General features: G+C 39.2%; 1 protein-coding gene across 1 annotated transcript; it reads right to left on the bottom strand.

Annotated features, from left to right (window-relative positions):
- Window positions 1–28,970: 28,970 nt before the first annotated feature.
- LOC132155961 (synaptotagmin-9-like) lies at window positions 28,971–59,240 on the bottom strand. Its single transcript, XM_059564753.1, has 7 exons — window positions 58,791–59,240; window positions 53,182–53,644; window positions 51,921–52,473; window positions 41,600–41,720; window positions 36,910–37,081; window positions 33,999–34,128; window positions 28,971–29,645 (listed from the first exon to the last, which is right to left on the bottom strand). Exons 1-7 carry the CDS (start codon window positions 58,936–58,938, stop codon window positions 29,577–29,579), a joined length of 1,656 nt encoding a protein of 551 aa, XP_059420736.1. The 5' UTR covers window positions 58,939–59,240; the 3' UTR covers window positions 28,971–29,576.
- Window positions 59,241–72,089: the final 12,849 nt, after the last annotated feature.

The following is a 72,089-nucleotide window of genomic DNA, read 5'->3' as shown; positions in this document are numbered from 1 at the left end:
TTAATATGGGAGCAGATATCCTGTTGAGGCAGGGGCCGAGGCCCGGGGCATGGCAGCTTCACACCGAGGTGATGAAGCAGAATTGGAGATGTTGGCCAGACTCACAGACATGGCCCAGGCTTCATCTGTAAATTTTTCCCCCGATTGCTCTGCTCCCAGGAGTTCTGGAGAGAGTGTGCCGGGACAGAGTAACCCCTGTTAGTAACCCCATTCTGGCCGGACCGGGTATAGTTCCTGGGCCTGATTTCTCTTTTTGATGGCACTCCATGGGAGGTTCCCGTCAGCAGAGATCTCCTTTCGCAGGCGAAGGGTGCGCCCCCCGCATGGAGCTTAGAAGGTGTGGTCTCTGAGGAGGCACAACTCTTAGCTTCCAGTCTCTCAACCGAGGTTGTTGAGACCATTCTCGAATCCAAAGCTCCCTCAGTGAGGAAACTGTATGCCTTGAAGTGGAAGCTTTTCACTTCTTGGTGCGGAGACCACCAGCTCGACCCAGTTAACTGCCCGGTTGGTACAGTGCTGGAGTTCCTGCAGGCTCTCCACAGGGTTGACCCACTCCACCCTGAAGGTCTACATGGTGGCCATGGTGGCCTACCGCACCCCTCTCGGTGGCCAGTCAGTGGGCAGAAACCCTCTGGTTACATGTTTCCTCCATGGTGCGCTGAGGCTGATGGCTCCAGCCAGAAGAAGCTTATGCTAAGCAGTGATCAGGATGCTATCCTAAGCCTCGAGTCCTCTGATCTCCCCTCTCCTGGGGGTCAAGACTCACTCCTTCTGAAGTTTGGCCATTGGACGGATTGTCCCCGATTACATTCAGGCTCCTGTCTCCTTCTCTTGCTTTAGCTGTGCTCTTCCACAATAGGCAGAGATTTGAAAGTCTGACGGCGTGGGCATTCTCGTTCCCCAAAGCGTCAGTCGACGCAGCTCGAGTTCCTGAAGAGGAACGTCTAAGGTTATGTATGTAACCCTGGTTCCTCGAAGGAACAAGACTCTGCGTCGCAGTGCCACACTTCCGGCATCTCTGGCTGGCGCTTGCTTCATCCTTTAAGGCTGACTGCCGACTTCGCTGCTCTTGCTTTTATGCTTCCTGGTCTCTGACGTCACCCGTCTGTGACGTCTCGCCCATCCATTGGACTAAATACACACGTTATTCATAGACCTCAATCTGGAGGCATTCCCCAAAGCGTCAGTCGACGCAGTGTCTTTTTCCTTCAAGGAACCAGGGTTACATACGTAACCTTAGACGTTTGTTAGTATCGCTGCCATGATCGACATGCAGCTAACGTTACTAAGCTCGCACTCAAGCGAACCCCAGCAAGAACAACAGCCGCAGTGGTTCTCCAAAGTTATTTTGCAGCCCTGGTCATTAACATACACTACCATTCAAAAGTTTGGGGACAGTAAGATTTTTAATGTTTTTAAAAGAAGTATCTTCTGCTCACCAAGGCTGCATTTATTTGATAAAAAACTGTAATATTGTGAAATATTATTCCAATTTAAAACAGCTGTTTTCTATTTTAATATATTTTAAACTGTAATTTATTCCTGTGATCAAAGCTGAATTTTCAGCATCATTACTCCAGTCTTCAGTGTCACATGACCCTTCAGAAATCATTTTAATGATGATTTGATGCTCAAGAAACATTCATTATTATTAGCAATGTTGAAAACAGTTGTGTACAATTTTTTCTCAAAATTCTTTGATGAATAGAAAGTTCAATAGAGCAGCATTTATTTAAAACATAATATTTTCTAACATTATAAAAGTCTTTACTGTAACTTTTGATCAGTTTAACTCGATGAATAAAAGTATTGATTTATTTTATTTCCCCTCAAAATAAAATAAAAGATTCTTATTGACCCAAATCTTTTAAACAGTAGTGTTTAATGAGACAAAAGCTTTCGATTTCAGATAAATGCTGTTCTTTTGAACGTTCTATTCATCAAACACACAACTGTTTTAAACATTGATAAATCATAAATGATTTCTGAAGGGTCATGTGACATGGAAGACTGGATTAATGATGCTGAAAATTCAGCTTAGATCACAGGAATAAATGACAGTTTAACATATATTAAAATAGAAAATGGCTGTTTTAAATTGGAATAATATTTCACAATATTACTGTTTTTGTTTGTATTTTTAATCAACTAAATGCAGGCTTGGTGAGCAGGAGATAACGTTATTACTTCTTTTAAAAACATAAAAAAATCTGACTGATCCCTAACTTTTTAACGTGTATTTGGCCTTGACATATGGTCTATCAGAAATGGTGTTTTGTACAATGAAAACTGGTATTGTCTCAGATAAAGCTTTATCAACCGTCTCTGACTGAAATAAAAGACTGAACTGCTAGCAAACATGTTCTAGCTAACGTTAACAGTGGCATCAACACACTTTCTTAAAATCTACAAAACACAAACACTTACCAATAGCGAACTTGTTCACACCAACCCGACTTGTCTTGTCTGACGGAAAAATTAGGCACCCGGCCGACTGAAGTTTGATTACTTGCTGGTAAACTTGTTCGTCTTGAGGCCTGGCCTCGTCGGTAGTTCCCCACATATGTGCAAAGAGCTGTCCTCCACTCAATCTGCAACACGCCAAAGACTTGGACCCCACTTAATTTAAAATGGCAAGTTCATTCAAGCACCTGGAATTTGTGTTCACTGAAGTAACTTATGAACCTAAATTGGAAGATTGAAAACTGAAATTTCAAAATGTCTGATTTAATGACATATATAAGTTATCATACCTTTTTGATCAGATCATTTTTTTTACAGTGCAGGTCTTCAGTCACTTTGCCGTGTGCTTTGCAAGGACAAAAAACTCGCCTTCATCTTCTCCTGGTATCGTGTCCCAAGGGGTTCAAGTTGAGACTTGGTCAGCCTCTCAGGACAAACTAGACATAACCTTCTCCTTCCCCTGAGGTGAGGAGCGGTCAGAGTCCATCTACAGTTAGTGACGATGACACAGGTGAAACTTATTTAGTTACTGGATTGAAGACTCACAAGTGAAATTAAAAATACTGTTCTGTGTGTAGGCGTGGCTTTCTGCCATGATCCAGTCCTAAAGAAAGCCGTGAAGAAGTACAGGGTGAGACAGAAACATAAACACTTAACTTTTGTAATTCAGATCCACAGTAAATAAATCAGTTGTGTTCACACACACACCTCCTTGAATCATTATACTTAATTTATCTCCCTATTTAGGTCCCTAACTCACATTTTTTTTTTAATTGTCATGATTTGGGTACACTTGCATTTGATTTGTATTGAACACCTGATCTATTTTTTCCATGAATCAGGACAAAACAGTTGAAAGGCGGAGAGAAATTCCCATCCGCTGCCTCATAGTCTATCTTGGTGAGGAGGACCTTTTCAAACAGTACCGCGTAAGTAATTGAGTTTACTTTTAATTTTTTACTTTTGTTTGAACTGCACGTCTCTGTAGCCTTCCCATGTGGAGATATGGCCGTTTCAATCCCATGCACCAGCCTCCTTTGGGTTAGGCTTTGAAGTACATGGTCACCCTTCATTCCCTTATGCACGTCACCCTGAAGAGCTTGAGCCATGTATTGTATACATCCTAACATCTTTTAATCTATTCTGCAAGGATGTGGAGGAGCTCGACGCAGACTTCGCGATACAAGTGATGAAGATTGCCATCATTGAGGCTTTCTTTTGGTGGATATGTTTCCTGGAGTTAGTCAGGAGTATGAGCAGTCTGATATTGATGAGAGAAGAGATAATGATGTAAGTACTGCCAAAGTTTATTGAAAGAAGCTTTGCTCATTTGATGTTGAAATTAGTGCCTGGAATGTACTGCCAGATATAATTTTTTTATCATTTTCATGTGTACAAATCAAAGGATGGTGATTCATGCATTGGGTTTTACTTAATTTTATAACACTGTTCCTCCTCATAAAGCTCTGGATACGTTTGTGTCTTAGGAGAATGTAGCCTACAAATTATGCTGTTTGCACTTTTAAGGATTTAGTGTTAAATAAATAAATCTAAAATAAATCTATCAACCTTTCAGAATATGTTTGTCATCTTCTTGCGACTTTCCCTCAGGCACCCTCAAACAACAAACAAACACACACACACACACACACACACACACACACACACACACACCATCCTTATCTTCCCCAGATATTTAAAAAATTGCCTCCTGGAAAACACAGGAAAATGTCTTTATTAAAGGACAGGGATCAACTTAATTATTAGGTTCCTGTTACTTAGAAATGTGTTTTATTGTGGCCAAAAAACTTCTTCACCTTACTTAAAACATTATGTTGGATCAACTTAATTGTATTCATGTTGAAAATTATTAAGTTCATGTTACTTAGAAATGCATTTTACTGTGGCCTAAAAACTTCTTCACCTTACTTAAAACATTATGTTGGATCAACTTAATTACTCGCATTCATGTTGAAAATTATTCATGTTACTTAGAAATGCTTTTTATTGTGGCCTAAAAGGTAATTCACCATTCTCAAAAAATCGCTTTGAATTAATGTTATTCTGCCAGTAGTCTTAAAATAAAAATTCTAGTGGAAAACGTTAACAATTTTTTTGTTGTTGACCTAATGTTTTATTTTTTTAGAGTGATAGCGGCCTATTCTCCCGTTAGGCTAAAGTGGCGTTGTCCTTTGTGGCTATTTTTTCATTGATATTGTCGCGGGGGAGCGGTTAGTGTTAGCTGCGAAAGCAGTTATCTCGGGAGCACGTCCGTAGGATATTGGGTGGTCGTCTATTTGGCCTCACAAACCTACTGGTTTTCAGTTTATAAGAACCCGCCGCAGAACCTGCGTGAAGAGTTTTAGTGAGACAGGTGAGGTTTTGTAAGGCAGGTACATGTAGAGGGGTGCATTGGTTTGCTTCGTGTTTATGCTGTGCACTATTTTGAATCACCTCACTTAACAGTGCATTTCCCAAATAAAAGTTCATTTTTTGCGTATTTTGGCTTCTGTGGTTATTTTGCATTTTGCTGTTGGCTGGATGAGGCTTGATGCAGTCTTTTGTACTTAAGTGTTTTCTTTTTAATTTTGACTGCATGTTTTTTTGGTCTCGCTATGGAGTTTAGTCTAGAGGACTTTGAGGCTCACCCAAATTTAGAAGAATTTGAACAATGCACTGAAAATAAAATGATCTCCATTGCTGCTCATTTTAAAGTGCCTATTTCAAAACAAGATAAAAACAAGATATTAAGTATCAATTGCACACTGCCTCAGCTGAAAGAAAGTTTCTCCCTCCTATCAGCGCTGTCCCTTCACATGCTGTTACGCATCCCGATCCTGAGCTGAATAAACTGGTGTTATAGGTGGAAAAAGAGCTCCAGCATGAGTTTGAGCTGCTCAAATTTGAAATGGAGGAGACAGGAAGATGTGAATCAGTCCGCGTTAGAGCTAGACAGTTGAGCAGGGATTCTGCTATGGACATAAATTTTGATGTTAATAAATGCATTCGTTTAATCCCACCTTTTTCTGACAGAGATGTTGACAAATATTTTGTGCTGTTTATGCGAGTAGCAACAACCTTAAAGTGGCCTACGGTGGTTTGGCATCTCCTTCTGCAGTGCATTTATGGGTAAAGGACAGGAAGCATATGCTTCTCTTTTGCCTGAGGCAAGTTTAGATTATGACCAGGTGAAGTTTGCAGTTCTAAGGTCTTATGAGTTGGTTCCTGAGGCTTATAGGCAGAAGTTTCGACATTATAAGACAGCCGAGGGCCAAAGTTATGCTGAATTTGGTCGTTTGAAAATTATATTGTTTGATCGTTGGTGTTCTGCACAAAAGGTGCAAAGAAGCAGCGTTGTGATTTAATTATCATGGAGGAATTAAAAAATTGTCTACCAGACTAAACTGCAACATACTTAAATGAACAAAAAGTCACTAATGTGTCTGCTGCTGCTATATTAGCTGCTGAATATGTTCTGATACACAAATTGAGCTTTTCCTTTGTTGCAGCGTGGTCCTTTTACACACCCTAACTTTAGTGAGCATGTCATTCCTAAAGACAGTACAACTAAGGTGAGGCCTGTGTGCGCTTACTGTAAAAAGCGTGGCCATCTAATAATCATCTTTCTGTTGAATAAAAAGAAACCTAAGGCAGTTGTGTTAGTCAAAACATCAACATTACCGCAGGCCCCTCAATCTGAACATATGGACTTGGACATTTATTCTCCTTTTATTATGATGGGTGAAGTCTCATTGCCTGACAGCTGCATAAAGGTCCCAGTAACAATTTTGTGTGATACTGCTGCTTCTAGATCTATTATTCTTAAAAGTGTGTTGCCTCTTTCAGATAAAACCTCCTTAAGCTGCGGTGAGCTGGTGCAGGGTTTGGGAATGAAGTTTGTTAATTTGCCCATGCACTCTATTCGGCTCGAGTCGGAACTGGTGTCTGGTCCAGTTGCAGTAGCTGCATGCTACATGTTTTTCTTATTAAAGGAGTGGATTTTCTTTTGGGAAATGATTTGGCTGGGGGTAAAATTCTAGTAAATCCTGAAGTTACTACTGTGCCCTTTGTCTCTGAAGGCACTGATGAATTGCAGATGAACTATCCCACAGTGTTTCCTGTATGTGCTGTCACGCGTTCTATGGCTAAAGCTAATGTTTTAGAGCATGGTAGTTTAGAGGGTAGCTTTATGATAGATCCTGAAATGGAGTCCCAGTTATCATCCGAGATTAGCCCCATCACGTGTCTTCCTCCTACAACCTCTGATACCATGGTGTCATGTGAAATACTGTGCAAGAGCCAAAGGAGCAATTGGATAGCTTTGGTGGCGCGCAGATGTCTCGGAAACTTTTGATTTAGAGCAGAAGCGTGATCCGTCTCTCTCCTCTTTATTTGAATGAGTTGTTTCTGAGGATGAGCTTGGAAATATGGCTTCTGGCTATTTTCTTAAAAATGATGTCCTGCTGCGTAAGTGGACACCATCTTATGCTTCCACACAGGACAACTGGTGTGTTGTCACATAGGTTGTTGTTTCAAACCATTTTCGAAAACGAAATACTCAGTCTGGCACAATCTTTTATATGGACATCTAGGTGTTACCTAAACCTACAGTCGTATCTTGCGGAAATTTTTACTTGTCAAATCTTTGGAAAGTCGAAGCCACCCATACCACCATACCCTTTAAACCCTATTTCAGCTGTTGATTTACCATTTGATCATGTTATTGTTGATTGTGTGGGTCCGTTGCCCCGTACTAAATCTGTTAACCAGTTCTTATTGACCATTATGTGTGCTTCAACATGCTTTCCTGAAGCTATACCTATGCGAAAAATCACTGCACCTGCAGTTGTAAAGGCACTCGTTAAGTTTTTCTCATTGTTTGGACTCTCTAAGGTTATTCAAACAGACCAGGGGACAGGTGGTCGATCAGCTGAACATCACCCATTGTTTTTCAAGCACTTCCCACCCGGAAAGTCCGGGTACACTTGAAAGGTTTCATCAAACTCTTAAATCTATGCTTCGTGCCTATTGCCTTGAAAATGAAAAATAATGGGATGATGGTCTACATCTTCTGCTATTTGTGGCTCGGGAAGCTGTGCAGTAATTTACTGGTTTTAGTCCAGCAGATTTAGTGTTTGCTCATAATGTACATGATCCTTTAAGACTGCTTCGGGGGAATTGGTTGAATGAGTCTCAACTGAAAAATCAGCTTGATTATGTTAGCTCATTTTGCTAAAAGTTACACCGTGCTTGTGAATTGGCTACACAACACTTGTCTGCTGCTTAGTCTAAGATGAAAGGCTGGTTTGATTAAAAGGGAATGGTCAGACAGTTTAAGCCTGGGGATAAAGTTTATTTACCCACTACTGGGTCCAGCTTTCAGGCATGTTAGAGTGGCCCTTATGTCATAGAAAAGAGAGTCAGTGATAGGGATTATATTGTAGCTACTCCTGACCGTGCTCGTCGTAGCAGACTTTGTCATATTAATATGATTAAACCTTATTATGATCGTGAGCAATTGAACAAGCCCAGTTTTGGTGATGTTAACATAGTGAAAGGCTTGTTTGATAAAAAGGCAGTGGTCAGACAGTTTAAGCCTGGGGATAAAGTTTTGGTGTTTTTACCCATTATTGGGTCCAGCCTTCAGGCACGTTAGAGTGGCCCTTATGTCATAGAAAAGAGAGTCAGTGATAGGGATTATATTGTAGCTACTCCTGACCGTGCTCATCGTAGCAGACTTTTTCATATTAATGTGATTAAACCTTATTATGATCATGAGCAATTGAACAAGCCCAGTTTTGGTGATGTTAACACACTCCTGGCCTTGTACAATGCTGAATGTTCTCCAACTGTCTTTTTGCCTCTGTCCAGTGCTTTGCAGGTAAATTATCCTTCGGTGTCGTCATTCAGTGCTGAAACTGTTCTTGAGGCCTGTGAGTCGCTAGATGTTTCTGATATTGATTGTGAAATGGAGAGCCCTTCTGTTGCTACAGTTCAAGGTCGTTTAAAGAATTCTGAGATGCTTGCTAACCTTGATTCTTGTTTTTTGCATTTCCCTTGTTCACAGCGTACAGACATATTAAGATCAATCAATGGTCATGTTTCATTGTTTTCAGATGTGCCATCCCAAACACATGTATTGCAGCATGATATTGATGTTGGTGACAACATGTCAATTAAACAGCATCCGTATCGTGTCAGCCCTAAAAAACGTCAATGCCTCTGAAACCAAGTTAACTATATGTTGTCACATGGCATTGTGGAACCTAGTATTAGCTCATGGAGTTCGCCCTGTCTTCTTGCTATCATGTCTGATGTGTCTGACTGTTTTTGCACAGACTTTAGGAAGTTTAACAATGTCACTGAGCCTGACTGCCATCCTCTTCCTCATATGGAGAATTGTGTCGACCGTGTAGGGTCAGCAGCTTTTGTGACAAAGTTAGACCTCCTTAAAGGCTATTGGCAAGTGCCTTTAACTCAGCGTGCTAGAGAAACTAGTGTATTTGTTACCCCTGATGCATTTTTACAGTATACTGTAATGCCTTTTGGGGTACGCAATGTGCCTGCTAATTTTCAGCGGTTAGTTAACCACGTTTTGCGGGGGGTGCCATGGTGTGTGGCGTATTTGGACAACATAGTTCGAACTCTGCAACATGGGATGAGCACATCAATCATATAAAACAGGTTTTCTAGAGGCTGGTTGAGGCAAATTTAACTGTTAATTTGGCTAAATGTGATTTTGCTAAAGCGACCGTAGTTTTTTGGGGGGTAAAATTGTTGGTAAATGTGGCATGGTGAAGCCGGTAAAAGCAAAAATTGAGGCTATCACGTCATTCCCAGTTCCTTCCACTCATCTTGAATTACAGCGGTTCTTGGGAATGGCAGAGTATTACCGAAGTTGTTGTAAAAACTTTTCTTCAGTGGCTGTCCCACTCCCTGTTGAGTCCGAAAACTACATTTAAGTGGTCACCAGAATGCCAGCATGCTTTTGAGTCCTCAATTAAATAGTAGTGCTCATTATTTTTTTTTTATTTTTTTTTTTTGTCTTCTTTAGTTTCTGATTGGTTGAGCTGGGGAAACAAAGCTATAAAGTAGAAGGAGGCGGACCCTTTCATTCTCTCTCTGCCAGCCACAGTCTTCTCCAATGCCACATCGCTTCCTGCTCTTATTTTCTAATGTTATTTTGGAGTGGGGAGCCACAGCCTATTTCTGTTAGTTCAGTTATTTTCTTTATTGTGTTGGTGGGCACCCCATTTCATACTTTTGGTTACTTTTGTAAGTATTTTGGAATACTCCAGCTGTGTCCATCTATTATGTTATGCCTTTAAACTTCCCTTTAAACTCTAGAACTTTTTTAGGGAATGTAACAGTATGTATGAGTAACCACTCATTGAATTTTACAGATATTGAGCATCGCGTTAGTTCAGTCAGGCGACGTTAGTCACGCTTGCATCAGCTGACAGTCAGCCATTCCTGATGTGTACCAATCCAGTCTTGACACCTATCACCTGCAGTCTATTTAAATTCCCATTCTTCAGTGTCTCTTCCATCGCATCGCTGCTTGCAATTAACTGATCGCATCACTTCTTGCAAATCAAACTGTTTCAGTGTGTTTCAGAACATCTGAAATCCGCATCTAAGATAAGTGAATGCTTTTTTAATCCATATCGCTGTGCATGTTGCCTGGTGGTTAACATAATTTTGCATCGGTTGCAGGAACTAATATTAAGCATATTAGCAGCAGCATTTATACATCTGTGTTCATACACCTGGAGCAATACGCAGCTAGAGCATGCAACCGCTCTAAGGACATGCCGATAAGGCAATGAGAACAGGGTTAAATGAGACCAGCATACTCGTGTAAGCGTTTCAACGGGGGTTCGCTGTATTTAGCGGTGAAATCTCAATGTCACTGATGTTTATTTCTAAGGTTGATGTCACATTAGCTGTGTGAGTGTTTCAGATGCACACAGCTTCAAAAGCACGCATTTATCGCTCTATGGCTTCTATACATAGGCTTATAAGTACGCGATTTCAATAGCCACGTTTTACATGCATTTTATTTTTTCATTCAGATTCAAAGATTCGGTAGACTGTTTACATGAGACGTTATCTAATTCGATAAGGTGTTTACATGTGCTCATGCTTTCAATTTTGGGACATACCAAGTAGCCTACAATGACATGCAAATTACCAGAGAAGAAGAAGATAAGAATAAACGCCAACGGTTGCATTAATATTTTTAATAACTGCTGGCACTTGCTTGGAATTAACAGACTAATATTTGAACCTCTAGTGTTCATTTGTGCGCTCAGTCATGTGGCCCGAACACAATCACATACACACTGGCTGTCTTCTATCGTACCACACCAGTGGTGTAGTCGGGGCCATATGCAAGTATACCCACTTGTTTTGTTGCTTCGCAAAGTCTGTAATTGACTATCATGAATCGTTTCCCTTTAATGGTGTACCAAACAGTTGTGAAACTATTGATTCTTTGTTGTAATTGGTGCATTATCAGTTCTGTCATTTCACATTTCCCCGCCCATAATCTACTGAGTGTGCGTGTCCGCTGCAGCGAGAGAACTCCACTCAAATGCCATCGGGAGCACTGGGACATTTCTGGACCGGTTGAGTTGAGAGTTGATCGCCAAAGCAAGGGAAACCTCCCCCACATTAGGCATTACAGCAAACTGCCAAAAAAGTGTGAAGTGGCGCTACACACTGCATCCGCCAGCTGCATGCAAGAGCAGAGTCCCCCGCACAGCGCTGCATTTGCGCTACAATGTAAAGTGATAATCCGCTTCATCCATTCAGATGTGACACAGAATTATTGATCCTGTCGTGTCGTTTGACGCATGAGAACATTAAGGTTCTGTAGTAATGCTGGCTGAAAAACACCCACAATGTTAACTGCATGAAGAGGTAAACTAGAAAACGCCAACATAGGCATGTCAATTCAGGAAGGGGAACTAGCCGCAGCCTAAGACCTTCTGTAATGCAGCTCTAAAATGAATTGAATTCTGATATAAAAAAATATATAATAATAATAATAAAATAATACTAATAATAATTCTGTACTTACATGGAGAAATACACGTTTTCTCACCAGGTTTCGTTAAACAATGAATCATGAGGGGGTGGCTTATGAACGCAGATAGTGCTTGCAACGAGCTATCGCACAACATTTACAATGGGTTTATGAATCTGTATAATTCATACAATGACAGGCAAAATTTGGTCAAGTGTTTTCATTGAGCTATTCACTATCATAGTCTTGTTTATAATCTGCAAAGCAGTAAATTTTTGCTCACTATTACATCAGCTTCTGCTCTGGTCATGAGATTCCAGATTCCATTCTAATGTGTGTTATTGTATAATTGGAATTTTATCTTTTTCGTCCACTATTTCCCAGTCTCTACTGCAATGTCAGTGTCTACAAATCACTGAATTCACAGCGTTGCCGACATCACGTTCCCATTCTGATGACTACGACAATTGATGTGGTTACATAGATACAAGTAATCGGTTTAACACGTGGCAGAATTTTAATTTAGTTCGGTTATAGAAGGTATCCCACCACTTTCAACAGATTACCATTTCGGTTTGGGCAATTTTATTCTGACTGAGGTGTTTATATGGAGCATTTTCATTCAGACTGGACGTCATCCTAAGTTTCCAAAGGGTGTATGCTTCCCCTGCTGGACTACCACCCTCCATTATGCAACTTACAGCATTAATGCATATTACATGCTCCTCGTGCCGCAGCAAGGGGTCGTATATATCACACATTTGCTTAAAGGGGGCTACAATGGTGTTTCATGGATTCAGAGTTGTTCAGTGTTAAAGAGATGGATTTTTGTGCTAAACATTGCCAATTTGGAAGAATGGAGTTTTCTGTGCCGAAAATCTTACTTCTGGGTTGTACAAGTTTTGGTAGTTTTTCGATCATGGATCTAATGACTTAGATGATGGTGGAACTCCTTATGAGCATTTCTCTCGGGAATGCACGCCTGCGCACATGTCGACCAGAGGAGAGCGAGACCTCACCATAAACGCAATTCATCAGGAATTCGTTGGCAGCGCTGCATAGGATTTGTTCGAGAATGTCTCCAAATAAGTGTGTTTTGGATGTGAGGGAAAGTTTACCATGTTCAGCATGAGAGTGTAGCAAGTGTGTTTGTGTTCTCGTCATCTCAGTGACAAATGTTTTATAAACAAGACCAGGTTGATGCTGGATTTGCACATCGTTTGCTATTAAAACATGGTAAAAGACCCCATTCAGGTAAGTACAACTGCATCAGATTTCTGTCTTTTGTCGGAAATCAACACATACGTTAATATATGTTATTGAAAACAACACAAAACATCAGTATTATAGCTCCGACCACAGCATGCCTACAGGAGCTTGGTATTCCAGAGAGAATCAGAAGCTGTATTTTTCTCTTGCAGATATGACAAGGCTGGATACTTTTGGAGATGGGGATCCGGTACTGCTCTGTGGGTACTCGGGATTTGCATGATATTTAAGCATTTTAAGAAACATGCTTGTTGCACATCCTCTATTGCTTAACCTTGGGTGACGCACCCCAGCCCCCCCCCCCCCTTAATGTGATTTTACACATTCTCCTCTGCTAATGTCATCAAAATGGTTCCAGGGCCCACTAGATATACTGTCAGCCATGTCCAAGATATAAAATCAGCATTTCATCTTTTCATCACACCATCAATTGAAAAGAATGTACTTGAAATGACAAACTTAGAAGGGTAGGCGTGTGTATGGGGATGGTTGGAAAGACTTCGATGTGACTGACTTGAAAGCCTACATTGGGTTGCTCATTTTGGCAGGAGTCTACAAGGCAAAAGGAGAAGCAACAGCAAGCCTTTGGAATGCTGACACTGGAAGGGCAAAATGCAATATGCCCCTGGGGGGGCAAATCTTGTTAGTTTTGGTCTCTCAACCGAAGTTGCTGAGATCATCCTTCAATCCAGAACTCCCTCCATGAGGAAACTGTACACCTTGAGGTGGAAACCTTTCACCTCCTGGTGCGAAGACTGCCAGCACGACCCAGTTATTTGCCGGGAAAATTCTTGAGTTTCTGCAGGCCCTTCTCTCTGCAGGTTTGACCCACTCCACCCTGAGGGTCTATGTGGCGGCCATTACAGTCTACCTCGCCCCTCTTGGTGGCCATTCTCACACACACACACAAAAACAAACACAAACACACACACACACACACACAGACACCACTTAAACCTAAAATAATCATTTATAAAGTTAAAAAAGGTTGAAGCGAATTACAAGAATGTTCTCAGTGGGCTGTGTTTACATTCATCTCATGTCATAAAAGCATGTGTTTACATTAACCTCATGTCATAACAGCATAAAGAACAGGTTACAAGTTAGTGATGGGAAGTTCGGATCATTTTACCGACTCAGACTTTTGAGTCTCGTTCAGCAAAATGAACAAATCTTTTTTCGAGTCATTTCATTCATTTCGTTCATTTTTGCAAAATGTTATTAAAATGTTACGTGTTACTTCCCCACCACATCTAGTACTTACGCAAACGTTGATCACACTACAAACAATACAAAACTAAAATGCTATAAGATACATAAAAGATTAATTCATTCTTTACCTGGGTCTTCAGTCTGTGATTAGCTCACCTCACCTCTTGTCTGAAAAGACTTCGGGTTCATGTCATTCCTTAATCACGTGACAGACCAATATGCTAAACCAATGCAGTCTGAGCCGGAAAGAGAATTGATTAGTTCATCTTTCGGGTCTTCGGGTTGACCCGTTCCTTAATAACATGATAGACCCATGCACTAAAACCAATGCAGTATGAGCCGGAAAGAGAATTTATTAGTTCATCTTTCGCACGGGGCTGTCACGTGATTAAGGAACGAGTCAAAAACCAGATAGACCCGAACTATGTACTAATCAATTCTCTTTCCGGCTCAGACTGCATTGGTTTAGCACAGGTTTAGCGTATGGGGCTGTCACGTGATTAAGGAACGAGTCAAAAACCTGATAGACCCGATTGATGAACTAATCAATTCTATTTCCGGCTCAAGACTGCATTGACTGAAACAGGTGAATTACTACTAGCAGAACAGAAACTATAGAATACTGCGCATGCGCGACTGAACGAATCACCCCCCGAGACGACTCGTTCTCCCGGAGTCACATTAAAGATTAGTTCAAAATGAACGAATTGTTCAAGAACGACACATCACTAGTGCAAGTACAGTTAACCACTTACATGACTCAGCTCCTCTTCGTGAGTATTTGAGTGTGTAATTAAAAACTAGCCTAGAACACCATCTGCTGTTAAAATCTATGCTAAGAATCGATTCCGATTTTATATTATAATAAATAAATTACTTCACGCTCATCTTCTCCAATTATCAGTTATTTTACATATTGTATTATTATGTGGGAACCAATCTAATAAATGTGATTTTAATTCTAGGTGTGCGTTCAAACCCTGGGGCAACAACCAAAGTGCCCTTTTAAAAATATTTAGAATAATTTCAGATTGTTTTCTTAATGTCAAAACTAGCATTCAGAGTAATTTTATGTGTCAACAAAAGTGACATGATGATTTGATTGTTGATTTCCCAAACAGATTTTATGTGTATTTCAGACATGACACATCCATAATAGAGTTTTGTCACATCAATAACTTTTTTTTTCCTAAAAATGCACTTCATAAAAACTTAAACATTCAGTTAAGACCCCTTTATCATGTGGATATAATTATTTATTTATTATTATTTTTTTTATATTTAGCCAAAACCTTCCTAAAATAACTGTAATATCATAGATGCATGGTGATATTAGAAAATATTTTGTGAGAAAATGCATATGAATGTGTTTAAAGAGCTTTCACGGCTCACCTGTGTTTCTTGCATTTCTATCAGCAGTTCCCTTCAGAAACTTTGAAATTTTGGAGCTTCTCTTCTGTTGTAGAGAGATTATTTTATCACTCCTGAAACCACAGAACATTTTTTCTCAATATTTGTTCACCATGAAAGATAAAAACACCTTTGGATTAACGTTAGATTCAGTTAATTCGTGCTCCTTTTAAGTGACAACACAGCTTAACATTACTGTGCATATTTTAGGCTAAATAAATTAGACAACTTTAAATAAACCATTGACAAACTGACATTACACCCTTTAAACCCTTTAAAAAGCTAACAAAACCTGTCATCTACAAATAATGATATGGTTAAAAGTCCATACCCTCATTAAAAAGAGCTCAATATATTAGAGCTTACCTTGCCTGAAAACACTTGAGATGCAAAAATACTCTTTCAAAGTTTTCTGTTAAGTAAATATTCAACATAAACGTGTAAAGTGGCACTTTTATATTTAAAGATTTTGTATCACTCTGCCTTTTTATTTAATTTTTAAACATGATTACAGTATTTTTTATACTAAACTTAAATAACAAGTTTAATAATTTTCCTAATGAGTCATGCAAAACAGCATTTTAATAGATATTATGTAAAAGGATCTACTGCATCTATTTATATAACTCAAAATTAATACTTTTTATTACAGTATAATTGAATGCAAGTAACAGAAAATTAGTCTGGAATAAGTTCTGGACCAGACAGGACAATTTAGCTCACTTGATCTCACTTTCCAAAAACAAAAATATGTACAACTTCATGAGTGTGAAGAACCATTAAATAGTCTACAGAACCTTTCTGTGCTATAAATAACTTTTCTGTGCTACAAATAACTTTCACTTTCAAAAAGGAACTCCACGCTGCATCCTCTGGAGGGCACTAGGGGAATGCTGTAAACAAATGAGTGACTGCGGGCATACAAGGGCCCCTGTAGAATATGTCATCCTGTTTTTTGTCTTCAAGCCTTGTGTACAGAAGCATATGCTTTTAAATCACGAGAGAGAATGATGCGCTCTCTGTTTGCATTTGCGGAACTACTAGAGCAGAGGTCTCGAGTTTATGTCAGCGTTTGAAAGAGCGCGTTCGCCTCTTGGGGGAGTTAAACAAGCTTAATGAGATGCATTCACGGCGGTTTCTGTGCTTGCCTGACTCTTGAGGGAATTAAGTGTCTGAACAGAGTGTGCTCGTCTCTCGGAGGAGAGATAGCCATGCTGCGAGATGTGACCTCACTGCGAATGCCTGATTCTCTTTGAGAATTTAGCACCTCTTACCCGCACTTCGGGGTCTCGTGGCTGCCAAGGCAGTTAATCAGGCCAATCACGGGGATTGTAGGCAGGGCATGGAAAGAATCTGACAAGTACTGCTTTCTCTTCCAGAATTCCTTTTTGTTTCCATTTATTTTACAGAATAGGAACTGTGTATAATGTGGGTTAACTACATAATTAGTGAGCAATGAGGTCACGCAAGACTCTGTGCACCTTTTGCAATCATGTACGGTAAGTGATACGCATATTAGCTTCGTTCCCTTTCTCTGAGTTAGTTAGAACCGGAACCTTGGGCTCAGTGTTTTAAGTGGCCCAAAAGAGGTGCCGGTACTCTATTATAGCATATATATATATATATATATATATATATATATATATATATATAGTTTTTTTTTTTTTTTTTTGATGACTCCCCTCATCCCCATTGTAAAAAGAAAGAAAAAAACAATGACTGTTGTAACAGTGCGTAATTCAGACCTTTGGCGGGGTGTCAGTCAGCGAGTCATCTGATTCTGACCGTGTTGTTTTAGTACTCAGAGTCTGAAGCCAGGAGAGCATATTAAGTGTTGTTCACTGTTTTTTATTTTTTTCCGAGCCGAGTGTATGTGTTTCACACACTTTCTCCGGCCACGTTGAGTTGTTACTGACAGCGGGAAAAGCGACACATGCGCTTTTCACTTGTAAAACTCAAGGGTGTATGGGTAATGTAGTCTCTGCTCTCAGTGGGACGAATTATGAAGCTTACATTGTGAAGGGCACTCTGAAAAGCGGCAGCGCAGGCAAAAGATTTAAACCTCTATCAGGGGCGCAACTATCCAGTGTTAGAGGGGTATGCAGCAAAACATTTTGGCGCCCCCACCCCCACCCCCACTTCTAAATAAATAATTGTTGGACATCATCATGTATAGGCTTGAAATAATAGATGTTTATTTTAAAGTATTTCAGACAGCCACTATAAACCTACCATAATTATATGGATGTACACATATATACCATATTTTTTAGGGAGGTCTAGCATTAGTTTTTAGGTACAGAAATTGAATAAAGTAATCAAATGTAAAACAGCATCGCATATTTGACTGTATAAATTAAAGATTGTTCTTTATTAAAGTTACAAAAGCTTTTTAATCAAGAGCAGTGAGTGATTTCTCTGTTGTTGCTGTTTGATTAATATAAAGACTGTCACTTTAAGAGAATGCACTGATCCAGTAGGCCTACGTTCAGCCAGCTATATCTGCTGTAGGATACTTATCAAGACAGGCATTTTGACAATTTTTGTGTGCATTTGTCCATTTAAATACAATACTTCAGAGAGAGGTTATATTTGCGCGCATTCTGAGGTGCGGGTTTGCGCGCTTCGGATGAGCGCATGCACAAATCTTCATTAAACGTCCTCTGGCTCTTAAATGTTTAAACTGACGAGTTTAGTTTAAACACATATCTACGTGTGCTGATCAGGTCTCATCTGTGCGCGCGTGCTATCAGCACCCGGGTGATTACGGAATAAATGACTGCTCATATTCCAACATAAGGTATACACATTGCATGGTTTGTCCACGTTTTTTTATGTCTGGGAATCCAGAATGTGCATGCATCAACAGAAACATATATTAGCTGAAACCTGTTTGTTTTATGTGCTATTTATAGCGAACCATATTACAGATGCTTTGTCAGATTTAAGTTGAACCGCGGTCCAAGCGCGTGCCGAACCTTGTGTGGTGAACCGAACGGTCTTTTTTTTTCAGCAAACTGTGCCATCCCTATCATTTATTGTGCATGCTACCTTATATTTACCAGTTGTTATTTTACTGTAATAAAATTGATATATGTCATGCATGGGATTGGTACCATAGGGTTTAACCAAAATCTAAATGTAGATATCAGCAACATTATTTTGCAGAAAGTTAGAAAACACTTGCCAGTCAACATTAATATTTGCAAGCCTCCAAGTTTGGTAGCAAATCTACGCATGATTCCACGGTAAACCAGAGATATCAAAGTTGTTTTCCAGATGTTACCTTTCAGTTTTCACCTCAGCAACCTCGGTTTTGCATATTCTAAGATATCTACATATTCTGTCTGCTACATCCCCAGTGTTAGCAAACGTATGTGCAAGTCTCCAAGCATAGACGTCACATTTTGAATCCTACCTGTTGCCTTTCACCATCCACTTATTTAGCTTCTGTCGCATCCCTTGACATGCCATCTCCTTTTCCCTCTTTCTTTTTCTATTTTTAGCCAACGTTACAGCTGCTCACTCAGCGCTCACGGCGCCCCGCCCACTCGCGATATTACCCTTCTATGTCTAATTTCTATGATGGAATATTATGAGGGCATTAGCGCCTGTTAGTCCTCTAAAATTAATATATATATTTTTATATATAAATTTTTATATAAATATATACAACTTTTCTTATAAAAAAAAAAAAAAATTAACCATGGCTTTGGCGCCCCCGCATATAGCGCATACCCACTTTTTGCGCCACTGACCTCTATTAAAACATATGTCCAAATGAGCGTACCGGTACGCTAAAAGCACGTTCTGGGCGCATGGAGAGCTATATTTGGAAGTGGCGGTACTGAGTACCGGTGCGTACCAGCCCACTTAAAGCACTGCTTGGGCTCCACTCAACCAGTGTGTCTCTAGTAACACAATTTGAAGCATCGCTCCACTCAGCTTTGAGGGTTATGGTGAGTGGGGTGTTTCCTTTCGGGCACTTGAGTTCTCACCCCTTCTGAGCGGTTGAAATTCCTCACTCCGTGGCGGCTCCTGTTGGCTTCCTGTCTGTTAGGAGAGTCATTCTGTTGAAGCCTCTGCTCTCCAGAGCTCACCTTAGACAGTACTAAAGAATGTAGGCTCCTTTTCTATGAGCCTCACTGACCGTCTTTAGCACTGAATGTTGTCAGGCCTCCTCTCGGTTTAGAGAGTCATTATGCTGAGGCCTCCACTCTTAAGAGCTCCCCTACCAGGGTTAAGCATTGTTAGGTTTCCTCTCGTTTAAGAGAGTCATCCTGCTGAAGCCTCCGCTCCCCAGAGCTCCGCTTAGGCAGTAATGTGAGCTGTAGGCTCTTTCTCTCTTTGTCCTCTCACTTAGGGAGTCGTTATGCTGAGACCTCCTCTCTTAGTGTTCCAGACACTGGCGGGTGAGTTAATCTATGATGATTGGAGCTTGAGCCTGCCGTGAAGCCTAGCGGTTTCATTAGCAGGGATACTGTTCCTTAAGTCTTGACTTGGGGAAACAGTTACCTGCACACAATTCCCCTAGCGCCCACCAGAGGACACAGCATGGAGTTCCCTTTCGAAAGGGAAAGTCTCAGGTTATGCATGTAACCATGGTTCCCTGAGAATAGGGAACGAGATGCTGCATCCCTGTGCCATGCCTCGGTTACATGCCTGTGTCTCTTCAGACAAAAAAAGAGGTTGACCTATTCTACAGGTGCCCTTTTATGCCCGCAGTCGCTCATTTGCTTAGGTCATAGGCTTCCGCCAGCCAATGACAAGTTCATTGTCATTTTTTCATTCATCCTTCAGACACCACTCATGCAGACAGCATTCCCCTAGCACCCTCCAGAGGATGCAGCATCTTGTTCCCTATTCTCAGGGAACCATGGTAACGTGTAACCTGAGACCTTTCTGTGCTACAAAGAACCTTTCTGTGCTATAAATAACCATTTTGTGATAGAAAGAACCTTTTGTGCAATGGAAAGTTTCTTTGGATATTAATGGTTCTTTATGGAACCACACACCCTGCCAAATAACCATTTAAGACCCTTTTTTAAGTGTAAATTGTTAAAATACATAATGTAATACAAAATAAACAGTGTTATTCAGTTAAACCATATGGTTATTAATAATTATCATTATTAACCAATTGCCTTGTTGGTTTATATAATACATTTTAAGTCATGAAAACTAGAATCTTAATTCAGATGTGTCGTTGGTGGTGGTGAAATAATTACTGACATTAAAACACATTACTTACGTCAACAATCATAAAAGTTTCACAGGATTATGAACATAGCTTTCTGAAATGGCATCTAAGGCTTTTTCTTTTTGGTGTTGAATCACTTTGCACAGAACACCGTGCTGAAGTGGACTCTTTCACATCTTTTTCTGTTTGCATGTTTAAACTGCGATTTGTATTTGTTCGTTCAGGTGCAGGAGGACATGAAGAAGTGAGCTCAGATGGGTGTTGCTGTCCATGAAATTTGGCTCTCTGCATGTGCACCGAACATGGCGCACGAATACTCAGTTGAGTACTCAGTTGAGTTTTTCATGTCTTTTGTTTAAATGCTTTAAACTCTTTTAAATGTTTAAATTGGCAAGGCTTAAAAACACATGCAAATTATAAGATTTTGTGGCAATGCGCAGCAGTGGCCTGTCAACTGTCCTAAACATATTTTTAGGCTGGCCTCAGCCAGTCAGTTGAGATCGCCGGGGGGAACCCCCTCAGCCGTGGGCTCCTATAATCATCACTACCTTTCACTCCACTAAGCGATGGCCCTGACTAAAGGCTGTATAAAAATGTGTTGACAGACAACATGACATCCAGGAAAATGATCAGCTTAGCTTATTCGACCAGCTTACATAAGCGTTTTTAATGACACAGTAATGAATTGGGTTATGCAAAATTAACCCTTCCTTATAACAGAACACATATATTACACATCCATCACAGCAACGGAGTCAGGTAAATGCACAGGTATAACAGTAGAGTAGCCAGCTAACAGCTGGAGCCCATTGTAGCCGCACTGGGTTGTACATTATAATTAACTCAAATGATATATAGGGAATTTTAATAATTAATCAGGAATATTATTAATATATATCTCATATGACAGTTACATTAAAATTATTGAAGTTGAAAAATAGGTCAATTGTATATATCAATAACTCATTACAGGGCACTGTAATTTACTCATTAATATGTCAATATTCCATTCTTCATATCAATTATAGTGATATCTCTTACTGTAAATTACCACCAATCAAACAGTGATTTGTCCAGCAAACGGCCGTAAGATTAACTTATCAACTTTCAATAAAGTTATCACTTCTTATAATTCAAGGAAAAATATTCTCTGGCCATGAAAACATTATCCTATCATTATGAAATTTCGGTTAATAAAAAGTAAAGAGCTTGTAGCTAAAGATCAGACATTTCATTGACTCGTGATGTGAGTGTTTCAGACAGAGGCAATCATGAATATATATTGGTTTTTAATAATTGAACTAATAATACATCAAACTACAAATCACACAGAGTAATTCGCGTACGACAATACAGACAGTAACTTGTACAAGACATAAAGGAATCCAAATGAGGGAGAGAAAGAGAGAGAATGAGTGATAGAGGATGAGAGAGAGAGGTGAGAGAATTAGGCACGATCACAGAATTACACGCTCAGTTATGCAAACTCACAGACAGTAACACCTTGAAAGACAACAACGAATCAAATCACCTTGAAAAGGTAATAGACAAACTTTAAGCAGCATTTAAATCTCCATAGAGAATGATACTTGCATGTGGTCTCTTTGTGACTCACCAGACCTGTGTGCATGTGTGCATGGTCCTTTGTAGCTAGGCATGTTCTTTCGTGTCTTCCGGATCTGCTGCGGAATCGCGCGATATTTGAAAGGTCCAACAAACGTAATGATTCAGAATTTGTCTTCCTCGTGTAGAGAGGAACCTAGTTAGTAAAAGAAATGAAAACAACGGAGATGAAAGCTCCCGAAGAAGCCATGAGAACGGCTGTTCTCTCAGCCGCCGTGCTGAGATCAGAGACGATAGAAGAGCGGGGCCAAGAGCAAGAAGGACAAGAAAGAAAAAAAGCACTTCCTGGGTCAGTTCTTCTTATGGAGTGACTGGTTCACGCCTCTGTTTGCGCGAACAACCAATGAACATCCGCGATCTGAAGCGGTAAAAAGTTCCTTTGTCTCTGGGGAAACACACACTCTAATAAGTTCTGGCTTATTAGATTTCAGCAGTGATATTCTAGAAAGTTTGTAATTCCAGATTAATACATTTTACAAACCTTTCCTATAGGTGGATAGTTTGGTCACAACTTGACGATTCCACAGGTACCAAAAATGAAATATATAACTGATAGTAACACGACGTTACATTCATATGCAGAATTACACACATTTAAAGTTTGATTAACACACGATAAAATTGTAGATACTCCAAAGCAATACTCAATACAATTAGAATACTTTGAGAAAAGGTACCAGTTTAGAATACATTGAGAAAAGGTACCCGTGAGCTGAATTTTTCCTGTCCTGTTTCCCAGTGGGATCATAAAGTTTTATGAGCTGGTCAGGAGTAGGGTTACAGAATCATGACTCTTATTTGAGAACATTAAATTAGGAGAAGCATTTCCAATTTACAAGACAGCAATTTACAATCCTTGCATAACAGGATTAACCATTCTATGCAACACACAAACCTGTGAAAAAAAAAAAACATCTTATTAAGGACTTACATAAAGAGCGTAAAGAAAAGTTTGTGTGTGTGTTTAGGAATGTGGGTGTTTCGTTTCTCCTTTGAGGCTGCTCATGTGACTGTGGAATTTCTCGTCCAGAGTGTCGTAAATAATTTAAATCCAGCCAGGCTGGCGCCAGGCCAGGCATTTAGTTTAGAGAGAGTTGGGTTTATATGCCTGAATTCAAAATCTACAAGCTTTTTGGGTTTGCATTGTTTTAGATTCAACGAACCGTGATTCATTAGTTCAGAACCAATGAATCGATGAACTGCATATCCGTTACATCATGAAGATCATTCTGAACAAAGCGTAAACAGGAAACTGTGCTATTAGCGCCTCAACCATACACACACAGTCACTGTGTGAGCAACGGCACAGCATACCAATCTAATTGAAACACACGTGCCAGACCACTAAGGGGCTTTACCAGTAAGTAACTCAGTCATTTTTCCTTGCACAGACAGAACTTGCATTGCAAAAGGGAATCTCCACATTATAAAACAAATGTGTTTTGTGAAGATTATCCCAAACTAATATCCTGTATGGACATCCCTTTAGACCAGACCTTACCATACAGTCACCTGGCCCGAACTATATACAAGCGCTGTTGACAGAAAGAGCTTGTAAATACTCCACATGCTTCCCACAAGCCAAAGCAAGCAGTAGTGTTGTCTTAAACTTCGCTTTCTTGACTCAGTTGGCTGCATATATATCAAGTACACAAATAGGGCATAGTGCATGCTTTTCAAATCTTGTGTCAGAGATCATATTCAGGAGAATCAATGCTTGAAGCATTGTGAGTTGAGCTCTGAATGGCACTGAGAGCACTTTTAGGTAGGTGAGACATATCTAGGCATTAGCTTAACCACACAGATATCACCCCAACTCCAAACAAACGGAATCGTAGACCATCGGCTTTCTTCCTTACAAAAGTGAAAATTACAGTGCCATTTTAAATGAGCACTCTCAACTCACTCACATGAAGTGGTTCAGTTCGCCGGCACTATTGCCTATATAATAGCAACGCTGAGGCAAGCATCAGCCATTACCCCCAGAACCCATCAATATTGTGCGGCAGCCATGCTGGGATTGACAAACACTTTGAAACACCTATAAACACACTATAAGCAGTGCTTTTCAAGCAGTACCTCCTGTGCTCTTCACAGGCTGGGATCATCCATGTGAAGTATGGGTCCATATTAGTGCAGCTCCACTTCCCAAGAAGGTGATTCTGAGTGGTTGATAAGCAGCACTAAATAATGGTTAAAAAAAAAACTCCCCAAATGAAATGCAAACAGTCAGTCACCCAGATCAATTACCATGCAAGCTTCACTCATTTTAGAGGGGAGAGCGGCACGATCACACATTCTGTGAATGAATACAGAATTGTTTGCTCAATCATAGGCACTGTGAAGTTTATATAGTTTCATTACAGTTGTAACAGGCCAGCCTGTGCTTTGTATGTGTAACCCACAGCTCCCAGACGGAGAGCATGCATCACATTAAAGCACAATTTGACACAGAGGCAACTTCTAAATTCTGTCTACTAGCCTTTTCACACTGTACAGTGGAAGAGATTTTACTGCTAACCTGTCTACCATGCTATATGGTGCTTCTCTCATGTTGGGAACAAGTGGCATTACAAGCACGAGTTTAGTTCTATAGCTAACTCAGGCTACATGCCTGAGACTGAGGCTGGGGTAGACTACAGTAACACATTTAAGCAGCATGCTTAGAGGAAGAGTGCTATAACAGTATAGTCAGTGAGAGAACAGCAAGCATGCATTTTGTAATTATATGAGGCAGACCATGTTCTAAGATGGGGGGTTGCAAATACTGGGTCGCTAGAGCTAGAGCAGTGATTCTCAATTTCAATGTTTCAATCAAAGTGTATTGAACTGTGCGAGACGTGTATTTAAATTGTATTTATTTACCGAGATATATGATGTCACACTTGCACGTGTGTGCATATGTTCCGCAGCGAAATTCCATAAATGAAAGTTAAGTAAACTTCAACATAATTCCCCTGCTCAGGGAGTAGGGAGCAATAAACACTGTAGAGATCATGACAATCGGAACACAGTTCATGCAAGGAGCTCACTTCTAATGAGCTGATTATCTGAATAATGTGTGTTAACAAAGAGAGACATACAAAATGTGCAGAGCAGGGGGGCGCGAGGACTGGAATTGAGAACTGCTGAGCTAGAGGTATGCTTTGTACCATGCATGAGAGATCACCGTTCACCAATTACCGTTCTGGGGCATACCATGAGAGGTAGGGGGTGGACGAAGGACATCATGCTTTATGCAAGGCAGTCCACCGCACTGAGACTGGGTTGCTTACACTGGATGGGAGAGAGAGCGACTGATGTGCTTCAAGCCTTGCACATAGAAAGTCACCACTGAAGCGGGAGTGCATATATCACATAAATGAGTAGACAGCACCAGAGCTTACTGCACTTGTACACGATAGCCCGTTGCTCTGAGACAGGGGTTGTTCATGTCATGTCTTATGCTCCGTACATGGCAAACAGTTGCTCCAAGGCGTGGGCTGCTTATTGCCTGAATGAGAGAGCCGCTGGAACTTCTCTGTGCTCTGTACATGGCTGACTGCACTAAGATGGGGCTGCTTATGCCAAGTGAGTTAGTGAGCAACCACAACCTTTTCTGTGCCCTGCACACAGCTGGCCGCTGCTCCAAGGCAGGAGCTGCTTATAGCAATTGAATGAGTGAGCGACTGGGATTCCTCCACTCCCTTGCACACTGCTGACAACAGCATGAATGAGTGAGAGATCAGGACTTCTCTATGATCTGCTCATGATTGGTCACTGCTCAAATGCAGAGGGCTGTGTACATTGCGTAAGTAAGTCAGTGACTGGATTGTATCTGCTGTGTTCATTGCTGGCCACTACTCTGAAGTGAGGCACTGCTCGCATCCATTGAATGAGTGAGTAATTGGAATTGTCCTGTGTTCTGCGCACTGATGCCCACTACAACCCGAATTCCGGAAAAGTTGGGACGTTTTTTAAATTTTAATAAAATGAAAACTAAAAGACTTTCAAATCACATGAGCCAATATTTTATTCACAATAGAACATAGATAACATAGCAAATGTTTAAACTGAGAAAGTTTACAATTTTATGCACAAAATGAGCTCATTTCAATTTTGATTTCTGCTACAGGTCTCAAAATAGTTGGGACGGGGCATGTTTACCATGGTGTAGCATCTCCTTTTCTTTTCAAAACATTTTGAAGACGTCTGGGCATTGATGCTATGAGTTGCTGGAGTTTTGCTGTTGGAATTTGGTCCCATTCTTGCCTTATATAGATTTCCAGCTGCTGAAGAGTTCGTGGTCGTCTTTGACGTATTTTTCATTTAATGATGCGCCAAATGTTCTCTATAGGTGAAAGATCTGGACTGCAGGCAGGCCAGGTTAGCACCCGGACTCTTCTACGACGAAGCCATGCTGTTGTTATAGCTGCAGTATGTGGTTTTGCATTGTCCTGCTGAAATAAACAAGGCCTTCCCTGAAATAGACGTTGTTTGGAGGGAAGCATATGTTGCTCTAAAACCTTTATATACCTTTCAGCATTCACAGAGCCTTCCAAAACATGCAAGCTGCCCATACCGTATGCACTTATGCACCCCCATACCATCAGAGATGCTGGCTTTTGAACTGAACGCTGATAACATGCTGGAAAGTCTCCCTCCTCTTTAGCCCGGTGGACACGGCGTCCGTGATTTCCAACAAGAATGTCAAATTTGGACTCGTCTGACCATAAAACACTATTCAACTTTGAAATAGTCCATTTTAAATGAGCCTTGGCCCACAGGACACGACGGCGCTTCTGGACCATGTTCACATATGGCTTCCTTTTTGCATGATAGAGCTTTAGTTGGCATCTGCTGATGGCACGGCGGATTGTGTTTACCGACAGTGGTTTCTGAAAGTATTCCTGGGCCCATTTAGTAATGTCATTGACACAATCATGCCGATGAGTGATGCAGTGTCGTCTGAGAGCCCGAAGACCACGGGCATCTCCGGCCTTGTCCCTTACTCACAGAGATTTCTCCAGTTTCTCTGAATCTTTTGATGATGTTATGCACTGTAGATGATGAGATTTGCAAAGCCTTTGCAATTTGACGTTGAGGAACATTGTTTTTAAAGTTTTCCACAATTTTTTTTACGCAGTCTTTCACAGATTGGAGAGCCTCTGCCCATCTTTACTTCTGAGAGACTCTGTTTCTCTAAGACAAAGCTTTTATAGCTAATCATGTTACAGACCTGATATCAATTAACTTAATTAATCACTAGATGTTCTCCCAGCTGAATCTTTTCAAAACTGCTTGCTTTTTTAGCCATTTGTTGCCCCCGTGCCAACTTTTTTGAGACCTGTAGCAGGCATTAAATTTTAAATGAGCTAATTAAGTGGATAAAAGTGTAAAATTTCTCAGTTTAAACATTTGCTACGTTATCTATGTTCTATTGTGAATAAAATATTGGCTCATGTGATTTGAAATTCCTTTAGTTTTCATTTTATTAAAATTTAAAAAAACGTCCCAACTTTTCCGGAATTCGGGTTGTACTTCAAGGTAGGGAGCTGCTTATATTTTGCGAGTTAATGAACAACTGGAACCTTCCTAGACCTATACAAGCCTTACCATTGCTCTGAGACAAAGAGCAGCTGTTCTTGCGTGAATAAGTGAGTGATTGTGACATCGCTGTGTTCCGTACACAGTTGGGAGAGGAAAAGAAGTGAGTGCAGCTTATCTTTCATAATATAAAATATGTCATACTCACTGGAACACTGTAGGGAACGGCAATCCAGGCACCATCCACTGGAGAGCGTGCCTTCAATGGCAATTTTTAGGAGGCTTCATAGCTATGTGTAGGAAAAAGATTCTGAGGTAATATGGCACTTGGTGCTGCCTTTATAGAGGCTAAGCCTGCCAATCTGACAAGTGCTCAAACACCACTGGCTACTGCAGCACAATAGCGCAATTCAATGAGGCTTCAGGAAGGTTCAGAGAAAGGCATTTCATCTAGTATCCTTCGCAATGTCTAGAGACATACTTGAAAGGGAAAAAAAGCTAATACTGCCTTTTTTTTGGACAAACAAATGGTTGATATGCCAGAGATATTAAGTTGGAACGACCTCCAATTTTGAATACAATTCAATATAAGGGATAAGGTGCTGATGCATAGGTTTTTTGATTTCTGCTCTTTTTGTGCAAGAGATTCTCCTAAGATTTTCTCTGTCTGAAGGAAACAGATGTATCTCATGAAAGCAAGTCCTCTGGACTCTGACAGGAACAAATGGAGTGTGATTGGCAACAAAGAAAACAGATCAATGAATGCCTAAATCAATTTCCATGAATCAGAGCCATCTGACATGAGTTGCACCATCCCTGTGACACTTAACACAGCAATTTCAACACATCTGTTGCTTTGTTTATAATGAGCATACTTGTTTAGAGCTGCATGAGAGCAAAATAATTTCTGTCAAACTCAGAATGGGAAAATTAACTAGTCTTAGGCTCTGTAGTCAGCAAAAACAGTTGTGATTTTTTTTTTTTTACATATACAGTAGTGTACAATACATATTATGTGGTTTTACTAACACACACACACACACACACATATATATATATATATGTATATATATATATATATATATATATATATATATATATATACTTTTTATTAATTTTTTTTCCCCTTATGTTTAATCTTAAAAAAAAGTATTATACTAAAAAGTACATATACTATATACTATTACCCCCCTATAATGCAGAGTGATAATTGAGAAACGCTTCATTTAAACCAGATTGGTTTTGTAAGAAATAGATGTTTAATAACATGAGAAATAACAGTTTACTTGCAAAGTCTATAAACAATTCATCACCATGAGGCTTTATGACAAGATCCATAGAGCATTTCAAACAAGAAACAGAACATCTTTACCACACCGAAAAAACACACTCATGCACTGTGAGAGGGTATAAATTAAAAAAGGAAAATTGACATTCTATCCTCAAGAGCACTGAGTGACACACTGACATTCCATGTAAAAACACACACTGAGACTGATTTAGAAAACATTTACTTGGAATCAAAACTTTGAGAACAACATACAAATACTCTTTCCCACTTTTCCCCACTACATTTTCTTTTCCAATTCACCATGAGTAGCACAAAATAATCATACAGTATGTGACCACTCAACATGCAGCTGAAACTATCATGTACCCGAATGCAGTGGAAGGGCTTCCTGGTGCACAGGTAGAAAAAAAAAGAAAATGGCACACTATTCACTTTTTTTTTGTACGGAACAGCCAACTGGAGCTCTCTGATTTTGGGCTTCTGGATCCCAGGACAGAAAATCTTGTGCATGTATTTTCTTCTCTTGTTGGTCTAAAGATGAGAACTTCAGGCTATGGTGATGGAGGGGCCTTTAGGGAATTACAGGAACCTCCCTGGCTTTCCCCTCCAGTACTGTGATACTGCAGAGAGTGCAGGAGAACAAATCACGAGTCATCTTAGCTCACTCAAAACTTGTTATGATTATGAAAATAATCCATGGCAGAAATTCACACATTTAAGAAGTAAAAAGCTACAATATGAGACCAGAAACAGAGTAACTGTAAGAGTGATAAATAATGATGATAATGATGATAATAATAATAATAATAATAACTATGCAGCCATTTGTAAGGGAGCTTTTAAATTAATTTCTCTATCCAATGGTGTCACGTCACATGATAAAAGAACGAACGAAAGGTTAAAGTCTTTTATACAGTCTATGGTTAAACTTATGGGGCTGTCATGTGATGAAAGAACACCTCAAACCTGAAGACTCGATAGATGAACTAATCAATTCTCTTTCTAGCTCAGACTGCATAGGTTAAAGCTTATGGGGCTGTCACATGATGAAAGAACGACTCAAACCAGAAGACATATCATATAAGAGGTAGGGTGAGCTAATCATAGACTGAAGACCCAGGTAAACAATGAATGAATCTTTTCTGTTTCTTATAGCATTATAGTTTTGTATTGTTTGTGGTGTGATAAATGTTTGCGTAAGTGCTTGTAGACGTGTTAGGGTAGTAACATGTAACTTTTTAATTATATTTTGATAAAATGAATGAAATGAACGAAATTACTCAAAAAAAGATTTGATAATTTTGCTGATCAAGACTAGGTCTGAGTCGTTAAAATGATCGGAACTCCCCATCACTACTATATGCAGCTTTTGTGAATATAAAGCCTGCCTTCTTTGAATTGATCAGTTATCTCAAATATTTTTTGATATTGATGATTGGTGACGAGGAAACAATTCTGAGGTCCAGACCTTGGTGACCTCATAGCTGGCTAAGGCTTTGGTCTACTAGTACAGTACGTAATTTACTCCATCTCTTCCATTTAGCTTTTTACTTCCTGCCCTCCATCTGAATTTCTCATTATAAAAATCATGTGATAGCAAACAAGCTCTTACAGATATAAATCAATGGTCCTAAACCAGGCCTTTTTATTTATTTATTATTTTTGTTCTAATATGTGAGATATAAAGTGGAAGTTTGTTTTGTTAGTTTTTTAGTTGGGAAGAGAGTGTTAAAAAAGTTAGCCTTTAATAGGCAACAAATAAACAAAAACAAGATCTCTCAGTACTCTTCACCTCAGCCTTCAAAACCATCTGCTGTGAAAGAAAATTATTTGTTCTTGCTCCCTGCAGTGCCACAAACGGAGTATGTGCGCAGTGTGATTTTGACTGGAAGGAGGAGCTGATTTTTTAAAAGTCGGAGTATCATGGTTTTCTCTCGCTCCACCACTGCTCCATCATGAGTGCAGTTCATGCCAATGACCCGTAATATAACAACATACTTATTAAGCTTGATAGAGAAGGATCACTCAAATTAGAAAGAATGTGAAGGCTATGTTATGTCATTTTCCCCTCAAACTAAATTTGCACTGCAAAAAGCAGTAATTATACCTTTCAATGCTGACGACCATGTCATGAAGAAAAAACTTTGCACGCTAGTGTTCCAATAAGCCACTTTAAAACTATACTGTTATTTTGTTTATTATTATTATTATTATTATTATTATTATTAATATACGTTATGAACAGAACTGTGCCATTTTAAACATACTGAAATACTTTAGACACTGAGCGAAGGATGAGCGGTGTTTCTAATTAGTGGAGGAAGGAGCGGGAAATGGTGAACCAGGAGTGGAGCTAGAGCGGAGTGATTATTAAATGTTCGAAGTGTGGAGTGGAAATTGTCGATGCTCCATTCCGCTCACATACTCTGGCCACAAATGATAGAGTTATATATGTACAGTGGAAGTTTGCTTTAAATAAAGTCCTTAAACAGTGAGCTTTCGGGGAATTTCAGAGAAATTCTGACCTTTTTAAAATCAGTTATGTTTAAGCATTTCCCCATGTGAATCTGAATTCCTTCTCAAAAGAAAATAATAATAATAATAATAATAATAATAACAGATGAAGAGTGTCTTTGATAATTTGAAGTTTTTTTTCTTCTTCTTCTTCTTCTTTCCCTGCAGAAGGACTACTACCTTGACTAAGTTTTCCAGGGAAATGTTTCTTAAAATAGATCAGATTTGCTTCAAACCATCAGAGCAACCGAGCCATGTCATCTGTGTTTGTGATCTCTATATTATTTGTTCTAAATAATTCTAAACTTTTTTTTTTTTTTTTTTAAGTCAAATTCCAAACTTACAAATAAACGCCAATTATGTTTTTAATTTTCCTTCTCAAGATCAGCAGTGCTCAGGGTTTATATGTTGCCAGATTAAAATAAATTCTGAAGAAGTGGGGCTATTTCTACTTACATATGGTAGGGCAGACCTCCTAGGATAAGTAAGACATATCTACAGAGACATAAAAAAGATGGAGGTTTAGCATTGCCTAATTTTTCTGATATACTTCTGGGCAGCTAATATTAGCAAAATTCATAGCTGGTACAACTCCCAACATTTAGATTGGTGTAAGTTAGAAGCACAGTCCTGTTCCTCATCTTCACTCCTTGCCTTGGTGTGTGCTCCTTTATCCAGTCACCCCTACAAGTTACTACAAATCCAGTAGTTTCCACTTATCTAAGGATCTGGAGGCAATTCAGACAACATTTTAAACTTGCTGCTCTTTCTCTTTATGGCCCTATTTATAAGAATCATTTATTTATTCCTTCAACTCTAGATTCTGCTTATGCTTCATAGCAAAACAAAGGGCTTGTATATTTTTCTGATTTATTAATTGATGGAGTTTTCACAACTTTTTCTGATCTTTCAGTAAAATTGAATATACCACAATCTAACTTGTTTTGTTTCTTTCAAGTACGTAACTTTGTTCAATCTCATTGTCCTTATTTTCCAGTCTTTCCTGAATCCTCCTTATATGAGAAGTGTCTAATACATAAACATAGGTCTATACCCTTTTTATACAATTTAATTCTCCCTTACATTCTCCCTTCATCCTTTCGGTTTAAACATCAATGGGAAGAAGAACTCGGATGTAGTTTGGATTTGGATCGGTGGGAATTGGCTGCTGGTAAAGTTAACTCTTCTTCATCCTGTGCCAGACTGAGTCTGATTCAATTTAAGGTTTTTCATAGAATTCATTTTACAAATGTCAAGCTATTAAGCTATTTCCAGGTGTGGATGCCATTTGCAATAGGTGTTCTCTGGCTCCAGCTGATCATACCCACATGTTTTTTTTTTCTTGTTTAAAGCTGGAAGATTTTTGGTATTCCTTTTTTGATACTTTTTCTAATGTTTTTAATATTTCCCTTGAACCATGCCCTCAAATTGCTATTTTTGGTCTCCCATCGGATTTGAATAAATACACAAAGTATATTGATATTCTTTCCTTTGCCTCACTGATAGCTCATAGACAAATTTTACTGCACTGTAAGTCTTCTAAACCTCCTCCCACTTTTTCATGGTTAGAAGATTTGTTGTCTTTTCTATATATTGAAAAATATTAATTTGCTTTAAGAGGTTCCACTGACAGATTTTATAAAAACTGGGGTCCTCTACTTGACTTTGTCAAAAATACATCACTTATCTTTATTGATTTATAACATGTATTTTTATTTTTTCTGTGTAGTCTCTAGTTCATTTTTTTTCTGTTCCATTTAATTATGTATATTTGTCCATTATTTATTTATTTATTTATTGAAATTGTACTTCTGTTTTATTCTCCTCCTTTGGGATGGGTGGGGTTTGGGTTTACTGATGGTTGTGACTGTTCTTTTTTGTGCTGATTGATCATTAGTCAGGATACCTGCTGTTAACAAGAAGATATCACAGAACAGACAAAAAGAAAAGAAAAAGACAAGCTGACACACAAGGATTACAGACAGCTTTAGTAACTGCAAATATGAGGATGGTTGAAACATCTCTAAAACATTATTACCATGCGCATTTTTAATAAAGTAGTATGTTAGCAAAACTTCAAATTCCACATTCAGCCATGATGATCAATCAGCATGAACAAAGGTTTAGTGATAAGCTGATGTAATTGTTAAAATGACAGTCTGAAAAAAATATTTCTGTAAACATCCTATAATACTGCAAACAAGAATATACTCAGTGAAAGAGAATGTCCATATAGTACATGCCTGGTTTTGAGAGATCTCTATTATCTTATATATAATAAACAAAAGGGATTCAAACAGAGTGTCAAACAAATAACTGTTTTAATCACTTTTTTTAAGCTGAAGTGTTATATTTGGGACAGTAAGTTCCATGCCTTATGTATTAGACCTGCTGCCCATGAGCAACTACTAAATCTGTCCTGAATTAACTTTTGAAAGAGAAAGTCCATGTGCTCTTACCTCAATGAGAGGGTGCCAATGTGCGATGGGTTTGCGTGGGTATGTCAACATTTCATTCCAGTGTTCTCTGCCCAAACCCTCAGCATCATTCCCTACTCGGCACACGCCAATGACCTCATTGTGACCAACACTGTGAAAGAGAGAGCAATATACTGTGTTTACTTCATAAGACTACTTTTTGCCGAATCATTGCTGTAAAAATTCTGTCTGTATTATAAATCTCCACTGCCCCTTCTATAAGGCTCACATACTGTATGTCTTCATTAAGTGTGAATCAGAAATGTGTCTCTATGTTGTTTTTTTATTTTAAAATAGTTTAGATTAGTTTAAGAGGAACTAAAAAAAAGTAATTAGATTAGTATTTAATATATAAAATTATTTATTTTAACAAATCAAAATTACTTTCAAAGTAGCCCCAACTTCCAAGTAAAGTGTAAAGATCAAGGGAATTTTTTGAATGCTGTTACTACAGAAGACTATTTTAACTTATCTCTTAGTTAACAAAGAAAAACTTTCAAATTAACAGACATACAATTAAGGCCCAATCCCAGTTCTACCCCTTAGCCCTTCCCCTTTCCCCTACCCCTCCGTTTCGCGTGTTCACGTGAAGGGGTAGAGGTGTCTCAATTCTCTTTTGGTTGGAGGGGTAGGGGTAAGGGGAAGGGCCAGATAGCCCTTCAAACAAAGATTTTTCGGGACCACACTTCAAACGAAGGGGTATGAATTATCTTGGCAACTTGGCTGCCTGAGCGAAAGAAAGACACATAAATGTAAGCTTTTTTTGGCATAAATAAAGATTTTAACGAAAAGTATTCATTTGTTTTATGTTACATTCAAGTGGGAGTTCATATTAATGGTAATGTTACTCAAATAAATGTTTGCAAAAAAATCATTAATATTTGCTGACGTCATATCATTACAGACTGCATGATAGTGCCACAGCATATGTCTGATCAGGGCGATAACTGCCGTAGACATTGATGGGGGCTAACCCCCCCAATAATTAGAAATCACTAAACCATTTTCTCAAATATTGCCTATTCGAGAGAGAGAGAGAGAGAGAGAGAGAGAGAGAGAGAGAGAGAGAAATGGCAGTTGCGTGTATTCGCGTCTGTGCGTTTATCTTTTTAGAGTGAGTTTACTTAAAAACAGCGATTGTATCCTCTCGTCGCTGGAAAATATAATGTAGCGATTCAGTATTTAAACTGTATTTAATAAAAGTCGTGGGGCGGCAGCATTGACAAGTTTATTTTCTCCTGGATGTGTGAGCTGCGTGATTTCCGATATGTTTGTGTGTCAGTAAGCAGCTCATTAATTCAGAACGATAATTAAAGGCTCTAATGCACACCAGCACACCAGTATATGTGTGTATTGTAAGAGCCAAACGACGAATTATGGCGTGTGACTGTGACCTCATGGTAGTGGTGTCCCAATAGTTAGGGGAATATTTTCTCCCCTACCCCTTGACACTCTGTTTCAAGGGACAAGGGGAAGGGGTAGGGGAAGGGGAAGGGGTATAAAATAGAATTGGGATTGGGCCTAAGTATAGCCTTAAAAGGGACCTATGATGGAGTGTTACAAGCTGACTGTGCATAGATAAGATCCCTAAAGTTGCAAAGAGTAAAGTCTCAAAACCAAAGAGATATTCTTTATCAAAGTTAACCCCCTAAAACAGCTCATTCTAACACGCCTCCACATGTCTATGTCACAATGTTGAAATATTTTTTCCTAATGCTGCCCAAATGTTCACGCAAAGAAAGAAGTCGTGCTTTCAGTAACAGCAGTTAGTGTTGAAGCAGCCATGTCAGGGGAGATGCTGTGTATTTCTAGTGGAAAGCAAAAGCACTTTATTTGTCCTTCTGAAAGAAGATGCATTTAGGAATCTTTAAGATTACAGTCAGCTGTCTTAAGCATCTGTGGCTTGTGTACTGCAAACACATACAAGCTTCATCACTGTGTCTGTCACGCGACTCCCTTTCGGCTTAAACTGAAGTTAAAACTAAAGACATTATTAACTGCTTTACATTTATTTTGAAAGATGAAGCTCGCGATTATGGAAAGGGGCATTACATTTCCGATGAGTGCTTGCAGTGTTCGTCCAATTACAATGCAGTGGGTCAGTTGGCCAATCAGAGCAGACTGCTCTTGTCGGAAGGAGGGACGTTGTAGAAAATTATGTGTTTGAGAGAGGTGGGGCATAGATGACCTACAATACTGTACACTATTTGAATAATAATATGTTTTTGACCCTTTAAGCATGTCAAAATATCCTGTTACACCAAATACACAAAATAATGATCGCTAAAAAGCAACATATGAGAGGCCTTTAAAGTTCACAAGAATAAGGTACATCCTTACATTTTCTAAGTTTTAGCTTTGCTTACTAACCTTGTCCATGTAAAGTTATTTCCATGAATAACGTCTCAGTATTAAACAACCCAAACAATGCTACACTTACCAATAAATAAATAAAAAAGGTGAATGAGAACAAAGAGAATATTCTAATTCGCAAGTAAATATCTGTCTTTAAATGATAATCCTAAAAGTCGCAAATCACATTTGACACATAAAAGTGGAATAATCTTTAGAATATTTTTTGAAGGTGAAAAAAATATATAAAATAAAAAATAGAATGTCACGTCCCATAGAGTTCCATTGTAAGTGTCTTCTGTAAATGTCATTATGAAGGATGAGTCAAAATTTATGTCTGGTAATCCACACCATTTAACATATGATTTGCACAGAGCTGAACTTGTTTTGAAACCGGAACATTGCTTAAAAATCAGAAAGACAAAAGGAAAGAAAAAGAAGACATACCAAGAAAGCAATCATATTTAATTTCAATAGTTGCCTTATACCATGTGTCTGTAATGGGCAGAAAGGACACAAAAGACATTCAGGAGACTCTCACCGGTCATAGTCCATTACAGCTACGAGAAGGCTGATTTGGTCAATGTTCTCTGGAGGGACATCAAACACTATGGCCTCATTGTACACAGGGTTTAATGTGTTCCTCTTAGTAGAGGTTTTTCTTTTCTTCAGTCTCCGTCCATCACACATCAGAGAAACTTTCACATAAGGATCTAAGAAAAGAGTCCATGTGAGTAGTGAAAATATGTAATGTTATCATATAAAGAATATATATATATATATATATATATATATATATATATATATATATATATATATATATATATATGGCTTAGAGCCTTTCCCAGATGTGCAATATTCTGTAAAAATAGAACTGTATGAGAATGTAGTTGTTTAGACTTCAAATCTATTTGAAAATTTGCTTCAACATTTTCGGAGATTTGAACTCCAGAGTGTCAGCGGATGTGCAGTGCTCATGAAACCGCCGAGAGCAGATGTACCTCAGCCAGTTCTTCTGGAATTTACTGCTGGCTCTGATGTCTAAATAGCTGTTAGACATGAGATAGCATGTGTTTGGGGTAAATCTAATGGGCTATCTTTGATCTCATTAATCTATTATTTGTTCTAGAGCAAATAGTTTTTGCTGAAGACAAAGTCTCATAACATTATACATTATGCCTTTGTACTTTTGACTGATTTGCCTAGCAAATTTTATGATGGCTGTTGTTGTTGTATATTAAATATTATTATTCAAAAAATAATATTTAATACAAATAATAGTAGCAAATAAACTACGGACTCTCTCTTTTCTAGCATTTTAAACACAGTTGTTCCTTTACGCTTAAGGAAAGTTAAGGAAACCAGTATGACACCATGGTATAATGAGCATACTCGCACCCTAAAGAGAGCAGCCCGAAAAATGGGGCACAGCTGGAGGAAAACAAAACTTAGAGGTATTTCATATTGCTTGGCGGGAAAGTAACCTATCCTACAGAAAAGCATTAAAAACTGCTAGATCTGATTACTTTTCTTCTCTTTTAGAAGAAAACAAACATATCCCCAGGTATTTATTCAATACAGTGGCTAAATTAACGAAAAATAAAGCCTCAACAAGTCTTGACATTTCCCAACATCACAGCAGTAATGACTTTATGAACTACTTTACTTCTTAAATCGATACTATTAGAGATAAAATTGCAACCATTCAGCCGTCAGCTACAGTATCGCATCAGACAGTGCAATATAGACCCCCTGAGGAACATTTCCACTCATTCTCTACTATAGGAGAGGAAGAATTGTATAAACTTGTTAAATCATCTAAACCAACAACATGTATTTTAGACCCTATACCATCTAAGCTCCTAAAAGAGGTGCTTGCAGAAGTCATAGATCCTCTTCTGACTATTATTAATTCCTCATTGTCATTAGGATATGTCCCCAAAACCTTCAAACTGGCTGTTATTAAGCCTCTCATCAAAAAACCACAACTTGACCCCAAAGAACTAGTTAATTATAGACCAATCTCGAATCTCCCTTTTCTGTCCAAGATACTAGAAAAGGTGGTATCCTCACAATTATATTCCTTCTTAGAGAAAAATGCTATATGTGAGGATTTCCAGTCAGGATTTAGACCGTATCATAGTACTGAGACTGCTCTCCTTAGAATTACAATTGATCTGCTCTTATCATCTGATCGTGGTTGTATCTCTCTATTAGTTTTATTGGATCTTAGTGCTGCGTTTGACACAATTGACCACAACATTCTTTTGCATAGACTTGAACACTTTGTTGGCAGTAATGGAAGTGCATTTGCATGGTTTAAACCGTATGTATATGACCGCTATCAGTTCGTAGCAGTGAATGAAGATACCGATCGATCACAAGTGCAGTATGGAGTACCTCAAGGCTCAGTACTAGGGCCGCTACTCTTCACACTTTATATGTTACCCTTGGGAGATATCATCAGGAAACATGGTGTTACCTTTCACTGTTATGCTGATGATACTCAGCTCTATATTTCTTTGCGGCCCGGTGAAACACACCAATTTGAAAAACTAATGGAATGCATAGTCGATATAAAAAACTGGATGACGAGTAATTTCTTACTGCTAATTTCTGAAAAAACAGAGGTGTTAATTATAGGACCTAAAAACTCTGCATGTAATAACCTAGAACACTGTCTAAGATTTGATGGCTGCTCTGTCAATTCTTCGTCATCAGTTAGGAACCTAGGTGTGCTATTTGATCGCAATCTTTCCTTAGAATGCCACGTTTCTAGCATTTGTAAAACTGCATTTTTCCATCTCAAAAATATATCTAAATTACGGCCTATGCTCTCAATGTCAAATGCAGAAATGTTAATCCATGCATTTATGACATCAAGGTTAGACGATTGTAATGCTCTCAAAAGGCAGCAGCAAGAGTTCTTAATAGAACCATGAAGTATGACCATATTAGCCTGGTCCTGTCAACACTGCACTGGCTCCCTATCAAACATTGTATAGATTTTAAAATATTGCTTTTTACTGATAAAGCCCTGAATGGTTTAGCACCTCAGTATTTGAATGAGCTCCTTTTACATTATAATCCTCTACGTTCGCTACGTTCTCAAATCTCAGGCAATTTGATAATACCTAGAATATCAAAATCAACTGCGGGCGGCAGATCCTTTTTCTATTTGGCGCCTAAACTCTGGAATAACCTACCTAACATTGTTCGGGAGGCACACACACTCTTGCAGTTTAAATCTAGATTAAAGACCCATCTCTTTAACCTGGCTTACACATAACATACTAATATGCTTTTAATATCCAAATCCATTAAATTTTTTTAGGCTGCATTAATAAGGTAAACCAGAACCGGGAACACTTCCCATAACACCCGATGTACTTGCTACATCATTAGAAGAATCGCATCTACGCTAATATTAGTCTGATTCTCTATTATTCCGAGGTCACCCTAGCCACCAGATCCAGTCTGTATCCAGATCAGAGGGTCACTGCAGTCACCCGGATCCAGTACGTATCCAGACCAGATGGTGGATCAGCACCTAGAAGGAACCTCTACAGCCCTGAAAGACAGCGGAGACCAGGACAACTAGAGCCCCAGATACAGATCCCCTGTTAAGACCTTGTCTCAGATGACCACCAGGACAAGACCACAGGAAACAGATGATTCTTCTGCACAATCTGACTTTGCTGCAGCCTGGAATTGAACTACTGGTTTCGTCTGGTCAGAGGAGAACTGGCCCCCCAACTGAGCCTGGTTTCTCCCAAGGTTTTTTTCTCCATTCTGTCACCAATGGAGTTTCGGTTCCTTGCCGCTGTCGCCTCTGGCTTGCTTAGTTGGGGTCACTTCATCTACAGCGATATCGTTGACTTGATTGCAAATGAATGCACAGAAACTATTTAAACTGAACAGAGATGACATCACGGAATTCAATGATGAACTGCCTTTAACTATCATTTTGCATTATTGACACACTGTTTTCCTAATGAATGTTGTTCAGTTGCTTTGACGCAATGTATTTTGTTTAAAGCGCTATATAAATAAAGGTGACTTGACTTGACTAGCATTTAATAGTAGTATTTAGTGTTGAGAAAAACATAATTTGTTACATTATTCCACCGTTAGATGGCTGCAAGCGACTGTTTTATTTGTGAGTCAGCAGTTAAGACTTTTATATTGAAGGAGACTGAAACAGGGTTGTAAACAAGGAAGTTATTTTTTCTTTCAACAACACCTTGTAAGATGCAGCCAACAAATGAACTGAGCAGTGCTGTCATCAGAAATCACTCTTAACAGATTGAAAGACAAAGATATCACTTTCCTCAGTGGAAATTCAAAGTAATGTTTTATGTTGAATATGAGATTGAGCTGAAGAATGAATGCTGTATTAGATACAGCTAATCACACTCACTCAGTCCACCTCTCTCTCACTATACTCTATTCTAAATAACACAGTGAGCTTTTAATACAGTAATACAATAAGCTTTCAATGAAGCAAATCAATGTTCTTCCGTTACTAGTTCTAGAGTGACATTTTCAAATTAGTAACAGAGGCTTGGGCTCAGCTGTTAAACTGACAAACTGAGATTTGAATCCACGTCAGAAGGAAAGTAGTTCCATGCAAAGGAGGGTTTTTAAAGACACTCCATTGTTGTCTTTTTTATATTTACACACTTGTGCCAACAAACTGTTATATAAATTCGATATCACACTCTTAGTTGTGCAATATGGCTGTATATCAGCACGCTGTGTATTACCTATGACTAAATACATCATTATGACAATTTAAGACCATAACCTTTTATCAATTATTGTAGTATTGAACACAAATTCAAGGAATGACCAGAGATGGCAAATGTACACACATCCTTTACTCAAGCAGAAGTACCAATACTTATGTTTAAAAAGACTTTGGTAAAAGTTGAAGTACTGACCACACTTTTTCACTCAAGTTAAAGTTAAGAAGTATGTGCTCTGGCATGTACTTTAGTAAAGAATAGCCATTACTACTGCGTGTTTTAGTGTCATGCTGGTAACTTTACCTCACAACATATTATTACATTAATATAAAAGACCTTACATTACACCAGCTTAAAACTTTATCTAGCCTCTTACATATGATACCATTAGCTGCAAATCCATAAATTATGTTAATGATGAAAGAAAGAAAGGTAATATGTCATTTCAAACTGTAGTTTAATAGATCCTGAATCTGCTCATACCTGAAGCTCCAGTGATGTCCATGGCTTTTAGATTTCGTGCTTTTATCATGGTGATGGTCAGTCGTCCGGCAGTGGGTAGATAGCATAGAGAAAACATCAAATCCCCCAGATCCACATTGTCCTGGCAACAGAAACAAGATTCATTTTATCACATTTACTATTCTACCTGTACAATAAACACTTTCATCCATATCAATGACTGTTTGATTCAGTTATTTATTCATGCATTTGTTCATGTATTCACTCATTTACTCGATTTTCATTGAAAATCATGCAGACCATGGTAAATATAGATTACATGGAGTTCACAAAGGAAGTAGCTGCCACGTTTTTAATATTTTTTCATGGCACTTTGCATAATATCAGAACAACACTAACGTCAGCAGCGTTAAAAAGTAACAGCCTCGTTATCACTTGCTCTGGAAATAACTCAGCCGAGAATGTGAGATGTGATTCTCTATATAACACCTATTCTTTTGAACTTCAATGAATCACGGCTTACCTCCAGTCTGTTAAAAAAAGGAGGATTTAACTGATGAGATTCGTCTGCACCTGACCATCAGTTCACTGCAATATGTACTTCACCAACATTGTTTAGACTGACAGAATCCAGAAATTGCAAAAAAAGAGATGTTATGCTGATTGGTATATCCAAGTAATTCAAAACTGCCTGATATACAGAAGGACAGTTGGTTATTAAGCAAATAGAAATAGATTTTTATTTTGAAACGTGTGAGTATTCTTGCTGTGGTAAATTGAATGTTAAAAATTATGTTACATTTTACATGCCATTTAATGCAATAACAGACCACAGTAATAGACCACTGTGAGAATGGATGGATGGATGGATGGATGGATGGACATAATGAATGAATGAACGCAGAAGCCATGTTTAGCAAACAAGCGGAAAACAAAAAATGTATGCGATCAGAATTGCATTCAATCAAAAGTACAGATTATTTAATACAGAACACACAACACACATTGCTTATAAGATGTTTTCTATCAGTGCATCTGTGAAAAAAAAAATTCCTAAAAAAAGTCCACACTGTAGTAGTCTCTTAACTACAGTGGTGGATGAGGAGATACCCCCTGTCTATGTAAAGCGCTTTGAGTGCCTAGAAAAGCGCTATATAAATGTAATGAATTATTATTATTATTATTAACTCTTGATTTTGGAACTGAGGGTATCCAAGGACGAGACGAGCATCTGTCAGACACTATATTCTTCTTTTTTTTTATAATGCAATTTACCTATCATGTCTAAATAGTCAGTATACAGGGTGCAAAAAAATAAAAATAAAATAATGTTCTGGGCGGCAATGAGATTTTATAAGTTCATACCAGACACTCCGTTGTATGCCTGAAGCTCATGCTGATGATAACCTGGGGTTGTGCTGGTGGTAGTGCTTTAATGGGTTTTGTAGAGGATCTTAGAAGCTAGTGCTCCTGCCATTTAAAAGGGTTAACAAATGCTCAAGGGCAACTGCTACTCTTCTATAATGATGTTTCATAGACATATTGCCTGGCTTACTAAAGACTTTAGCAGGTTTTTCAATGCAATTAGGATCAACATTTCATGGAGAGCGAGAACATACTGCAAGTGTTATTAGAAATTCCATCTGGATAAATTACTCACTTTCAGGCAACATATCGTCATCATTTAATAGTAAATTTACATAATTTCTTAGTTGACCAAGATAGCGGCGCCTACATATTGCAAGGCTCAGCTTCTCTCCAGTTTTTGCAAAATTTTGCAGTATTTTTCCTGCTCATCTTGGCCCTGTTCGCACTGAACAGCTTTGCCTTAACATCTTACACCTGACAGGAGCATTTGGATATTGGTATGCACTTTTCCAACATTTTTATCACCAGTCCTCAACTCATTCCTGAGATCTCCAGAACACTCGAGGCTATGCACTCTACTCGGCCAGGTGGAAGAGCTCGCAGGAGATCATAAACAAAGCCCGGGAAAGCACACAGGGCTAAGCTAACTAAGTTAAAACAAACACCACCCTGGCTCTGTTTACCTAGTATTATTCTTGCTAATGTGCGGTCATTGGTGAACAAACTGGACGAGATACGACTTGGCATCACCCACAGTAAAAGACTTTTGGATTGCAATGGTTTCACAGAAACATGGCTACATAGCGACATACCCAATAATGCTATTGAGCAAGCCAGACGCTACTCCAGGCAGATAGGATGGCAGATGACTATGGCAAGACCAGAGGCAGAGGATTGTGCATTTATGTTAACAAAGCTTGGTGTACAAACTCTGTCATTGTTGGGAGACACTGCTCAGCTAACCTAGAGTTTCTCATGGTTAAGTGTAGACCTTTTATCTGCCATGGGAGTTCACTTCCACAGTTATAACTGCAGCATATTCCACCGGATGCTAATGCCAAGCTTGCTATGAACAAACTGCATGCGGCCATTAATAAACAACAGACAGCACACCTGGAGGCTGCATTTATTGTTGTTGGTGATTTTAATCACTCCAACTTAAAAGACAGTGTTCCCCAAATTCCATCAGCATGTTTCCTGTCACAGTAGAGGAGACAAAACGTTGGATCATGTTTACAAAAACATTAAAGGAGCTTACATTGCGACCCCCCCTCCCCTACCTGAGACAGTCTGATCACCTTTCTTTGTTTCTCACCCCTTAGTATTCACCCCTCATCATCCGTGTGATGCTCTCCAAATCAGTATAGCACCATTTTCGCAAATTTGAGCTGTACGCAGATGGCGTATGCTCTGCGCTGCACCAATGCGTTGTTTGCTTTCAAACCAAAGCGTAGATACATTTAGATACGTAGATTTGTCATTTTTTATATATATCGGCATCGGCTGATATCCGTGTTTAGTAGCGCCGATTTAAAGTCAGGCACGTCGGCGGGCAGCCCCGTGTTTTTGGTGCGGTGGAAAGTCAGGCGGGAAGGAAGTCGACCGGAAGTTGAAGTCGGCCGCGTGCCGCCATCTTGTAGCAGAACATCACTTGCGTTAGCATCCCATTGACTCCCATTCATTTTGGCGTCACTTTGTCAGCGAATAACTTTACATCTGAGGCGTTTAAAGACTCCATTTGTCCATTATTTATTTCTAAAGATACACGACAATGTATAAAGGGCTCCATTACCTTCTATGTTACATTATGGCCCCGTAGAAACAGTTTTTGTAAAAATAGGCTAACGATTGCGTCATAACCACTCGACTCTCTGTCGCAGAGTAGAGAAATTACCATACAGATAGGAGGAGAAGCTCACAGGCAATCGTGGAGACGTCAAGAGAGAAGCCCATAGATACAAGCCCTGGCGTTACATTTTAAAATACTATACAAAATAATTAATCAGAATACTTACTCCTGCTCACTCACGCCAAAGAACTCCCCGCTCAAGCTCGCCGTCTCTGCAAGATTAACGATGGCAGTTTGCACGTACAGCTACTAGAAGATTTACATCTGTTAGACAGGTTGCTGACGTCATAAAGCTTAGTTTGAGTCTGCGCGTCAGAAACGGAAGTGCTAAAAATCGCTAAAAATGGGCTTCACTTGTCTAAATTGAGTTCCAATGGGGTCGCTGTGTCCATTTCTTTTACTGTCTATGTGGAAAGTGCTGCTGCCGCTGCATGTGAAGCACCCCAAGCCAAAACTTTTGGAAGATTCAACAACAGTCCTGGGAGATAAATGTAGTCAGAAAATTCCACTCTGTAAATGGGGTGGAGAAGTTGGCAGCTCTAACAAACACTGCAGCCTGACGTTACCAAAGTAAACTGTCTCTGACGTTACTCTGACCCGCTCACAGACAGCAGCGTGCTCGGAGAGACAGTTGTCCTGGAGCTGCCCAGAACAGTGAATGACATTTGTTCGGAAGCATGGCTTGATGCAGACAAATAACCAGTTTTCCATCCAACTCATTTGTATTTAGGGATGTCAATATTCGATAATTTCCATGATCGATCGTCGTTTAAATAACGATCGATTAATAACCTTAATGCTGCAAAATGCGTCTGCAGCGGTATTATTATTATGTGCAAAAGTCACTTGGAAAAAAAGATTTCTCACCCGAAGTAAAGGGGTTTTAGTCTGAATAAAATGCTAGTAGCAGGACTGTAAAATGAATAGATGTGATTATGATCATTTGATAAAATGAAGAGAGCGCGCCATACGTTTGAGATCATGTTACTTTGCTGACTGTTTCCCGTCAAGGAGACAGCTGAATGCGTCTCTTTAAAGGAGCATTGCGTAGGTTTTGAAATTTCTAACCGTTACTGACACCAGTGGCCGTTAGAGGAACTGCAGCCAGTCTCATGCTCGTTCTCAGTGCGCACGCTCTTTTTTTTTAACTAACGAGGAGTGTCTGTGGGTGTCTGATTTGTGCTGGAGGCTGGTCGCTTCTTTCCATCCACAGAGTCCATTTGAAAACACTATTGCCGCTGCTTACTATAATGGCTGGCGTGCCGTACGGTTGTAAGCCCAAGTAGACGAGAACGAGCATGACGTCACATTTTGTGAATTTTCGCGCCAATTCGGGCCCGACTCCTCCACACACAATTGAGCCTACAGGCTGATAGAGGCAACCGTGGTGGACAGTCGAGGTGTCGTTCTTTTTTTTACATCATGATTGGCTCATACATGTACAAATGAAAACTCTATCTTAAAGATTTTTTTAAGTAAAAACCTCCACATAGCTCCTTTAAATGGTTTCGTGGTGCTCGTTGTTGTATTTTAAAACGCAACTGCAATGTTTTCAAATGACACTATAGTAGTGGTGCAACGGATCATCATTGATCCTTGATCCGTTCAGATCAATATCTTCGGTTCGGCACACACGTGACCCGCGGATTGATTTATGAAAAAAAAAAAAAAAGTTGCGCATGTTCAGTCCACACTCAGTGGTCATGGCGAGCGGAGGAACGGGGGAGCTTGAACGCCCGCGCATTTTGGCTTCCCTGTCAGATATAATGATGAAGGAAAGAGGTTAGAGTGAAAAGATTGTGCCAGATCTTTATGAACAGGAGGAGAAAAAAGTTGTGGATGAACTATCCCGAACATCCTCTGTTGCGCTCACGACAGATGGGTGGACGTCCAGGGGGACGCAGAGCTATGTGACGATAACTGCTCACCATCACAGCATACTGGAAGATGAGAAGTCTGGCTATTATGTTAAAAAAGAAGATATTATGCCATGTGCACTTGATTTCATATATTTTAATTTAATAATTTAATCTTAATAAAAAAAAAGACAAAACGCATGTTTATTTGTCTTGGCCTTTTTTTTTTTTTTTTTTTTTGCTGATCCGAAAAATGATCCGATCCATACGAGGACGAGCGAGCGCGGGTTTGCCTAGATGTATTTGGAGGTTATTGCTCACATCTCGTTCTGCACATATCCAAATGTTTCCATATTCGCAATGTATCTGAATGTTAAACTATAATTTTTTTTTTTTTTTTATGTAAACTACACGGAAAAGATCATCCTCTTCACATGAGCAAAAACGTCCGTGGACCGGTATACTACGGTCTATTTAAACTGACCAGTGTAACCTTTTATATGTTTGGTTGACTGTACTTTATTTTAATAATGAACAGACTGCGATGTAAGTTTGAATTTAGAATGCACCTTAGGTGTTCTGTGTCATTTATACCAAACACAAATGTTGCTGGTTGCTAGTGTGTTTGCAGTACTGCTGTTATTTAAAAAATTACTAAAATTGTATTTACTTAAATGTATATTTAAGTTTACATTTATGTTCCAACAAACTTGAAAAATTCTACTTGATAAATGCTCTAAAACTTTTATGTAAATGATTGACACATTGATTTTGATTTTGATAAATGATTTACCGTGCAGTGCACAAAATTAAGATTCGAGAGATGGTTCTAGTCAGTGCTCAATAAATGATGATAAGTTTAGAAATGTTGTGCATCCACTTATTATTAGTGTGACATTTAAGCATGCAAATGAAGGGGAAAACTTCAAGATATCGGCCTTAAAAATCGGCAGCACATATCAGCCATCAGCTAAACCTGACTTCTAAACATCGGCATCGGCTATAGAAAAACCCATATCGGTCGATCTCTAGTTTCAAGGCTCCCGGTTTTCATCCAAAATATCTTAAATTGTGTTCCGAAGATGAAAGACATGGGGTAAGTTAATCATGACAAAATTTTAATTTTGGAATGGAGTATCCCTTTAAATCACTGGAGTCACATGGAGTACTTTAGCTCATAAAAAAAAATGAGCACCAATGAGCTGTTTTTGGGAGGAGGAACGAAGTTCTTACTGGGTGTGAAATGACATAAGGGTGAGTAATTAATAACAGAATTTCCATTCTTGGGTAAACAATCCCTTTAACATCCTTGTTGTTCCTGGAACAACATTCCAAACAACCAGTCAGAATTCAGATATAACCTTTCAGTAAATATCTGTTTTAGGCTTAAAATCACTGTTAGGTGCTGGGTTAGGTGCTTCTACACTCTTGTTAATCAGCTATAATTTCCCACTGATTTTAGGAATAACTTATGGGTAGGGTTAGTTTTAGAGGTAGAGATTGGGTTAAATCTGTATTTTTAATAATAATGTTGATCCAGGATCAACAAAAGATGTTGATCCAGGAACATGTCGTACTTGTCAAAATCACGGCGATCGTGTGAACAGCATGTAACAAAACTTTAAAAATGAGAGCCTATAGACTATTTTTATGTGAAGGACTCCAAGAGATACTATCATAAAATCCAAGGGAAACTATCATAACAATGTAATTTTAATGAACCTCATCTGTCGACATGATGTCGGTAAATCACACTGGCTGTCACTTGCTTGCATTACTATGCTGTGTGCAAGAGCATGAGCACAATGGACACCAGTGTAACTAATAAAAAGGGTTTCTGAAGTCTGCATAGAGCCCTTTAACAGCTAAAATTGTATAAGTTAATTTTTACTGTCGACAGTGAAATAGCTTGAGCCATCCTCTAGGACTAGGGGGTATGACAAAACAGTCCAAACTTCTTTTGGACGTCACAGGACATAACAGCATTCAAATAAACAGTCATTTTTTGTCTTAAAGTGAAGTGAAACAGTTAGTCAAGTTTACATTATTTAGTAAACTGATTTCCACTTAAAAAAAATAAATAATATATATATACATATATATATATATAAAGGATTCATTTAACCATTTCAAAAAAGAGTTCATCAGAGTGTGTTACGTCACGTGGTTGGTTCGCTCCATTGCAAATATAAGCATTTTTTACATTTTTTGAACACACAAATGTGCTTGGTTTTCATCATAATTGTATGAATATCCAACACCAAACTGTTTAAATCACAAAGTTTTGATCGTGGTATCCCAAACATTGTTTTCATAATGCAAGGCGCAACATGATGTTGTGGTATTGCCGGCCCAAGACTCAAACCCAAAACCTTAGGGTTAGGAGTCAAACTGTCTAACCACTAGAAAAGTTTATTATTCTTTTATTATTCTTTTAAAGTTTATCATTGTTTTAAGCCTTGTCAGTTTAATAATCTTTTTTTTAAGCCATTCAAGCATGAGACAGCGCTAAAGAGATTTCAATGGAGTACTTGCATGCTGTGATTGACCATTTCTCTGCACACACACTATTGAGTTCTCTTTCATGTCCTCTTGAGCAAATGCACACAAAATTATGCCAGTTATGTTGTTTTGACAAGTATTTATATAAACATGTGTTGTTTCCAACCTGCCCTTCACCCCGAATCAGCAAGTTAAGGACTTCTTCCACCCGTAACAGTAGTACTGCTCAGTCTCCTAGCCAAATCGGCTGAAATACAAAAGCAGTCTGACTTAGTATGGACTCAACAGTCCTTCTACGTACAGGTGGGACAATAAATCGATGTCAATCAATAAATCATTGGCACAAGCTGTTAGTAAATTTTACTACAGAACATGTCAAAACATTTTGAACTTCGCAGCAAAGTATAATAAACTCTCTCGCTCGCTCTCTCTCTCTCTCTCTAACACACACTAGAATGAGGTCCTTTGGGGAAAAACATATTTTCTCTAGCACTCAGAATTTTGTATTTGTGATTATGACAGGATTACACTACAGTTTACTGTTTTTATCACTATCATGTTTGGTATATGTTGTAATAATACAATAACTACGTAGGCTACCCAGTACGTGGTGTAAAAATGTTACATCATATATTTTGTGTTGTTATAATAAGGCAACTTGTTATAAATCATAATATCTTCGCCTAACACAGTAGGCTATAAAACACTTATTATTAGTAATCTTCGAATAGTTACACCTTGTTTATTAAAAACTAACAGTGTAAATACTTTAAATTCTCTAAAAGTCATTACCCCATTATTCCCCAATTGTTTCTGTTTACCTACATGTACAGTACAGACCAAAAGTTTGGACACACATTCTCATTTAAAGAGTTTTCTTTATTTTCATGACTATGAAGATTGTAGATTCACACTGAAGGCATCAAAACTATGAATTAACACATGTGGAATTATATACATAGCAAAAAAAAGTGTGAAACAACTGAAAATATGTCATATTCTAGGTTCTTCAAAGTAGCCACCTTTTGCTTTGATTACTGTTTTGCACACTCTTGGCATTCCCTTGATGAGCTTCAAGAGGTAGTCACCTGAAATGGTCTTCCAACAGTCTTGAAAGAGTTCCCCGAGAGATGCTAAGCACTTGTTGGCCCTTTTGCCTTCTGTCTGCGGTCCAGCTCACCCCAAACCATCTCGATTGGGTTCAGGTCTGGTGACTGTGGAGGCCAGGTCATCTGGCGCAGCACCCCATCACTCTCCTTCTTGGTCAAATAGCCCTTGATGCCTTCAGTGTGACTCTACAATTTTCATAGTCATGAAAATAAAGAAAACTCTTTGAATGAGAAGGTGTGTCCAAACTATATATATATATATATATATATATATTGTTATATATTGTTATCCTTGTTTATCTAAAAGTGCACTTTTTCTTGTTTTAAACCTAGCCAAAAACCCATGTGTTGCGTGTGAAACACAGTAGGCTTTAATTAGTATACATTTATTGTGAAATGACTGCCTTTCCGTGTCAATCCATGTTCATTATTCCCGTGAACAATGTGCTTTGACTTTAATTCAGTGCGTGCAGCACAGCAAAAATAGACTCGGTACGTAAATGATGGCTGCACTGCTGCAGATGCACCGCTCCCGGAACGCACTGACGGACCGCAACCTTGTGCAGTATGAACGCTGGAATCCGTTAACATGGGTGCGTAAAAAAATACGCAATGCATACCCACTGTAGACGGAGTATGTGTGAAACAGGCGTAATAACGTAACACTAGAGCACTACTGTGTTTACCCTCACCACGACTCGCAGTCGCTGCTTAGAAGTGCAACATTGTAAAGGGTCCGTCTGAAACAGTGTCGCGCGAACGTTGAGTAATTAAATACATCAGTATAGCAGTATATTAAAAATTAATATTGTAATGAAAATATACACCGGTTTTCAGTATGAAGCGGTTTACCGCCCAGAGAGTCGCTATGCTGAGACCTCCACTCTTAGAGCTCCAGACTGGGGGTGATTTAGTCTTTGATGATTGGAGCTTGAGCCCGCCGTAAAGCCTAGCGGTTTCTCTAGCAGGGATGCTGTTCCTCAAGTCCTGACTTGGGGAAACAGTTACCTGGATACTTATCCCTCAGCATGGTGGCATTGGTATATCGTTCCCAAAGTGCCCTATAGAGGACACAGCGTGGAGTTTCCTTTTGAAAGGGAACGTCTAAGGTTACGCATGTAACCATGGTTCCCTGAGAATAGGGAACGAGACGCTGCATCTCTGTGCCATGCTTCGGTATCATGCCTGTGTCCCTCAGACAAAAAAAGAGGATGATGTGTTCTACATGTGACCTTTTATATCCGCAGTCACTCATTTGCTTAAGTCATTGGCTTCCGCCTGCCAATGCCAAGTTCATTGTCGTTATTTCATTCATGCTTCAGACACCAGCCACACTGACAGCGTTCCCATAGCGCCCTCTAGAGGAAGCAGTGTCTCTTTCCCTATTCTCAGGGAACCATGGTTACATGCACAACCTGAGACATTCCCAGCCATTGTCACCTTTGGCTTGCTTGGTTGGGGAGACTTAATATTCAGCAATATTACTGACTTGACTGCACTGACACCATTGGATAAGACCTGAACTGGCAATTCATCACAGTTTTGAATCTCTCAATTGACTCTTAAATGTTTTGAGGTCTTTTTGCATTCAGACTCATTCTTATCTTATTCTTATTATATAATTTACCTTTAAACAGAAATATGAAAAATCTACTCACCGAAGACACATACTGGATATCCCTGCAGAGTTTTGTCTCCCTAGGAAAGTCTACTAGATCCAGAAAATTGTCAACCACCACCTGCCCAATAATATCGTGGCGTGAAAAACGATCAAAATCATAGATGCTGAAGTGCAACTTCCTTGTTGGCAGGTCTGCATACGCCACAGGGAAGAGGAAGACCTCATCAAATACAGGGTTTAATGTCTTACGATGCACCTTGGTCTGGTGTTTTGTTTTGCGGTCTGGGAGAAGGTAGATTTTTACATATGGGTCAGAAGTTCCGGAAAAGTCCTTGGCAGGGAGGTCTTGTGCTCGGTGCATTTTGACAATGAGCTGCTCCAGATCACAGTCATATTTAAGAATAAAGTGGAGGCGTCCACAACTGCCCACATGACTGCTTAGGTTGTCCTCGCCATCTAGAGATCGTTGTTTGTAGAGTTCTGGTTTTAGCTGGCCCAGATGTATGCCAGTCAAAGAGTCCTGCCTCTGGAACTGGGTTACTGTGAAGTCAGGGTTTGACTGGTTCATCTGACGACGAATGGAACTTTGCCTGTTGACATATAGTGGGAGTTAAAGACAATAATACTGGATATGAGTAAAATAAAATAAAAAAAATATCTCATACCAAATAAATACTTTCAGGCAAACATTTGATACACCATCAAAAAAAAAGCCAAATTAGTGATAAAGAAATATAATAATCCTCTAACAGATCAGAACCTGAATTGAAATCTGTTTTATAGTGACACTTTGCCAATGTAAAATGGATTAACTAACATCTTATTTTGTGTTTCATAATAAAGAAACTCATCCAGGTTTGGATCAAGTGAAGGGTGAGTACATTATGACAGAATTTGCATTTTAGGTGAACTGCCCCTTTAATTTGTTAACAAGATGGCAACAAAAGCAATAATATAAAAGACAAAAATGTTAAGGAACTAGTAACAATTTTTAATATAAAAAGGTTAATATAAACAGCTGTAGGTTGTTTCAAAAGAATGGATATCTTCCTTATCCAGGAATGTTCTTGCCATTTTATGTTGTAATTTTAAAATGTGCAAGAAAACACTGCAAGCCTATGGCATTAAGATTGTCCAACATTAAAATGAAAAAGTTGCTTTATGAGGTCAGTGTCCTGTACTGCAGATGCACTTAGTGATAAACTCTGATTAGACATCAAACTGACCTCTCAGCTAGTCCTACTGTTGAGAGACTGACATTTTACCAGAACATATTAAATTATAGAAGGTTGACTTACCTGACACATGTCGAGAAGAGATCTGTGATTTGCCTCTGCGTTCGTAAGTTGCCATGGACACCATTTTCTTGAGTCTTAGACTCCACCTCCAGCGGAATATCAGGTGAAGTGTGGCTTATTTTGAGGGCTGCCTCGGGCACTGGCATTGAAGGAGGAGATCCTGGAACTGCCGGCGAGACTGGAGTGGGCAGCACAGTAGTCTCTTTTATCACTGAACTTTGGGCATTACTCCGGCGGACGAGGGTGGCATCCACCTCGGTATAGATGGGACGGGGTAGAAGGGGTGGAGGAGGAGGATGAGGATTTTGATGAGGGGAGTTGGCATGACCCTCCTTGGTGCCTGGAGAGAGGCCTCGCTCGCGCCATGGAATCCAGCACAGTTTCCATGAAACGAAGAGAGAGACGCCAAACAGGGCCAGGCCACAAGCAGTCACCACCAATGACAGCAGACTAATGGATATTTCTAAGAGAAAGGGTTGAGTGCATACAAAAAGAGAGTGAGACAAAAATATAGGCCACACACGTATGTTCATTTTACACAAATGGTCTCTGGGCAATAATATATGGGATCCTTAGATGGCAAGGCTAGTGGTAGCAAAAAAAAAAAAAAAAAAGCTGTTCAGGTCTTTCAGTCCTGTACACACTTTTCCGATTTGATAAAAATCTGGTTGTCACTACCAAAAATAATAATAATAAATTGTTTGTAGAATGCAGTTGTTCCTGTCATAAACAAGTCTGTGTGTACACAATGGAACATATGCATTTTGCTGCAGTTTCAAAGTGGCAAGTGGGAAATAAAAAAATAAAAAAACATAACAATGCCTTACAAGTAATCTATCGAGCTATCTATACTATACATAATACATATCATGTTAGGTACATTTCAATATTCTTACAAATAAAACTGTATGTAATATCACACAGAGCCACGGGTGCACTACTGTGGAGTGAGGAGCCAGGAATGGAGGTAGACGAGGAGTACATCAATCCACAGAAGTTTAGTGATCACAAGGAACAAGGAAAACTCACATAGCACATGTAGACATAACAATACTGAATGCCGAACTGAATACAGGGAACTCTATATAAAATCGTGACAGGATGAGGAAATGAGGAGACACAGCTGGGATCATGGGGAGCAAAACACACACAAAAAACACGGAACAAAGTCTGACATTACTCCCCCCTCCCAGAAGATGCGTCCTCGTGCCACACAACATCCAACGGGAAGGGTGGGTGTGTGCTCTTGAGGTCTCCCAGGACATGCATGGTATGGCAGGTTTCCAGAGCGATACCCGTTCACGGCGCCATGGTAGATCAAGACACTCGGGAGGCCATGGCAGATCTGGCAGTTTGGGGCGCCATGGTGGATTTGGCCATTTGGGGAGCCATGGAGGATCAGGAGACTTGGGAGGCCATGGCGGATCAGGAGGCTCGAGGAGCAATGGCGGATCTGGCAGCCCAGGTTGCCACGCCAGAGCAGGTAGTTCAGGAGGCCAAGGCAAAGCAGCCTCTGATACCGTGGCTCCAGCCCCCGTCCCTATGGCTGGAACCCCTTCATCCCCCTACCCAAATATTTGGGGACACTTATGGGGCTAAACTCGGGGACTGGAGCCCTCCCTGGGCTAAACAGGGAATCAGGAGCTCATCCTGGGCTCAACGGGGATCTGTGAAGTGCATACGAGGAGCTGGCACTGGAGGGTGGTCTGGATGAGTAGGCACAGCAAGGCACCTTTGAGGAGCTGTCACTGGAGCCAACTCAGGGGCTGGAGCCGCACTTGGAGCCAATTCAGGGGTTGGAGCCAAAACGGGATCAAGCTCTGGGACTGGAGCCGACACATGAGTGAGCACTCGGGCATGTTCTCAGGTGAAGAAAAGAGGGCCCTGAGCCTGTCACATCTCCTCCTTTTCCTCTTCCGATTCTGTGTAAACTGCTGGCAACCGGCAGCTTGTCATTGCGGTAACCAGCGGGCTTGACAATGGCACAGCCTGCAGGCCTATCTCCGGAGTGGCGAAAGGTGCGGTGGGTTCCATGCTGTGGGGAAAACATGGAAAACAAAAAACTTTCAAATTGGAAAAAAAGAACTGGCAGAAGGGGTGCCGCTTACTGTTTGTTTGTTTGTTTGGTCCAGTATTCTGTCATGGGTGCACTACTGAGTGGAGTGAGGAGCCAGAAACGGAGGGAGACAAGGAGTGCAACTATCCACATAAGTTTAATCGCCGCTCCTGATCCGTTCTCAAGTCCAGCAGGGCCTAGTGTTGCTCCTGATGTAGTGCCGCGGGGGATGAAATAACGTCCATAAATGGCATAGAGGATGGAATCTGCATAGCGGCGGCACTCCTTCTTCCTTTCCCAGGTTTCGGCACCAGTGTAGTAAGTACGTGAGAGGAAAGTAAGAGGACAAAGGGGTCGGCTGGACTGCTGACGAATTTATTAACTCAAATTCAAACTCAAACTTTATAAACACCAATGGTGACTTTTACTCTGACATCAACACAGACACGATCGCACAACACTTCCAGGTTACTCGTTCCGGTTCCGTTTCCGGTTCGCGTCAGCAGTCCGTCTCTCTCTCTCGACTGCTTCTGTCTCTACTGGTATTTTATACTCTCTCCGTGCCAATTACTGAAACAAGAGACAGGTGTTGATAGTTTTTGCCCCAAACCATTCACTTACCGCTCGTCTCCTGATTCTCTCTCCCGCTGCAGAATTCGCTAAACCACGCCCCCCCTGCCACAATTACACACAGTAATTTGTAAAACTCTACACACATTTTCACACCTTAAATACAGATAAGGATTGTGAGGTTACTTCCTTGTCATTACAAAGCCCCGGGTTGCCAATGACCACACTAATGAATGAATTGGATAATCACATCTACCAGGTGTGGAAGCACACATGTGCTAATTTGAAAATGCAGCACTCAGGTGTGCTATAAAACGCAGCAGGTGAGTTCACCTGTCTTCAATAAAAATGGAAGGAGCTAGAAGAACAATAGTGAGAATGAGAGGGGGAGCTCAAAGAGGAGATGAAGGAGGTAGAGGAAGAGGAGAAGGAGGTAGAGGAGGAGGCCCAGGTAAAGGAAGAGGAGAAGAAGGAGATGGAGGAGGAGGCCTAGGTAGAGGAAGAGGATAAGGAGGTAGAGGAAGAGGCCTAGGTAGTGGAAGAGGTAGAGAAGGATTTGAATAGTTGATAGAACCTGAACAAAGAAGACGAGGACCAAATTTGACTCAAGAAATCCGTGCAACACTTGTTGACCATGTTATCAACCATGGACTGACACTGATGGAACTTGGACAAAAAAATACTGTTGTGAATATATTATATATATATATATATATATATATATATATATATATATATATATATATATATATATATATATATCATTTATTTATTTTTTGTTACTCAATATTGTCCTTTGTGTAATCAAGCCCACTCTTAAAAAAAATAAAATAAATAATAATAATAATAATAATAATTTCATCATCTCCTCCTCCAAAAAAATAACAATGTTTCCATGGCATTCAAAGAAAGGTGACAATTTTGGCACAGTGAGACACTGGATAATGATTGTTTTGCTTCTTTTTTTTTTCACTCCGGCTTCATGCTGCTGATTTTCTAATTATAGTTTACACACCCACTTGGTCTGAATGTCTTGATTTCCCATGGAGCTCCCATATTGGCGTATAACTGGTCAAGTGCATCTATTTGCTTATTTAATCACATCCAAGGTATTTGGGAAGCATAAAATACATTACTGTTGAATTTCTGCTGAAATTATGAAGGGAACCATCTAAAATTGTTAAATAATTGTTTGTCAGATAACCTAAGCATCTTGCCAGAGCTGTGGCACATGAACATACTCAGGGCATATAAAATCTGTTGTCTAGCCAAGATCATGACCCCTGTCCTCCTTTCCCTCTCCTACTTTCCTCTCTGCACTATGCTGACCTATAAACAAAAGTGAAAAATAAATAAATACTGAAGAAACTTGCCATTTGGCTGTTTACTCACATCACACCTACATGTGGCAGAGGTTGTACAGTACTGTGTCATTGGGTGTGATAATATATTGACCATCTGTTCAACCACCAAACAAATTGCAAATGTGTGTATGAATGTATGAATAAAAAAAAAAAATAGTTCAGAGACATTGTCACACTCTCACACTCTTTTTTCCTTTCTTTTTTTCTTTTGCCACTCAACCAATATGAAATTACATGTCCATGGCCTGCTATTACTACACTTGTGGAATTTGGGGTATGGTGCAGGCTATTGGCTCTCAGTGAACTAAAAAGAAAAACAAACAAGAATAGCTGTCAATGCAGCTGTGGAGGCATGGTTTGTGAAAGTGCGAGTGAGATGCCAATATAGCTTCTAATCTTGTGCTGGTGTGCTTCTATTGGGGAAGGGGATTCCATTTTGGTTTTCATATTAGCTTGATGACTGTTAGATCTGATCTAATTTACCTCGTGTAGTCATGCAGTTAAGAGATGTTTCAAAATAGTAGTATTGTGCAGAGGGCAATGCAGTTAAGAAGGTTTGATGTTTTGTGTTATAAATGTAGCTTGCATCAGACATTGAGTGGACTTGTAAAAGCTATTATGAAAAAACAACCTATACAACATATTACGGGTGGGAGGTAGATTCAATGCTGGTTACCAACCCCCGCCCCCCCAGTCTTCCTAATTTCATGTATGTATGTATGTTTGAAAAAAAGTAATATTTAATTCAAATGCAACCATTTTCATACTGTACAATGTGGCTTCAGCAATAGCTAACGAATAAAAAATTATAATGATGATGAAATATGGTCAAAGAGTAGGAGATCGATGAGTCAGGCTGTCCTAAGAGGCATGAAATCAAGATTGGGGATTTTAATAAGGAAAGGCTTAGTGTAAAGCTGTAAAGTGTTCACCACCTCATTTTATTTCTCAAATCAGTGTCAAAGTGTTTAGTGTTTTATTATTACTCAGCTGAGGTATTGCTCAACTTCTGTTTTTATGCATTTATCCTACTAATGTTAGTTTATTTATTTGTGATTAACATGAGCAAACTGAGGTAAGTGTCTTGATTAAGGATTTTTTTTTCTCTTGTTATAGCTTGTGAATTAAACCTAACCACTTGGCACACCAGTTATCCCTCCATATCATAAGGGGGAAAAAAGTCTAATGATGACATATATTGGTCAGAAAATCTGGAATTTCCATATCACTGAGTTCCTCTAAGGATCAGGCAATAATAAAATATGGTCCTGCTGCATATATTGCAACTGTTAATAAATACATAAATAGGCCTATTACAAACGGTTTATTTATTCATCTTATTATATTCTTGTTGAGTCTATACACCAAACTGAATCAACACCAAATATCACGTCAAGTAAAGGATATCACAGTGAATGCAATCGTCATTCCTCACATCTTGAGGTTAAAATGGAATAAATTGTTGAGCAACAAGTCAATACTGAATGAAATAAAAAAGAATCTACTATGTAAAAATACAAACGAAGTTGCGATAGTACTTTATTATATTCACACAGTTCCTGATCCTGATGGGGGGGAAAAAAGCGCATGCAACCGTTTCGTGCAGGAGATTCGCCTACCTGAGTCCGAATACCTCGGCCTGGCAAGGTCTCGGAAATAATAAATGAAATCCAAACAGTTTTCATTCTGAACCTCCCCCTTAGAACAAAGATCCGATAAGAGTTCTAGCGCTTTTTGACAAATCTCGTCCTCTCTGTCGACAGGCATTTCCCACCAGCATCCTTCTGGATTGTGGAGCTTCTAAAGCGCAATCCCCCCACAGAGAAACATCATCTCGCGGACAGCATCCCACTCTCACGGACAAATCCGACTTTATTTAACGTGGAAATGTCTCCATCTTTTTTATTATTAGTGGTATTATTATTATTATTCGCAGTTCGGATTTATTGGACACGGTGAAGTTCTTGCGTGATTGAAAGCCAAGTCGCGATGCGAGTGGAGTCAGAAATCAAAAGCCACCGGTTGAGTCTTCACACACACGCGCGAACTAAAGTGTGTCGCTGTCCACGCTCGACGTGGTGCTGAAGAAAGTGCGCATGCTCACAGCCTTAAAGTCGCGTAATTACTGATCACGTTTACTTATTTAAACAATGGTTAAGAATCAATTTATATAACGAAGCCAGGAACTACAGTGTCCACAGATAAATCTGTGGTGTCACCAATTTTTTTTTTTTTTTTTTTTTTTATGATTTTATAGTAGTAATAATTACTGGAGGTACTATGAGGTGTGAAGTACAGAAACTGTGGCTGTCATGTTTGTTTGTCTATTTATAGAACATTTTCTCAAAGCTAGTGAAAGCAATTGGCAATATGTTCTATATTGGTGGTATTTGCCTTCATCTGGCAGGATGTTGTGGTGATTTGCATTAATCAATGAGAAAATCTTGCGGTTGATGGTCTGGGGATGTAATAAATATCAATTTGAGTGGCCACACGGATGTGAAACAATGTAAAATCAATTAAATATCTGACTCGTTTAAAGGATGAATTTTGCAGATAATTGACACAGATCTACAGCTAATTCATGGTCAGTTTATCAGTATTTGCTAGAACCTTATAAGGCAATGTAAATTATGAACCAACCACTTGAACTCTGCAAGCTGGGCTTTTAAATATTTAAACAAGTTTGGTATAATTGTGTGTTTGTGAGTGCGTGTGTGTATTTGTGTGCATGCATGCACCCGTGTGTGTGTGTGTGTGTGTGTGTTTCAGTTTTAAGAATTAACATTCAGCTAGCTTTTGATTTTTGTGTAGAAATAAAGAAAACTATAAAATTCTCAGCCCAGTATATTTAAAACAACATCGGTTAATATCCTGTGCCAAAGTCAAACCTTTTTCTTCTTGTCACCCCCCGTCTGCATTTTCCAAAAGACCGTCTTGAAGTGACCGTGGGGTGTATAAGCCCAGTATGTACAGAAGTGCACAGATCTTGTCCAGTACCAATAATGCAGATACATGTATCTTGTTTTAGAGTAACGTCTGAGCCTTCATTACATGCTTCCTTTAAAAGAGAATACATAATATAGTTATACTGAGGTCATCTTTACAGATGCAAATTTTGAAAAAAAAAAAAAAAAACAATAAACCTAGAAGAGAACAAATTTTAAATTGTATGTTGCTGACTCAAGTGTCATATGATATATATTATATCATATGATATAAATACAAGTCAATGCAAGCCTCATTTCAAAATTCAAATCTAGCCAAAAGCCTGTGAATTTTTGGACTAACTTTTGAAACAAAATAATATACTTTAAAGTAAATGCTGTTTTTATTATTAATTGCAATCACCTGATGCATACTCATTCAGGTTTTAATATCAGATATATTATGCTTATGAGTATTGCAACTATTTGTTTTGTTTATCCCATTCATAAACAGCACCGATGACACTGGGTCAAATACAGTTTTGACAGTTCAGAGCCACCATACAAGTGAACGCCAAAATCCAGAATGGCGATTGTCAAGTGGTCTTTTATTTAATTACACCCCACTATATTTCCATTTATATAATTCAAGTTAATTGATATACTGTACACATAGGATATGATAAAATATGAAATAGAGGACATCTTTGTATGTCAAGGCATTTTGCTTTGAAATGGGTGGTTAAAAATTACACAAATGGAAAGCTGAGAACCCAATAACCCATGTTGATGGCAAGAAAATACCATATGCATTCAATAAAGACGACAGTTTAGCTTTAATAAATCATTGTATTCATAAAAACAGTATTGTAAACTAAACTGATTATAAATCATTTTTTATTTATTATTATTATTATTATTATTATTATTATTATTTTACAAATATCAACAATATATTATGCTAATGAGGATTGCAACTATTATTTGTTTATTTGGTTCATAAACGGCATTAATGCCATAGGATTAAAAATACTCCCACTATCTTTCTATTCAGGCTACTACTACTAAAGAAATCAAAGGTATTTTAACAGTGTAATATTGCTTTACAGAATTTCACTCCGGGGATAAATCCCAGGTTGCTGTTTCTTATGACTATGTATAGAATTTAATATATTCTTAATTGGTATAGTGATGTTATCTCATCAAGTTTAATATGTAAGAGATTTTTAAGAGATGTTTAATAAACACTGAGACACAGATGCACAATAAAAGCGAGATTGAAGAGAACACATTTCCCTGATAAAGGATTGTAGTCTCATTCATAAGGTGTAGTGTATAAACCTTGAGAGATATTCAGGATTGTCAGTCAACTCAAATAATGAATCAAACACAATGGACTAGTTATGTGTCCATGGTGCTTCCCGGTCTATGGCTGAGACAATAGAATGGACTATCTTTCACAATATAAAAGCATACATTAAAATACTCCAAATTCATATCAAGATTTATCTAGATTAGACTGTTGTTTTGAAAAATAAAAAAAATAAAAAAAATAAAAAAATGAATAAGAGAAAATTTTAACATTGTGAAATCAATAAATATATAATAAATAAATATACCCGAATTGAGGTATTAATCGAGTAACTGTAAATACAAAATTTAAGTAGATCTGAATAACTACAAGTTAAGTTGACAACTTAAGATGAAAACAAATGTCAATGTCAATGTCAATGTCACCTTTATTTATATAGCGCTTTAAACAAAATACATTGCGTCAAAGCAACTGAACAACATTCATTAGGACAACAGTGTCAATAATGCAAAAATGATAGTTAAAGGCAGTTCATCATTGGATTCAGTTATGTCATCTCTGTTCAGTTAAATAGTGTCTGTGCATTTATTTGCAATCAAGTCAACGATATCGCTGTAGATGAAGTGTCCCCAACTAAGCAAGCCAGAGGCGACAGCGGCAAGGAACCGAAACTCCATCGGTGACAGAATGGAGAAAAAAACCTTGGGAGAAACCAGGCTCAGTTGGGGGGCCAGTTCTCCTCTGACCAGACGAAACCAGCAGTTCAATTCCAGGCTGCAGCAAAGTCAGATTGTGCAGAAGAATCATCTGTTTCCTGTGGTCTTGTCCTGGTGCTCCTCTGAGACAAGGTCTTTACAGGGGATCTGTATCCGGGGCTCTAGTTGTCCTGGTCTCCTCTGTCTTTCAGGGATGTAGAGGTCCTTTCTAGGTGCTGATCCAGCATCTGGTCTGGATACGTACTGGATCCGGGTGACTGCAGTGACCCTCTGATCTGGACACAGACTGGATCTGGTGGCCACGGTGACCTCGGAACAAGAGAGAAACAGACAAATATTAGCGTAGATGCCATTCTTCTAATGATGTAGCAAGTACATAGGTTGTTATGGGAAGTGTTTCCGGTTCCGGTTTACCTAATTAATGCAGCCTAATGCAGGCTCTTCGAGTGGCGCCGATACAGGATGGCTGCCTCCGTGACGTGCTCTGCAGTTGTTTTTGTGTTTTTGTTAGTTTGTCCTGTCTTTAGTTATATTCCTGCAATCAGTTTCACCAGGGACGAATTGCTGGATATTCGGCAACACACATCTCCCGATATTTCACTGGTTTTCGACTATTCTGATGTTTTGCTAGACATTCTTGTCGGCGGAGCGGCTGCGCTGATCACACGCTTCAAGAGGACGCGCAGGCGGGGAAAGCGAGCGGGAGCGCTCGTGAGACTCAGAAAACGCGGATTTCGAACGCCGTTGCCTAGCATCCATCTGGCAAATCTCCGCTCTCTTCCCAACAAAACGGACGAACTGCTTCTGCTCTCTCGGACAAATAAAGATTTCTCTCACTCTGCTGCTCTGTGTTTCACGGAAACTTGGCTGAATGACACCATACCGGACAGCGCGCTCCATCTGCCGGACTTTCAGCTGTTTAGAGCAGATCGCGACGCAGAATCAACGGGGAAATCGCGCGGCGGCGGGACATGCTTTTACATCAATGAACGGTGGTGTACAGATGTAACTGTGTTAAAGAAGACGTGCTGCTCAAATCTCGAAACGCTCTTCATTAACTGCAAGCCGTTCTATTCGCCGCGGGAGTTTCACTCGCTCATTCTGGTTAGTGTTTACATCCCTCCTCAAGCGCACGTGAGCTCAGCTTTACAGAAACTCGCTGAGCACATCACAGAGATAGAACAACAACACCCAGACTCTGTTTTAATCATTCTTGGGGACTTTAATAAAGCCAATCTCTCCCGTGAACTGCCAAAATACAGACAGCATGTTACTTGTCCCACAAGAGACAGTAATATATTGGATCACTGTTACACAACAATAAAGGATGCATTTCACTCTGTTCCACGAGCAGCTTTGGGACGTTCTGATCACCTTCTGGTTCATCTTATACCGACCTACAGGCAGAAACTAAAATCAGCTAAACCTGTATTAAGGACTGTAAAAAGATGGACTAATGAAGCAGAGCAGGATTTACAATCTTGTTTTGACCTCACTGATTGGAGTGTTTTTGAAGCTGCTGCCACCGATCTGGACGAACTCACAGAGACCGTAACAGCATATATCAGTTTCTGTGAGGATATGTGTATTCCTACCAAGACTCAACTAAATTACAACAATGACAAACCGTGGTTCACTGCAAAACTCAGACAGCTCCGTCAGGCCAAAGAAGATGCTTACAGGAAGGGGGACAATGTCTTGTATAAACAGGCTAAATACACACTGGAAAAGGAGATCAGAGTGGCAAAGAGGAATTATTCTGAAAAAATAAGGACTCAGTTCACTTCGAACGACTCAGCATCAGTGTGGAAAAGTCTAAAGAAGATCACCAATTACAAGACACCACCCCCCAGCACTGTGGAGAATCAACGACTGGCAGACGATCTGAACGAGTTTTACTGCAGGTTTGAAAGAACACCCATCACCTGCCCTGAACACCTCTCCACACAACCATTCACACCAATAACAACTCCTGCAACCAACCCTGAATGCCTCTCCAAACAACTGTTCACACCATTAACAGCTCCTGCAACCCATCCTGAACACCTCTCCAATCAAGCACTCTCACCATTCACACCTCCTGCATCCCCCCTCTCCCCCACACCTGCAATACAGATCAGCGAGGATGCGGTGCGCCAGGTCTTCCGGAAGCAGAAAAGGAAAAAAGCACCAGGCCCAGATTGTGTTACACCAGCCTGTCTGAAATCCTGTGCTGACCAGCTGGCCCCCATCTTCACAAAGATCTTCAACAGATCGCTGGAGCTGTGCGAAGTCCCTTCATGCTTCAAACGCTCCACCATCATCCCCATCCCCAAGAAACCCAAAATTACAGGACTAAATGACTACAGGCCTGTGGCTTTAACATCCGTAGTCATGAAGTCATTTGAAAAACTTGTGCTGGCTCACCTGAAGGACATCACTGGACCCTTGCTGGATCCTCTTCAGTTTGCCTACAGAGCAAACAGGTCTGTGGACGATGCAGTAAACATTGGACTGCATTATGTTCTGCAACACCTAGACAGACCGGGGACCTATGTGAGGATCCTGTTTGTGGACTTCAGCTCGGCTTTTAACACGATCATGCCAAACCTCCTCCTGCCCAAACTAACTCAGCTCTCCGTGCCCACCTCCGTCTGTCAGTGGATCAACAGCTTCCTGACAGACAGGCAGCAGCTAGTGAGGCTGGGAAAATACACATCCAGCACCCGTACAATCAGCACCGGAGCTCCCCAGGGCTGCGTTTTCTCCCCACTGCTCTTCTCCCTGTACACTAATGACTGCACATCTAAGGACCCCTCTGTCAAGCTCCTGAAGTTTGCAGATGACACCACACTCATCGGCCTCATTCAGGACGGTGACGAGTCTGCTTACAGGCAGGAGGTTAAAGAGCTGGCTGTCTGGTGCACTCTCAACAACCTGGAGCTTAACACGCTCAAAACAGTGGAGATGATCGTGGACTTCAGGAGAAACCCCCCTGCACTCCCCCCACTCACCATCATGAACAGCACTGTGACTGCAGTGGAGTCATTCAGGTTCCTGGGCACCACTATCTCTCAGGACCTGAAGTGGGACATTCACATTGACTCCATTGTGAAAAAGGCCCAGCAGAGGTTGTACTTCCTTCGCCAGCTGAGGAAGTTTAACCTGCCACAGGAGCTGCTGAAACAGTTCTATTCCACCATCATCGAATCCATCCTCTGCACTTCAGTAACTGTCTGGTTCAGCTCAGCTTCTAAATCTGACCTCAGAAGACTACAGAGGGTAGTCCGGACTGCTGAGCGAATCATCGGTTCAACTCTCCCATCTATTCAAGAACTGTACTTATCCAGTGTGAGCAAAAGGGCTGTTAAAATCACTCTGGACTCCTCACATCCAGCACACTCCCTCTTTGAACTGTTGCCATCTGGTCGACGCTACAGAGCACTGAGCACCAGAACGACCAGACACAGGAACAGTTTCTTCCCTCAGGCAATCCATCTTATGAACAGCTGATACACACTGAACACACTGAACACACTACACTTTATATTTATATACACATACACTTAATTTATCTAACAAACATACTTAGTATACACTTACATTTTGCACATAATATACATGTACATACATAACTGCATTTTTGTAATATACCTGCCTACAATTGTAAATTTGTATATTGTCATTCCTTATCTACTTATTTGTATTTTTTGTATTTTTATATTCTTTTATTATGTGTTTTATGTTCTTTCGCTGTCATTCTGTTGTACTGCGGAGCTTCTGTCACGAAAACAAATTCCTCGTATGTGTAAACAAAGCTGGCAATAAAGCTCATTCTGATTCTGATTGTGATTCTGATTCTAAAAATCCTTTAACGGATTTGGATAATAAAAGCATATTAGTATGTTATGTGTATGCCAGGTTAAAGAGATGGGTCTTTAATCTAGATTTAAACTGCAAGAGTGTGTCTGCCTCCCGAACAATGTTAGGTAGGTTATTCCAGAGTTTGGGCGCCAAATAGGAAAAGGATCTGCCGCCTGCAGTTGATTTTGATATTCTAGGTATTATAAAATTGCCTGAGTTTTGAGAACGTAGCGGACGTAGAGGATTATAATGTAAAAGGAGCTCATTCAAATACTGAGGTGCTAAACCATTCAGGGCTTTATAAGTAATAAGCAATATTTTAAAATCTATGCGATGCTTGATAGGGAGCCAGTGCAGTGTTGACAGGACCGGGCTAATATGGTCATACTTCCTGGTTCTAGTAAGAACTCTTGCTGCTGCATTTTGGACTAGCTGTAGTTTGTTTACTAAGCGTGCAGAACAACCACCCAATAAAGCATTACAATAATCTAACCTTGAGGTCATAAATGCATGGATTAACATTTCTGCATTTGACATTGAGAGCATAGGCCGTAATTTATATATTTTTGAGATGGAAAAATGCAGTTTTACAAATGCTAGAAACGTGGCTTTCTAAGGAAAGATTGCGATCAAGTAGCACACCTAGGTTCCTAACTGATGACGAAGAATTGACAGAGCAACCATCAAGTCTTAGACAGTGTTCTAGGTTATTACAAGCAGAGTTTTTAGGTCCTATAATTAACACCTCTGTTTTTTTCAGAATTTAGCAGTAAGAAATTACTCGTCATCCAGTTTTTTATATCGACTATGCAATCCATTAGTTTTTCAAATTGTTGTGTTTCACCGGGCTGCGAAGAAATATAGAGCTGAGTATCATCAGCATAACAGTGAAAGCTAACACCATGTTTCCTGATGATATCTCCCAAGGGTAACATATAAAGCGTGAAGAGTAGCGGCCCTAGTACTGAGCCTTGAGGTACTCCATACTGCACTTGTGATCGATAGGATACATCTTCATTCACTGCTACGAACTGATGGCGGTCATATAAGTACGATTTAAACCATGCTAATGCACTTCCACTGATGCCAACAAAGTATTCAAGTCTATGCAAAAGAATGTTGTGGTCAATTGTGTCAAACGCAGCACTAAGATCCAATAAAACTAATAGAGAGATACACCCACGATCAGATGATAAGAGCAGATCATTTGTAACTCTAAGAAGAGCAGTCTCAGTACTATGATACGGTCTAAATCCTGACTGGAAATCCTCACATATACCATTTTTCTCTAAGAAGGAATATAATTGTGTGGATACCACCTTTTCTAGTATATTGGACAGAAAAGGGAGATTCGAGATTGGTCTATAATTAACTAGTTCTTTGGGGTCAAGTTGTGGTTTTTTGATGAGAGGCTTAATAACAGCCAGTTTGAAGGTTTTGGGGACATGTCCTAATGACAATGAGGAATTAATAATAGTCAGAAGAGGATCTATGACTTCTGGAAGCACCTCAAATAATAATTATTATTAAAATATCATATTTATTTAATTCAATTCAAGTTGGATTTATGAGTAATGCCAAATTATATAATTTGAATCAATTTAAAATAGTAACTACCCTAACTTTTAGCTAGCAACAGTGCAAACACACAAGCTAACATAACTAACAAAGATCATTGCAATGGTGCACTGTAAACCCAGATTTTAATTCAACTCAAGAAATTGAGTTCATATTACTTAAATGTTTCTAATTTATTGACATTACTTGTTAATTCTGAGTAAGCTTAACTTTTTCATGCCCTTTCTTATTGTACTTGTGTTTTTAAGTCCAATCAGTAGTTTCTACTCAAACAAATTGAGTTTGTATTACTTAAACGCGTCATTTCTTTACATTACTTAAGAATTCTGAGTAAACTGTACTTTTTAATGGCCTATCTTATTGTAATTATGTGTTTGAGCTCAAACGTCTCAATATCATCAAGTTTTGCCTGTTACTAACAAGACTGGCTGCAGCCTGGTGCTTCCCGTCTCATGCCGAGGCGTGTCCAACGGTTCATAGGGTCAAAAACTAAATATGAAATAAATATGATATTTTAATAATAATTATTATTTGTTTTCATCTTAAGTTGTCAACTGAACTTTTTCATATTATTTAACAAATATCCTGACTAGATTGTTGGTCTCTGTGCATGACTTTGTGTTCATGAGACACTATTAGTTTAGTTCACTCTGAATTGCACAAAAGTTGTGAAAAAAATCAAGAAAAAAGAAAAAAAATTGTGTACTTTCTTCACTGAGTTGAATCTTTTTCACTGATTCCTGACCAGAGCTTCGGTTGTTATGACTGTCAAAATGACAGCTGACAGATTTACGTGATAACTTCCTGTTGCAACGAGCACAGCAGATGTATTTACCTCAGAGAAAAAAAGCACATATGTTGTATTTCATGCTTTGTTTTTATTCATCTTCATTTTTCACAACTTGTGTGCTTTTCCTAGTTGAGTTGGATTGAATTGCTTTGCTAAAAGATTCTCATGAACACATATTCATGCACAGAGTTATTCACTTATACTCATGCCATTCTACAGACACCATCTAAGACATGTATGTCATACAGGTTTGGAACCACATGAGGATGAACAAAAATTATGACAGAATTTTTGGGTAAATGCTTTGAGTGAACTATTATTGTATTGTAATTGATACTTGTCTGATATTTCACCTGTTAATAATATTTTTGATAAATGGATGTAAAATGATTGTTTTTTTCTCCCCAATTTTACAGAAGCACTTTTGTGATTCTTCAAGTGGGAGTGGATTTCTTGCTTAGATGGAAACTGCAGATTACCACATCCTGTCGTCCTGAAAAAAAAGAAAGAGATTACTTTCTCCAAGGAGGTCCAAACGCCATTGGCACAGACTTTGTTCAGTTATCACACATGAGGGGTAAACAGACTGAATGAGAGCCCCCAGTTACTGTAGCTCAGTTATAAGTACATTCAACTTAAATGTTCTATTCCATTCCATTATGGGCTTAAGTACATTGAACGTAGTCCACTTCACTTATTCAACTAATGCTTCATTACTTAACTTTTTTAAGACAACGAGTTACCTCAGTTTTTTTAAGTAAATTCAACTTATCCGGGTTTACAGTGTGGTTATTGCTTTTAATAGGTAACTGTGACGATGTCATAAGTCATCTTTAATGTTTGGGCTATGCCCTGTGTTTTTGTTTGGTTTATATTCATTTGGTTTATATTATTGATATGGATGTTTGTTTTTTTGGCTTTATTTTTCTGGTCTAAGGTGCACATTAGGTCAAGAAAGAGACGCCAAAAAGGGTTATTTATTCAAAGTTTCAGTTTTATTTCCTTACCTTTTTTCCTCTGGGCTCATGACTGCAGCATAGTTTGGGGATGAGGGTTTAAGAGGAAGTGTGGCCTTCCTGTTTCCTATTTTATACAATCAAGTGGAATTCTGGGTAATGTAGGCATATCTACTGGCTAGTCAGAGCAGGGGGGGGGGGGGGGTCATCGTTTATTGTTTATTTTGAGTGTGTGTATATGTAAATGTATTGTTCAGTTTTTGAATGTATTTTTGTAATGTTGATCTTATGTTGTTTTGAACTTTATCTTCAATTTAGTTTATGTGGCTGTTTATGTGTGTATATGATTTTTCTTTTTGTGGGTTTTTCTATAATTTGGGATGGTTTGACCCTTGTGTTTAAAAAGGGCATACTTGGCCTCTCAGGGTTTAGTGTTGGTTGGGGTGTCCATGAGGAGGGTCAACTTTAATGTCTCCTGTGTCAGATGTGAGTCAATAAACTTTTTTTTACTGCAAGCAAGCGTCTCCCTGCCTTTGTTCTGGTCATGTCCCCACAGTAACATTTGGTATATATACTTTTCTTGGCCAAACCACATGCTCAACTATTCACTGCAATCTTCCCCAAAACAGCAACATAACAGGAACCCCTATAAATTCCAGCATAACAGAACATTAAACACTAACAGATCTCCTTCTATATTAATTTCATGCAATACATATACATTTGTTAGTCAATACTATTAAAACATTTGAATATTAGATGTAAAAACTAAATTAACTGATGAAGTCAAACAATTACTTAAGTCCCCATGAAATCAAAATTAAAGTTTTTTTGGGTGTTAGTATCAATATGTTAGTCTTAAGGTTATATAGTGTTCCTGTAGCTCAATTGGTAGCCTGAATGCACTGTAACCCCTCTTTCACACCGCAAGCGAGAGCGCGCAACTACATCGTCACTGCAGCAGCAGACTCTCGTGAGTATTCACACTGGAAGCGTATAAGTAGGCTACAGCATCACAGCAGCGGATGCAAAGCGTTTTCGGCAGGCAGTATAACCATTTCAAACAATGGGTATAATTCTTTCAACATTTGTTTTTATAAACAATACACCATACTTTCACCCAAAACGATTAATTAAAAAGTTTAAATGGGTAAACATATTTGTTATACTTAATTTTCTTTTCTGGCATAATTGTCAAAACACTATAGACATTGGCATTGTTGTTAAAACTCTTGACATGCTTATTCTGTGCATTTCGAACACGTTTTGTGTTAAATCATATTTATTTTGTCCATCAAAAGTGTGCTTTCACTTTAATTGAGCGTGAGCAGCACAGCAAAAATAGACCGGACGCTGAAACCACCGCTGCACTCAGTGCACTGCTGTTCACGCGACGCTCCTGCTTGGCGCTCACGCGCGGCTCCTGCTCCCGGTGGGAATGCACTCATTGATTAACATGGACGCCGAAAAAAATACGCGCTGCTGGCGCACCGCTCACGCTTGCGGTGTGAAACAGGGGTAACCCCTCATTTACACTGAACACGTGTGTAAAGGTTTAATTCCGTCCTCCACGCGGTGCCAACTCACACCGGGAGCATATCAGAAGCGGAGCGACTGGATGCGTGAGACTACGTGATTTGCCTGTCCGACGTGTTTTTCTGATTTTGGGGTTTCAAGTACCATGGGTAAGTTGGCTAAATGTTTATGTTTTGTCCGGTGTAATTGTGTTTATTGTTATGTTTTTAGCTATGTCCTACTTTGTTGAGCTGTTGCCGGCATAGTTAATGCACTTAAATGTCCACCATAGTGTAAAAAAAAAATACTAATATGATGTAGGCCTATTGGAAATATTTGTGTGTGTGTGCGCTAAGTGTCCTAAAAATAAATTTTAATATTTATGTGCTTAATAAAAAATACCCTGCAATTTTACTTTTTTTATACTAAACTATATTTTACTAAAAGTCTAAATTGGGAAAACTAATTTTGTACTTAATTCACTTTAATTGTGGGGAAGTAGTGCTGAGGTCCAACTAAAGATATACTAAGTTATACATATATTTGATTGTGCTAAAGTATTGCAAGTATACTTTAGGTACATTTTAAATATTTTGCATTTAAAGATATACTGCACAATCCTTATTAATAGAGATATTAAATTAATATATTTTTGAAATGAAGTACTAAAATATTGATTTGGTTTAAGATGTAATATTAAGAAATGTGCATTTTGCAATAAAGAAATGCTCCAAATAAAGGTTAATTATTTAAGTGATATGACAATAAATATGGATTTGAAGTATACAATGAAGTTAATGTATTTTAAATAGATTTTGGTATAGTTTTTTTACTAGGGTAGTTAGGAACGACAAGGATAAAATATTTGTTGCTGTGTTTTCGTCCTTTAAAATGCATCCTCAAATATCTCACATCTATATTTCACATACAGTGCCTGTGAGCAGAAGGAGGACACTGATTTTTTTGTTCTCCTACTTGAAAGAATACAGAGAGGCAGAAGGAGAAGGAAACGGTGTTGGGTGCATCCTCTCAACCAGCGAAGGAGACTACAAGGTGATTTTTATCATGTTGTGGCTGAACTGAGGCTGGACAGCCAATGCCATCATCTGTACTTTAGGATGAGTGCAGAGCAGATGGATGAACTTCTGTCCATCATTGGCCCTGAACTGACCAGACAATCAACCAATTACAGAGCTGCCATAGAACCCAAGCCGAGACTGGCTGTTGGATTGAGGTAAGATCATAATGTCATAGACAACAAATTGCTGACCACAAACTCAA

This window comes from Carassius carassius, chromosome 13 (assembly GCF_963082965.1).
Source record: "Carassius carassius chromosome 13, fCarCar2.1, whole genome shotgun sequence".
Lineage (NCBI taxonomy): Eukaryota > Metazoa > Chordata > Actinopteri > Cypriniformes > Cyprinidae > Carassius > Carassius carassius.
Note: the sequence above shows the minus strand (reverse complement) of the source record. Positions and strands in the feature narration are given on the sequence as shown.

Excerpts from the sequence above, each read along its gene's own strand:
- LOC132155961 (XM_059564753.1), bottom strand. The coding sequence starts at position 58,938 with ATGCCTGTCGACAGAGAGGACGAGATTTGTCAAAAAGCGCTAGAACTC. Across the intron at positions 52,474-53,181 it reads CTCTTCTCGACATGTGTCAG|GCAAAGTTCCATTCGTCGTC; the intron begins GTAAGTCAACCT and ends ATATGTCAACAG. Across the intron at positions 34,129-36,909 it reads GCTGTAATGGACTATGACCG|TGTTGGTCACAATGAGGTCA; the intron begins GTGAGAGTCTCC and ends TCTCTTTCACAG.